Source organism: Bos grunniens, chromosome X (genome assembly GCF_055505025.1).
Source record: "Bos grunniens cultivar Pamir isolate PY7600 chromosome X, Bosgru_T2T1.0, whole genome shotgun sequence".
NCBI classification, from domain to species: Eukaryota; Metazoa; Chordata; class Mammalia; order Artiodactyla; family Bovidae; genus Bos; species Bos grunniens.
In genome coordinates, this window is record NC_141194.1 from 132706700 (window position 1) to 132776560 (window position 69861).

The window sequence follows — 69861 nt, forward strand, 5'->3', positions numbered from 1 at the left end:
CCACTGCTGCTGCTAAGTCGCTTCAGTCATGTCTGAATCTGTGCGACCCCAGAGACGGCAGCCCACCAGGCTCCCCTGTCCCTGGGATTCTCCAGGCAAGAACACTGGAGTGGGTTGCCATTTCCTTCTCCAATGCATGAAAGTGAAGTTGCTCAGTCGTGTCCGACTCTTAGTGACCCCATGGACTGCAGCCCACCAGGCTCCTCTGTCCATGGGATTTTCCAGGCAAGAGTACTGGAGTGGGTTGCCATTGCCTTCTCCGGAAAACTGACCACATTCTAGGGCTAACTTTAGGCGAAATTGCATTGTTGACCCTGTTCTCTTGAGAGTTGAGAAGCAGCGATCATTTTAGGATTTTATTTTATTTTATTTTATTTTGCCATTTTGGATGAATTTTACCAATGATGTCTCCATTTTAGGCAGGCAGAGGGCTGACTATATATAGTCGAGCTGGTCTGGGGGTAGTTGTTGGGTTTTTGTTTTAAACTTAAATCTCTTAAATCTCTCTTCAGACACCTGCGCTTAGGTTGAACTGATGGTGGGGTTTCTTTAGCACAGAAAGTCAGGAAGTTGCCTAGCCGGGTTCCCACAGTCAAATTGTCTGTCCCTTTGTGAGGGCCATTGCCCTGGGCCCTTTCTGACGCTATCCCTGGCAGCTCCCGGAGGCAGTCGTATACAAATGCTATATTGGTAACTGTGAAGTTATAGGAAAAGGTGAAGTCTACATATCAAGTGCTATAGAATTGCGTTTATTTAGGGCTTTCCTGGAGGAGGAGTGTAGGCTGGGTCTACAGGGGAGGCAGTTCCTTCCCACTTGATTGTGTTGTTTGTTGGCCAAGCAACATAGAATGTGGCTGACGTTGTGTGAGAAGTGAAGGTAGCCTTTATTGTGAAGGAGGGGTGGGAGAGCCACTTCTTTTCCCCAGCTGGGAAACCTCATACCTCATCCTGAATTTCCTGCCTTGGAGGCTGTGGGGGAAGGCGGTGAACCTCACGGAGACTACCGTGATCAGGGCCCATTTTTCCCTTTACAGACCTCTGTTAGCTTGGTTTTAATGCCCGTTGTCTCCCATGGCTCCACCGAGGCCTCCACTTCTGTGAAAAAACCCTTCTGGGCAGGGTTTCTATGAGTCAGAAACAGCAGCTGGGGCCAGTGTCAGACCGCCTTGCTCTAGGGTCTGGGCAGGGACAAAAGAGGGAATTTGTGGAGGCAAGAGCTGTTGTGGGGGTGGGGGGTAGCTGATCAGGACCTACCTTGGGAAAGAGAGGTGGCGAATGACAGGGGAGATGGTTTAGGAGGAAGGTGCTGATACCACCGACTGCTTGCCCTAACTGCTTCAGCCTCTAATCCTGACTTGATGCTCTTTCTTTTTGAATCTGGCTTTTATCCACTTCTTTCTGGCAGCACATGGACGTCCAAGGGAGTTGCCTAAAATAATGCTGGTACCCAGGGCCGATCATCTTCCTATGGGCTGGGCACAGCAAGGGCTGTCCTGGGCTTCCCAGGTGGACTTTCTCCCATCACCAGCCTCTCCACACACCAGAGCTGGAACCCCCTACCCTGAATGCTAGCACCCTCTGGAAGCTTCGAGATAGCTTGTCTCTGAGCTACAGCAGTTAGCCTGCAGACAAGCACATGTTAGCATGGCCTTTGTGCCCATTCTTGAGCTCAGTACCTTTAAGGTTACAAAAAATGTAAAACTCCACGATTTATTGTCACTATGTGCCAGGAACTTTATACACTATCTCATTTCTTTCTCTGCCAACCCCAAGAGGTAGGTATTATTAGCTGATTATCCTTTTTTGTTAAATTTAATTTTTATTTATTTTAAATTATTTTAAAATTGAGATTTAATTAACATAGCGTTGTGTGAGTTTAAGGTGTATAAAGTGTTCACTGGATATATTTATCACAATATAGATCATTATTTTATAGACAAGAAATGTATGTGTATGTAATTACCTCAAATTGTATAACTAGCTAGTAAGTGGTGGAGCCAGGATTTGAAGACACTTTAGTAACTCCAAAGCCTTTGCTCTGGGTCACTGCACTAACTAGGGGGTCCAAGGAGAGATGGGCCTTAAAGGGAGTGAAATGGAGGTCACAGGATGGTGACATGATATCATTCATTGTGCATGAATTTTGTGCTCAACGCTATGCCAAGTATTTTGCATACACTACTTCAGTCAATCTACCTAACAGCCCCATCATGGGGGCTAGTACTATTATCCCCACTGTACTGATGTGGAAAGTAAGGTTCAAGGGGGTTTAACGATTTGTCCGGGATGATCCAGCTAATGAGTAAGAGACCCAATACTTGAAGTCAGGTTGGCCAGAGCTGCTAACTGCTAGTACTCTCCTTTCTGCCCTAGAGGAGCTTCCACTGGCTGGAAGAACCCCATTGCCCTCTTGGCCTAGGCCTCCCCCACCTTCCAAGGGGAGCTAGAGGCTTGGCCTTTGACATCCTGGGCTGGGGGTATCTGCTCTCCAGCTGTGAAGATTCTGCCTCCTAGACACCAGCCCTTGGTTTGCTGGGCCCGGGGCTCCACTTGACATCTTCTAGATGTCCCTGGGGCTGGACAGGAGCTTCCAGCAGCCCTTCCTGGACAAGGGGCTGCAGGCTGTGGGCTGCAGACCTACAGAAGCGCACTGCCTTTCTCCCCCTGGCCTGTAGTCTACATTTCCTCATTGCCCTTCTTCACGGCCCACTCCCTAAATCTGATGATCATTGGAGCCCTTGCACAACTACTTACTTTCAGCCTATATTCGGCTTACAGACCAAACTGAAGCCCAGTAGCTGTGAGACACGTTCCCATCCCCCGCTCCAGGGCGGGGCAAGATTTCAAAACATCGTGTTCTGAGTCATTCCTCTTTTTCTGAAGTTTTCCTTTCCCCAGCTGGGAGTTAATAGGGGGTTTGAAAATTGTAGGACTCTCCTCTGATAGGCTCCCCTTGGTGTATGTGGATTTTAAGTACTTTGGGTCTTATTCACCCCCACTCCCCATCTTTCCAAAAGCCTGCATAGAAAAGCAGCAGGAGAACGACTTTGCTGCCACCCTAAACTGGAGGCTTAGGCCTGTTAGTTCCATTGTTTTCAAACATTAAAACTTTGGTCCTTTTTTATAGATACAAAAATCATTGTTTTGAAATTCAAATAAGACAAGAATGTATTAGGTGAATACTCCTCTTGCTCACTCCCCTAATCCCACCCACCCTCCTCACAAGATCACCACTGGTTAACCATTTGGTGCAGATTTGTCTGGTCTTTATTCTTGTGTATATTTCCTTTTCATAAATAAAAATGGAATCACTCTATAAATAAGGTTTATTACTCACTTTCCCCCCATGATACTGCTCAGACTTCTTTTACAAGAACGTTTGTACGTTATTTGTATAATTTTAACATTTCAAGTGAAACAATAAAAAATCACAAAGATTTTTCCTGTGTCATTAAATATTTTTCTACAACACTGTGTTTAATGACATTGTATGAATGAACCATAATGTATCTAACTAATTCCCCATTTGCATTGTTTCCCATTTTTTACACACAGCTGGCCTGAATATCTTTGTCCATATATCTGTGCGCACTCATGTGGCTCTTTGTACAGATGGAATCCTAGGAAGGGAATGGCTGGGTCAAAGGACGTCAGAGGCACATCACAGAGGGATAGACTGCCCTCTGGAGGGCTGGCCAGGCTTTGAAAGCTTATTGGGTTTCCCACTCAACCTGTTTCCTCTGTAAATTGGGAAGATGACGGAAGATATCCCCTCAGAGGGAGGGGATAGCATGAGGATGCATGCAAAGCCCGTGTTGGTGCTTTTGAAATGACAGCAACCATTCAGCACCCCTCGGGTGGTGAGGCCATTTGGGCTGCCCAGCCACTCACGGTAGTTGGATGATTGTGGCTGGGAACAAAGCATGGAAGCGGAGTGGCCTCATCCTCACGCTGGTGGGAGCTCACATTCCAGTTTGCTGTCCCTAAAGCAGTTCATGTTGGAGAAACAAAGCCAAGGGTCCTAGTCTCCAGTCCACCTCCCAGGAGACAGTGGAGCTTCACTGGGTACATGGTGGGACCCGAGAAGAGGTGACCTTGGAGAAAAGGCCATGATGACTGCAAGTCTCCCCCTCTTGGACCTGGACAGCCCCCAGGACAGGCTCCTCAGTCACTGGGGGTGGGGAATGAGTACTTCTAAGGAGAGAGCTATTGCCCCCACCCTCAGACCTGAGCACGGCTGGTGGCCACAGGAGCCTGGGCTCTGAGAAGGGTTGGTTAGCCATCAGCAGGATCAAGGGCACAAGCATCTTTTGGGTAAGGGACAGATGGCCCTGACAGTGAAGGAAATTCTGCTGAGTCTAGTTTTGAAGGAGACTGATCTGTTCCATCCCCCCACACCCTACCCCTTACCTCCCTGCCTCCTCCATAGCAAAGACAGGAGACAGTAATTTAGTTCTACCAGTTTATTGCTACCAACCCATGACCCTCCACCCTCATGCACACATGCTCAGTCATGTAACCCCATGGACTGCAGCCTGCCAGGCTCCTCTGTCCATGGACTTTTCCAGGCAAGAATACTGGAGTGGGTTGCCATTTCCTTCTCCAGGGGATCTTCCCAACCCAGGGACCAAACCCGTGTCTCCTGCATTGGTAGGCAGATTCTTTACCACTGAGCCACCTTGGAAGCACCCCCCCTCATATTTACACTGAAACCGTCCCCCCAAGATGGCTTCTACCAGAGTTTCTGGTTCTGGGTCCAAGTGTGTCTGCGAAGCAGGCAGTCCAAGACATGGTGGGCAGTGTTTGCCCTCAGGCCAGTTGGGCCCTGGGAAAGAGTTACTCTGGGAATTCTGGGCACAAACTTGGTACTGGGGTCAAGGGAGGCCCCCTACCAACACTCTGTCCCTTCTGGAGCTCAAGGTCTATCAAAACCTTTAGCAGAGTAAAGGTGGAGTAGCAGACTCCACAATGTTAAGCTTTGCGCTTTCTTTGCTTTTAAGGACCCACGTGAGAGGCCAGGTCTGGGCCTGGACCTCTGAGGGGCCAGTCTGTCCTTGGAAGCCAGGTCTGGCTCAGCCTTGGGAAAGTGTCATTTGAGGGGCTCGGAGGGTGCTTATTGAGGTGTGGGCATTGACTTAAGCTGGGGCGGTTACAGCTTGGCTTGAGTTATATGGGAAGGTTGGAACGGATGAGCAGGAGCCATTTCATTTGGGAGCCCAAAGCCCCTCCAGCCCCCTCAGTAAACCCCACTGGTGTCCTGGGCCATAGTAACAGGACAGCAGATATTTAACCATCACAGAATGTCAGAGTTAGCAAGGCCCTCAGAAACTATACATTCTTATCCTGACCCATCCTAGACCGAGACTGAAGAAAGCACTCGGTTGAAGTGGCACAATGATTTAGTGGCTAAACCTGTAAGAAAATTAAGGTGAAGGAAAGTAGGAAAGACACACGTGGCTTTCTTCAAACCTTTGAGAATCTGGATTCATCTGTGATCAGTTAGAGTCCTTTGCAATGGTCACCTTTCCCAGGGTGTTGAGAGATTGGATCTGAACCACTGACTTGGCCCCCTTTTCAGGATCATCACAACAAAGGAAGATGGTGTGGAGGCAAGGAGGGTTTGGAGGCCTTGGTGGCCTCTTGGTACCCCCCTTGCCTTGGCCGCAGCTGGAATAGCTGTGCTGTCAGTAGCTGGTGGAGGGAGGCGGCCAGGCTTGTGTGGCCTGTCATGCACTCCAGTTGCATCTGTAAGGCCTGGCCGGCCTCTGCTGCCCTAGGGGCCCCTGGGGGAGCAGGGCCGGGATCAGTGCCAGTCCTCCGGCCTAGGGCCACCACGGGAGGCCAGGTCCATCCCTGCTCTGGCCTCAAGGGGCCCCAGACAGGGAGAGGCCATGCAGTTGCTCCTCAGTGCCCGCGAGCTCTGCCTCATCACGCCCGCTCTCAGAGCCCTCGAAGCAGCCAGAGTCACGTGGGATGTCCACCTTGGGGTCTGCCACTGTGCTCACCGCTGGCTCCTGGCCACTCTCCGTGCCCTCTTCCGCCTCCTCGCTGCCAGCTGCCAGAGGCCAGGGAGGAAGAGGAATTTGGGGGGGCCCAGGCTTTAGCGGTGAGGGGGCTTCAGAAATCCCAGGGGCTCCTTGTGGGTGGAGGGACCCTGGGAAGCCCACTGGAGGCTGTCTCTCCCTCTGGGGGCCCACCACTACCCTCCCCCTGCCCCGAGTACTGTCCAGGCCAGCTCTCCTGTCCAGGAGTGCAAACATCTTCAGCACTGAGCTAGTAGCCAGGAAGCCTGCTCTTGCATCCTGGCCCCATCATTACCCAACACTGAGGCCTAAAGTCTGTGCCTCACCTCCTCTGGCCCCAAGTCTCTCCCTTTGATCTCACAGGATTTGTAGAGGTTGAGAAAACTCTCCTAAAACCCCTTCTCCTCACAAGCTCTGCCCAGAGATGGGAATTCAAGTGTAGAAAGCGCCTGCCCACTGCAGAGGGGCGCCAGGGCAGGACTGGGGCAGGCCTCCCTGCCCCACCCCCCCACCCCCCACTCCTAAGCCCACTCACTGTCGTAGTCCAGCAGCAGCTCGGCGGCCGTGAGCAGCTTGGCCCGATGCTGCGGGTCCATGATGTTCAGCTCATTGAGGTGTGTTTCCCGTAGCTCTTTGAAGTCCTCCAGTGTCTGGTAGCCGTTGAGCAGCAGAGTGGACGTGTGCTCCTGTGGGCAGAAGCAGGCTACTTGCCAGCCACCCCCACCGAAGACCCAGCTCTCCACCCAGAACTGACTTGCCCTGGCCCCCATCCCTTGCTCCTAGACATGCGCGCAGGCCCCCAACTCAAACCTCAAGGCCGATGCGCTCCAGCAGCTCATGCAGAGTCTTGGGCTTGGGCCTCTTGCCCTTGCTCTGTCGGCGGCTGGGGCGAGCAGGCCCCACAGCCTCCTCGGGCAGCACATCCACGTAGATGAACTTGAAAGAGCCCATCCTGCCATTGAGCAGGCCCAGCCATGTGCCCACGGGCGGCTTTTCAACGATCTGGATCACGTCTCCTTTCTGTGGGAGGAGAGTAGAACGGATGGAGGATGAGGGGGCCCCTTGGCCTCTTGCGGACACCACCTTACCCTGGCTCAGTGCAGCCTCCTGTACGGGTACAGCCTGCCAGGCTCAGCAGACCTTACCTGCAGTTTCAGTGAGTCACGGTCATAGGGGCTGGGAGTGAAGTCAGTGTGCACTCGTGCCCGGCCACAGAAGGGGCCCGTGTATTGCGGTGCAGTCGATTCCTCCCCAAAGTTTCCAGAACCTGGGCTGGGGCTGCAGAGTTCACTGCCTGCAGGAAATGGGCGGGGAAGAAGGTCATCTTTGTCCCCAGGACAGCTGGGGCAGTGCCCAGCTGGTACCTTTCAGGGGGTCTGGCTAGAAATCCCAAGGGAAGAAAACTGAGCTCCTAGAAGTCTCACACTGCAGAAGTGATTCTGAACCAACCTCTCCGCCACCCTGACGAGCATAGCTTCAGGGGCCCCAGGCATGAAAATAGTTGATCATAAGAGGATCAAAGACTGGGCAAATTTGGAGGGTCTCTAGAAGCCAACTGGGCCAACACCCAATGAGCAGATGAGGAAAACTGAGACCAGACAGGCTAAGTGAACTGCCCAAGGCATCTCACCTTATAATTGGCAGCCCTGGGTCTGTTAGACTCCAGGATTCCTGACTCCCACTCCAGGGCTCCTGGAAGTCACCTTCCAACAAGAAGCCACACCGTGCATCAATATTTTCTTTGTCTACTTAATAAGACTCAGTGTCTAGCTACATCACATGGAAACTCAGATTCTGAGAAGGGCAGGATGAAGGGCAGAAGTGACTTTTAGTTGGGGTAAGGAGGTGTCTTTGGAGCAAGAGAAACATCAGAGAATTTGGAACTAATCATAAGGGTGAGAAAGGCAGTGCCTCTGTAGGTCTGCAGCCCACAGCTTGCAGAACCTCATTCAGGCAGGGCTGCTGAAAGCTCCTGTCCAGCCCCAGGGACATCTAGACAATGCCAAGTGGAGCCCCGGGCCCAGCAAACCAAGGGCTCGTGTCCAGGAGGTGGAGTCTTCACAGCAGGAGAGCCAATACCCTGACCCCCAGCCTGGGATGTCAGAGGCCCAGGGAGCCCATAGCCTCTAGCTTCCCTTGGAAGGTGGAGGAGGCCTAGACTAAGAGGGCAATGAGGTTCTTCCAGTCAGTGGAGGCTCCTGGAGGGCAGAACTAAATTCAAGACTGGGTCACTTTGCGCAAGTCACTCAATTTGCCTGAGCCTCAGTTTTCACATCAACGAAGTGGGGATAATAATATTAACGCCCCATGAGATTGTTAGGAAGATTTCATTTCAAGAGACTGGGAAAGGTCCCAGCAGATTAACAGGAAAGATTCATTTCTTTTACCACCCCCTCCCAGACAGTCACCCTGTATGGTGTTCACCCTGTCCTTTCCTCCAGGGTCAGCACGTGTGCCCCCACCTCCCACACTCACCTGTGGAGGCCTGGCGGCTGAGAGCTGGGAGCTCCCGCTCCTCCTGCTCAGAAAAAGCCAGCGCCATCTTCTCAGGGCCGGGGCTGTCCAGGCTGCAGTCTGGAGACGTCGGGGATGCTGAGCCCTCCTCCAGAGTATCTCCCTGGAGGGGAGGAGAGGCAGGAAGCCCTGAGTAGCATCAGTTGAGGTGCCCATGGGGCCGGCCCGGGTGCAGAGGAAGTGAGCCGGGCCTCCCGGGAGAGCTGGGGCCTGGCTGCCACCCCAGCCATGCCTCTTGCAAGGCTGCAGGGCACCCTCTGGGCCCTAGTTTCCTCTTCTGTGAAGTGGGACTGAGAGTGCTTGCCCTGCCCGTGGAATGAGGCTCCCTTGGTACCATGTGAATGTGCTGTGTCAGCCTGAAGTGCCCATGTACACACGCAAAGTCTCGGTGCTGGAGTCTGAACTCAGACGTGTTAGTAGCGCATAGCCAGGCAGGTCACAGTGCTGAAGAGACTCACTACTTTTAACTATGTTCCTATGTGCCACACAGAGGATTTCCGTTCATCCTCACTTGAGGACAGGTGCTTGATCCTCCCAAGCTCACAGGTGAGAAGTCATGGAGGAACGTTCTCAAGGCCACGCAGGAACTCACAGCCCTGTCAGCCTGACTCCACAGCTGCCGGGCCTCCCCAGTTGTAGTCCCCACTCCCACTGGGCCTCCTCCTCAGTGCAGTTGTAACTCTTTCACTAGTTGACTGCTGCTACTGCCAAGTCACTCAGTCGTGTCCGACTCTGTGCGAGCCCATAGACCGCAGCCCACCAGGCTCCCCCGTCCCTGGGATTCTCCAGGCAAGAACACTGGAGTGGGTTGCCATTTCCTTCTCCAGTGCACAAAAGTGAAAAGTGAAAGTGAAGTCACTCAGTCATGTCCGACCCTCAGAGATTCCATGGACTGCAGCCTACCAGGCTCCTCCGTCCATGGGATTTTCCAGGCAAGAGTATTGGAGTGGGGTGCCATTGCCTTCTCCGCTAGTTGACTGAGTGGGGATAAAAACCCTGAGTTGTAGGGGTTGCCAGCTTCTGTGTTGTAGATACTTCCCACAATGGCCAACCGATCTACCGCCTAAATGAGCAGCGTGCATGCATTCACAGTTGTGTTAAACTCTTTGTGACCCCATGGACTAGCCCACCAGGCTCCTCTGTCCATGGGATAGCCCAGGCAGGAATACTGGAGTGGGTTGCCATGCCCTTCTCCAGGGGTTCTTCCTGACCCAGGGATCAAACCCGCATCTCCTATGGCTCCTGCATCGGCAGGCACCACCACGGAAGCCAGCATGAGCGGCAGCATTGGCTATTTGCACCCCCCAGCCACTGAGACAAGGGCACAGAGCACAGTGAAAGGCAGGACAAGAGTTAGGAAATGAATTTTGAAGACTGACTTTACTCTTTTTCTTCTTAAAATAATTGATTTAATTCTAAGTTGATATAAATTAATTTTCAATAATGCTTGTATCTCACACCTGGTTCATGAAATTACTGAAGATTTGAGCAACTGCTGTCTTGAGCTGGCGGAGTCTGCTAGCGGGAGCTAACTCCAGCACACTGCTGCCAGGGCACCTCCTCCGAGAGCCAGGAGCAAACCAGACGCCTGGTGTGACTTTAGCTACTTGGATGTGCCTGCCCCACAGCTGTCTGTCTTGCCCTCCCTCCCTGGGCCAAGGCCAGCCTTTTTTTTTTTTAACTTTTTATTTTTTATTGGAATATAGCCAATGAACAATGTTGTGATCATTTCAGGTGGACAGCGAAGGGACTCAGCCATACGTGTACGTACTCTTCCCCAAACCCCGTCCCCACGGCCAGCCTTCTCGATTTTCTTTCTTCAGGCTTCTTTGAATCAAGCCTTCCCAATCCCAGTGGCTCTTTTCAAGTAAAACTTCGTGATGGATGAATATGCCCCAGGCTATCTCATCTCCTCAGGCCTGTGTCCCGAGGAAGCTTGTTTCCCAGACCTTCATCCCTCCTCAGACCCCACTCCTGCTCCCTTCCTGCCACATGCTTGACTGGGGGAGCTCCCTTCCCACGGTGACCTTCCTGCTTGTATGGGGCCAGGCAGTGTGCCCGGGCAGTGGCTCTCCTGAAGGCCATGCTCACCCACTACTAGACCGCTGCTTTTCCTTGTGGCACCCTCCCCAACCCGCGGTGAACCTGAGTCCCAGGCCTCACCATCTCCTCCGACAGGGCCTTCACCATCTTCTTGCCCGTCTTCCTGTTCATGGTTCGGGAAATCACTGCCCTCCACTTCTTCCCCAGCTTCTTGCCGCTCTTCTCGGCATCCTCTGGGGTCGGCACACTTGACTCATCTTCTGGAATCTGTGACAAGAAATGTGGAGATTCGGGAACCCAGGTCTGGGTTCAGGACTTGGGAGCAGAAGGAGGCCTTGGGGTCCAGGTAGACCCTGGAGGGGTGGGAAGGAGAGGTCCCCATCCTCATTTTAGCCTCAGACCTATTCTTGGCCCTATTCATTCATACTTAAATTAGCAATTTGCAAATGAAAAGAATGCAGGTGAAGCTTTAGGGCCCAGAATTTTGGTAGGTGCAGAGGTAGGCCCATCGTGTTTAAAAAGGCTTTGCTTCCACAATCCTAAAATCCTCTTTCCCCTACTTCCCTCCCTCCCCTCCACTTCCCAAGCCAGGGCCCGCAGCCAGATCCCCCAAGGAGGCTCTGGAACTCACATTATCATCCAGATTAAATTCCTTCTCGCTCACCACAGGGGAGCTGGGTTTGGATTTGGCAAAATCTTTGAAGCTGCTGGAGCGCTGAAGGGAGAGCTGGGAGAAGCAGAGGTGTTACCAGGAGTTAAATTGTGTTGCATTACAATTGTGGTCAGTAAGGAGCACAGAGCTGTTCTTGCTCCCTGCACAGCGCGTTTAACCCAGGGCTGGGCCCAGAGCTGAGAGGTGACGCTGCAAGTCCTCATCCTGTCTTCAGCAGCGAGCGGTCCCCTGAAGCAGGCTCCTCACCTCAGGAGCCTCAACCCAGTCAGGCCACAGGCTGAGCCCACTGTTCCACCAGAACCTTGGTTCTGGTCCCCAGAACCCTGTAGTAAAAGACTAAATGTGTCTGAGGAAACGCGTGTCTACTACTGGAGACCTACCTCATGTACAACAGCATCAGCTCTTCATATAGTAGAGCAAACCCTCCAAAACCCTGCAGCCCGGCCTCCAGGCTCTCTCTTCCCCAGGCGTGGTTTCCTGTGACTGATCGTGGGAAACACACTGGGGCTTTCAGCCTGACACATCGATATCCCAAGAAGAGAGAGGGCCGTGACACATAGGTGTCCCATCCAAGGGCCAGTAAGACTGGCATTATGCGTTCAGGAAAGCCATGGTACAGACTGAATGAGTAAAGGTTTAGGACACCAATGATTGGTTCTAACATAATAAAAGAACACTGCCATTTTCTGTCTTCATCTCTGCTTTTAATCTCAGCTGCTAATGAGCTGGCTACTCTACACACTTGCCAGTGTTCAGATTTGTTGTTGTTTAGTCACTAAGTCCTGTCCAATTCATTGTGACCCCCATGGGACCCCTATGGACTGTAGCCCACCAGGCTCCTCTGTCCGTGGCTCAACCTATTGTTTGTGCTGTGAATGAAAACTGTTGCCCATCTCCGCTGTATCAGCAAGCAAAGCGTGCCATGGCCATCCAACCATCAGTCACCCCATGGTGAGCCTGAAGGCACCAGGATGGAGACTGGCGGCCGGCTGCCAGGCCCTTAGCCACTTCAGCCACCCCTGATGATGCTCCCTGAAGGGACGCAGGATGGGAAAGAACACAATACTGGCCCTTATCTTTGCATAGCAAAGGAATGACTTCGATAAGCGCAGACTCTTGCCATCTTCCCATAACACAGAGAAGTGCTACATTTATTTACTTGGGTTGTCTAGTTTCCTTTAACTAACGGTAACCTTTTGATATTCTGACTACCTGGTCTTTGTTACAAAACTCCTTTGTATTCTGGCTCCTCCCTTACCTCTTGGGAGCTGTCCCTCGGAGCTATCTGAGAGGCTTCCCCCATCCCCCACCCCCCAAGTCCTCAGCAAGTCCACTCAATAAACCATAATTCTCAACTTTTAGGTTATGCATTTATTTTCAGTCGACAGCACTGATAAGCCTGTTTTCAGGAAATGAGCTTTCTTAACTGCACACGCATGCACATGGCAAGATAGCAGGAGAAAGTGGGGCCAGGTAAGGAGAGCTGACTTGAGACACAAGAAGGGGAGGCTGAACCCGAATCAAGTCAAGACCAGAGGTGCACACAGGAACCAGGGTTCACAGATGGCCAGACAGATAGAGTGGGGTCGGCTGCAGACACAAGAGATAAGGGCTTGAGGAACCGAAGCCCCAAACCTGCACAAAGTTGAAAGTTTCACATCCTCTTTCCTACAAAAGGGGGGTCCAGTGACAATCCCCCAGGGCAGGGGCAGCATCACACTCCCCCCCATACACACAATCGGTCCCCCGCTCCCAGGGACTACAGTGGAGCACTTCAGTTCCCTTGGTCTTGACCAAGAGCAAGTCAGTGATCAGGGGCAGTGGCCACACCTTCTGAGAGGTCACAGCAAGCTAGCGGACCAGAAACCAGGTCAGCGGCCAGGTCAAGCAGATACCACCACCATTAAGGCCTCCTGGGTGAGGTGCCTGCATCCTTAGGGAGAAAGCCCCTTGCATGTGATGCTGGGGAGCTGGGAAAGGGACCTGAGTGGTAGAGGGCGGTGGTGGGGTGACTGCTCCTATTCCCATGCATCTCCTCCATCCTCCTTCCCTGGTTTTCCCTACCCACTGTTTTTTCCTCTTTTTCTCCTTCGTTCTCCCCTTCTCTTCTCCACCTTCCATTCATTTCCCCCCTCTTGTATAGCTAGTATGCAGCTGCCTGGATAACTTCTTCCTCTTATTGCCTGGAAAAGAGGGAACAGAGAGAGGGTGGGCACCAGGCTGGTCCGGGCCCAAGGAGGGTAGGCTGGGCGCCTATATTTAGGCTGATCAGGCCTATTGTGGCTTTCCCTTCACCAAGCCCGAGTCTGGTCTGCAGACCAGGAGGCTGAGCGTCGCCCCTGAAGCCCCAGGGACCAGTGAGCCTGGAAAGCCTGAAGCAGGGAAGGCGTGGGGCCGGAAGTGGGCTTTGTTGAGGAAGAGTAAACTGACCACTAGGCTGCCCTCTAATTGCAGTTCTTTCCTTTTCCTGTCATTAATCTGCCGTTGTCGGGGTTTGGGGGTGGCTGGGAGGGCGGCTTTTTGGCTCCTGGGACCTCTGTCCCAGCTTTAGCTCGAAATGGGAGAAAACAATCTAAAAGGCCCATGAGGACTGTGCTGGAACGTGGGCCTGGCCGGGTGCTCCTCAACCCTGGCCTGCGTACACAGAAAGGACTAGAAAATTTCTTTGGGGGACTAAGGATAAGGGTCTTTTGCCCCACCCACCTCTAAACTCAGGAGCACCCCAAATATCCTCAATGCCTTTCAGTAAGTCTGAAGTGATCCCCTACCCAGGTATGAGTGGAAATCCTTGAGTCCTTTTGGATTTTCTGCCTGGCCTCCCTTTAGGGTGAGGCCCTCCTGGGGGCCCTGGGAGGGAGGTGGTACCATACACTGTAAGCCCCATTTTCACGTCTAAGGGGAGTATGCGGGCCTCTCGGAAAGAACTACTGTTTGGGCGTCACACATTGCTGAGTGTGACCTTCGGTAAGTTTCTTTATCTTCCCCAAACCTCAGTCTCTTTATTTGGCGTCAGCTGGCAAGAGTTCACATCTTGCTTCTGCCATGGAGCAGCTGTGTAAAGCTGGGTGAATTTCTCAACTTCTCTGGGCTCCTGTTTCCTCATGGGTGAAATGAAGAGCACAGCACCCATCTCACTGGGTTGCTGTGAGGCGGAGAGGGGTGAGCACGGGACACGGCAGCCCCTCGCAGCTCCTACCCCTCGCCTTCCCTACAATCAACCGTAGCTTTTCCCATCATTCAGAACCCAGTTTAACTGGAAACAACTCAAACACTCATCAGCTGTAGAGAGGACCTGTGAACTGTGGCAGAGTCACATGAGGGGATAGCACACGGCAGTGAACTTTGTGCAACTCTCCCCAGCAATATGGTGATGCTCACAGCTACACTGTTGGGCAGAAGGGATCTGCCACCAGGGTATACTGTATGGTTCCCTGTACAGAAAGTTCAAAACTAATCCATGCAGTTGGAAGTCAGGAGAATGGCTGGTTACCTTTGGGGGAGAAGGGGCATGCAGTGACTGGCAGGGGCATGAGGGAAACTTCTGGAGTGTTGGAAGTGTTCTGTGTGATTCAGGGGCTGCCTACATGGGGATGCTCACTTTACAGAAATCCACTGAGTGTTACATTTGTAATGTACACGCTTCTTTGTATGGATATTATACTTCAATAAAAAGGATTTTCAAATCTAGTTTTAAAGGCGCCACCCCCCTGCAGGAAGCTTCCCCCATCGCCCCCTCAGAGGCTCACCCTGCTGGGCCTGGCATCTTCTTCCCTGCTTTCTAAGTAAGCACGGCTTTCCAGCGTCCCCCCCAACCCCATCCCAGGTGTCTCTGCTGCTATGCTGTCTGCTCCTTCAGCATACCGGTTGCATACTGAGCACCCTCTGGGCTCTGGACGCTGGCCTGTGCATGTGTGGGAATCCAGTAACGAGAGGTCGAGTACCTTCCCTGTGCCCTGTGCCTTGCCAAGCACTGTGTATGTGTTCACTCACTTCAGCCTCCCTGCAGCCCCGTCTTACACCCACTCTTTCCAGCTGGGGACACTGAAACTGGGAGAAATGAAGCATCCTAGATGGAGTGACGCAGTAGGTGGAGGCCAGCATCAAGCCCATGTCCGCGATTCTGGAAGCTTCTGCTTGTTACTGTGCTCAGAGCTCACGAAGTTGCCCCTTCTTCAGAAGTAGATGAAGGGTAATGGCGACTGCAGGTGGGATTTGGAAGAAGCTACCAGGAGAGCAGGTGGGAATATGGAGGGAGAAGGGCTCTGGAGGGCTTCGTGGAGGAAGAGGCACGTTTGAGCTGGGCTGTCCTGGGGATCCAGGATTGCTCCAGGTGAAGCTGGGAAGGGTTTGATCAAAAGTGATGATGGAATGGTGGGTATACCAGTGTTTGGGGTGAATGGTGGAGCAGAAAAGGCCATGGAAGGCCCTTGCCAGCCACGGTGTTCACCTGTGGGCAATGAAGAGCCATGGAAAATATGAAGTGCATGCTAGTGGTGGGGGTGGGGGGTGGCACACCAAGGTGTGCTGTAGGAAGGGAGCCAGCAAAAGTAATGTGCCAAGATTGGAGAAGAGAGGGGCAGGGAGAGACTGGAAGGAGTGGACAAGTGACCCCTCAGATGGGAGCCTTGAGTTCTCTCCATTTTTCCTGGTGGCAGGTCTGGGATGTAGTGAAGAGTAGGTGTGTGATGGGGTAGGACTATCCTTAGGGGAGGCAGGTCCGAGGACAAACTCCTGCCCACTGCCTATACTCCAACAGATCAGAGAGAGTGCAAAGAGATGCTTTGATGGAGGCAAGAGCCTCCAAAAGGCAGCCAAGGGGTATTGCCTCTTCCAACCTCCCTCCCCCCTCAACCTGGGCATCTCCTCAGTCCTTCATGACACACACATCCTGACCCCACCACCCTGGAAGGCTTGTTCCTGACTCTGCTTGGGGCTCCTTGGAAGGTCACTCAGTCCATAGCCATCTGGGCCTGCCCTGCAGAGCCCTTCTGCTGATAGGTTGAGTCTTTTATGTGCATCAGACTTCTCCAGTGGTTTTGAGGTCAGTAGGGAGATGAGAGTAGAGGGGGAAAGGGTTAAGACTCTGGACACTGACAGATCTTGGCTTCACTCCCTGCTTGGCAGCTTCCTAGCTGTGTGTCCTTGAGTAAATCACTTCACCTCTCTGCGCCTTGGCCATAAAGTAAAAACAACACTGGCCCCCACCTCACAAGGCTGTTGTGAAGCACCAACGAGCTAAGAGATGAGTGCACAGCATAGCACCCAGCATCTGGTGAGCTACGAGGTCTTGTTTTCTCCACTTTAAGGCTTGTTTTTGGCAGTGGGCTCTCTGCCCCCACCCACGGCTTCAGCGTGCACCCCTTCATGTGCACAGGCACACATGTGATAGCACACTCGCATGTACTGTTGCAGGTGATCCATACAACCTGCTGAGGTGGGGAGGTCAGGACCTATCCCTCTTTGTCAAGGTTCCCAGCACATCCTCCACTTACTTCACACTAGCCTTTGTACTATTCCCTCCACCACGTTGCCTTGGCCTCTGAGGGGTAGGGACGTGCCCAAGTCACAGAGCTGGAGCTGTGCTGCTGCCTCCTAGCCTGGGGAAGCTGCTGTGTCTGCCTTCTGGAAAGCTGGCTTGTCTAAGAGTGTTTCCAGGGGATGCGGCTGGGAGGGTGGCTCTGGGGGCTGGCCCAGGCTCTGATGGGCTGAGGCAGGGTTTGCCAGGCCGATGTTGCCCTAGAGGACATGGCCCTCAGAGGGCTGCAACAGCCTGGACTCTCATGGGAGAGGCCTGTGGGGAATCCCAGAAATCCACCAAACCCAGAATCTGGATGATGGAAGTGGGGAGAGAAAACGGGATTTCTGGCTCCTGTGAGCCTCCAGGCCCCTCCACCTGAGACGGCACAGGCTGCTGGTGTGGAAGTGTCAGCTCTTTTTCAGACTCTTTTCTCCGCTCAGCTCCCCTGTAGTTTGAGGCCCAGCAGTGTCTTGGGCGGTCTCTGTTTCCCACCCCCGTCAGCCGAAGAGCAAGGGGAAGTGGACCCACTCGCTGAGGAGGGCCAGCCAATGGCAAGTCTGCCAGGTTAGTCTGCCGGGGCTGGCGCTGTGTGGGGCTTGGACAGGGGTGACAGAGCCTGTGTGAAGAGTGGTGAATCTCTTTCCCACCCGCCCACCTCCACTGCAACCTCAGCGAAGCGGCTGGGGTGGGGGAGAATACAGCCGGAAGTGGCAGCCACCCCAGGACTTGAGGGGGAGCAGGATATACACCCCAGTGCCCTGAGGCTCGGCTTCTCAGCTGGTTCGGTCTGTGCCTGGGAGCCGCTCCTCTGACAAAGGGGCTCCCCCACGGAGCACCTGGGCTAGGCTCCAGGGGAAAGCAGCAGGGCACCATGGGGGCCTGGAGGCCCCTGACCTTGGCCTGTGGCTATGCCTGGCCTCTCCGACCTGCTCAGGCCTAGTTGGGATGGTCCTAGGATCCTGCTGGGTGTGTGGGATGTACCTGCTGATGGATGGGGAGAATCTGACAATTGAGTCCAAGATTGAAGTCTAGAAATCCTCAAATTCAACTAGAGAAACCTAAATGTGGCAGAGCCTTCAAGGAATCTTCTAGGCTGGCCTCAAAACTCCAGGAAGATGAGCAGCTGCTTTTCTTCCTGGCCTTTAAAATATGCCTGCTCCCCACCCACGGAATTTTTCCCCCTCAGCCCTCACTCCCACGCCTCATCTCAGCAGCTTCATTTCTTATTCTTCACAAATAATTTCTCCCCAGCTGGGAAGAACCTGCACGCCCCCTTTGGAGGCCCTTTCCCTGAATCTGGAAATCTGGGCTGCGTCTTCAGGTGGCCCCCTCTTCTGTGGGCCCCCGGGAGCTACAACAAAGCTGAATGAAGATGGCCAAGCTCAGGCTAGGGCCAAAGGGCGGGGGCTCTGGGAGCATCATGGCTCCTGGCTGGGCAGCCCAGTGGAGCCCTGGGAGTGAGATGGCTCCTGAGAGGCAGGCTCGCGAGGGACCGCTGTAGGGGAGAGACTAAATAGTCTTAGGTTCAACTTGAGAATTGTATTCTATAATTCTTAAATTCTAGTCTAGGATTCTAGTCCCAATTTTAAGTCTCTTACCCTGGTAGTGTTGAATCCTGCAACTCAAGGCTTCCGAGAGTGTATTCTATAACTCTGTTTCTCTACAATTTGGGAAGTCTCTCCTGGACTTCTGTTACTAGTCCCATGCCCTTGGGAGAATGGCCCTCACCTACAGACCCAACAGAAGGTCTTTGGCTCTTCCCACTTCTGTGAGTTCTGGAGAGGATGGGCTGAGAGAGCAGAGGGAAGGAAGCAACAAGTTCCCAAAGATGCTCCTCACCTTTTTCTTCTGAGTAGGCTCCTTCTCGCTGGCGTTGGAGGGCTTACGGCGCAACATGGTCCTCTATCCTGATGATACTCTGTGCTTGCTCTCCTAGGTGTCGAGATGTGGAGGCCTCTTGCTCAGCCTCGCCAGTACCGCCCAGGGGGCACGGCATGGACTGAGCCTGTGGCTGCCACTCTGACTGCTGCACTGGCAGCTTGGGGGTGCGGGCCATGGACACCCGGCGGCAGCGGCATACAGGAAGCCCCGTCACGTGACCTACTCTTACAGCAATCGCAGCCCCTGCCGGCCCCTGGGGAGGAAGGAAGTCCCAGCTTCAGTCTCCAGAGATTCTGATGCAGACAGCTTTTGGGTTGAACAAGCAGAGAAAAGTCCCTACCCTGCCATCTCATGGCAATCCTTGCCAATCCTTCAGCCAATCGACCTAATGTTATATAGCCTACTCAAGCCTTTAATCTCACTGACCAGAATCCAGATACTGGAAGTGGGACCATCTCTCTGCTGGTGTTGGGCCAATGCTCCCAGTCACCTTGTATCACCAAGATCATCACTGCTATCACTACCTCTACCATCACCCTAGAGTCATCATTCCTATCTACAGCCATCACCTTACAGATCAACCCTGAAGTCATCCCCACTGCCGTCAGCACATCTACAGCCATTATTGCTAGAACAACCACAGCCATCACCCCTACAGTCGTCATCACTGCCTCTGTGACTGTCACAACTGTTATCCTTTCAGCTGTTACCCTTACATTACAACCAGTCATCCCCATGACACTCTTCCCCATACGACCATCAGCTCTACCACCATGAGCACTTGCCTGCAGCCAACACCTTCGGGTTCTCATCCCTGCCGTCAACACACCTGGGTCATCTGTCTGTATCTGCCTCCCAACTGCCACTGTCATCCATGCTACCACCCTTCCAGACACCATCACTAGAGCCAGTCATGCCCAGTGATGCCCTCACCCCTACAACCATAACTCCTAGAGCCATATACCCTCCGTCATCATTACCTTGCAGCTGTCATCCCCACCACCACCGGCATACCTCCAGCCATCCTCACAGAGCAGTCACACCCAGAGTCAACATCCCTTGGCCATCACACTTATATTTATCACCACCACAGTCATCATCACACACAAAAAAATGCAATTGCAAGTCAGTCCACACCACCAGCAAACATCCCTTTCGGCAGGCATTTCTCGAACATCTGTATGCTAAGTTTAGAATGTTCACTTTCTGGGTCTTTGGTGGCAGACATTTCAATAACATTAAAAACAATCTTATCACAAAAGTGATTCATTTGTATCATATACAATTTAGAAAAGAAGGATAAACAAAGAGAAGAAAGTTCAAATATCCCTTTCTTTCTCTCTCTCTCTCTCTCTCTGCAGTACAATTTGCACAGAAAGCAGATTAGTGGTTTGGGGCGTTGGGGAAGGAAGGGAGCGATCAGGAGGGACCCAAGGATGCTTTGGGGGGTGATGGATAGTTTACACTCTCGGTCGTGGAGATGGTTCATCATTATATACAAATGTAAAAACTCAACAAACCGTATACTTTTCAAAAGTGCAAATTATTGTACTTCAATTGTATCTAAATAAAGTTGTTTTTAAATTTTCAAAAGTTCAAGTCCCACTTCACACAGTGCATTGGTATCTGCTTGTCAAGCTGACCACAGTATCAAGATTTTCTGGCGCTATGCACGCTCTGCTAGAGGTGATTTGTAATGGCCGCCGAGAAGCCCAGGCATAATGCACCACGATTATTTCACCAGGCCTCTACAGATGCATTTACGTTGGCTTGATATTTTGACTCTTCATCGTACATCCTTAAAGGAAATATTCATAGCTACATTTTATTTATTTATTTATTTTTTTCCCCTTAGGATACATTTCCAGAAGGGGAATCCTTGGGGGAAAAGATGTGCACCTTTCAAGGCTTTCCATTACGCGGCACTTGTGAAATTCGAGGTTGTGCCCAAGATGTTCTGTTGACTTCCTCCCCCTACTCTCCAGCCTGCCCTATGCCCTCCCACCATCCATCGGTGGGGGTGAGCTCAGGAAAGCCTAGGTCCTTTCCCCTCAAGCTGAAAGCATACTTTTTTGGCTCCGTCCTACTCAGCCTGCCCGGTAGACTCGCAAAAAGACCAGCGCTGCCAGCTCGCACTCCTTCGTCTATCCTCCACGGGGCCTGCGCTTTCCAGCCCCAAAGTCCTTTCCAGACCGACCCCGGGCCGCGGGAACTGCCGAGCCACGGTGCGCGGTGTGGGGGACCTGGCGGGCCTTGGGGGACAGGGTACGGCGATCAGGGGCGCCAGGCGCGGGACACGCGGCTGCGGGGCTTGGGGCACATGGGTCTCGGGCGGCCGGAGCGGAGCAGCCGGGGAGGAGCCGCTGGCCCAACCTTCCCGGCCCTCGCCGCGAGCGCGCGTCCCGGGCCCGCGCAGGATGTGCCGGCTTCCTGTTTGCTCAGCCCCGGCCGCGAGCCGAGCTCACACACTAACCGCAGTCTTCAAAGGCAGCCACCTCAGCCCGGCGCTAGGCGCCGCGACCGCCTCGTCGAGGCCGGGAGAAGGCAGAGGAGTGGGGGAGGGGGTGAAGGGACCTCGAGAGAAGTACAGCGGGGCGACTCGCCCGCGGGACAGAAGGGAGCGGGGGTTTTCGGCCCTTCCCCTCTGGCTTCTTTTCAGATCTCTCTCTCCTGGTCCGCTGTGTCCACTCAGGGGGTCCTGGGCTCCCTTCTCCGCACTTGCCTTCTTGGAACGTTAGTCCCAGCAGACTGCCCTGGCCCCGGTCCCATTAGGTCAGGCCCCAGCTGGCTAATGGGCCCTAAACACGTTTTTAATAGGTGTTGCCTTCTGGGCAACACATTTGTATTTTATAGTTTCTGTTCCAGGTACACAAAGCCCTCAGTTGAAAAAGCGATCCAGGTCAGTAGTTCAGGGAACAAGGCCACCTCCAACTTGATAATGGGCTGGCAAACAGGACCCAGGATAGAGCTCTCTGCCCAGAGCCTTGTGCCAGGTATTCTGAGGAGATGTGAGATAATAGCTGTCAGGGTCCCTTGCACCTGGGAGCTTCCATCTTAGGTAGGAGTGGCAAGCTTACATCTGCCCAGCACTGTTCTTTGCCAAGCACGACAGGAGGCACTTCAGAAACGTTTAATGCCACCACAGGCCCTGCCATCCCCAACCAGGGGAAGCAGTTTAAATTGGGGTCATTATGGCAAAGATATGTAGAGTATAATAGGTGGGGCAGGAGTATTGTGGTGTGTGTGTATGTGGTGTGTGTGTATGTGTTGTGGGGTAGGGGGAGTATTCCACAAGTAGTGAGATCTTCAGAGAACCTTCAGAGGGCAGATCCTGGGCTTCCATAGACACAAAGGTCACTGTAGACTGCATTCACATAGAGCAGCCCCTGACTTGCACCTCATCCCCAGAGATTCTAATTAGCTAGATGATCACGGGTGGAATATCTGTGGCTGATGCGACCCAGACTTGTATGAACGCATCCGTCACTCTGCAAATGGGTACAAGCCTGCTGTGAGAGAGTAAGAGTTTAGATAAGTGCTATCTAAATTTGGAAAACTTCCCAAATGATTCTGATTCTCACCTCTCCCTGACACCCACACACATCCAGTTGAAAATAAGAACACTATGTGGCAGGCAGTGGGCTCTACAACAACCCTATAAAGCAGGCACTGCTGTTATCCTCATTTCCAGGGAGGAAGCCAAGACTCAGAGGGGTTCAGCAGACTGTGTAGGCCAACACAGCTAAGAAGTAACAGAGCTAACTCAAACACAGGCTTGGTCTGGGTTCAAGGCCCGTGCTATTAGCCCCTAGGTTCAAGTGCCTCTGATATAGAGTTTCTGAACAAGAAGGTGAGAGAACTGCCACCCTATCCTGGTTGGGGTACCACAGGGCTACCTTGAAACAAAGCAGGGGTGAAGAGGATGCGGAGGGCATCTGGGAGGGGCATCACATACACAATAGCTGGAGAGTTAGGGTTGATTAAATGCAGGCGATCTACAGGGGCATCCTTGTCAACCTAAGGAGTATTCACATCTGTAATACCTGGCTTAGAGGGTTGGGATGGGGAAGCAAACCAACTTCAAACAGTTGTTGTATAGACGAAAGGGCAGTATTCTAGGTGGCCAGGAATGATGGGGAAGAGATAAATGGAAGATTTGGGTTCATTTCATGGAAGACATTTTTTGATATTCAGTTGGTACTAGCTCAGCCCTGGTAAATAGTGATCTTCCTGTCTCTAGAAACATTCAAGTGGAGACCACACAGTCCCTTGGAAATACCTGGGCATTTCCAAGGTAAAGTCCATCTTGGTAGCCAGAGCCGTTGTCACACTTCATGATGGTCATTTTAGGCGGGGTCAAGGGCAAGGACAGCAGAAGTGCAAGTGAGAGGAGGGCAGAAGAGAGCCAAGAGCCTGGGCAGGAAGCCACCATCCCCGCACATATAGACAGCACATGGGGAGCTCGCAGCTCTGGGAAGGCCGGGGAGCCCCTGGCAGCAGGGGCTGATGGGAGGGAAAGACAGTCATCTCTGAATCTCTGAACTCATGATAAGGTCTGGGTTTAAAAACAAAAAACACCTGCAGGCAGCTGTGGCAATTACCATCAGAGGAAGAGGCTGGGCTCTATGACCTTGGGCAAGTGACTCTGGGCCATGAGCTCTAATGAAGAGAATGACAATGATAATGTGGGCCTTGCGCAGGGGTTGGAGGGGAGGAGTGTGGGTGTGTGGGGGTGGGTGTGTGGGTGTGTGTGTGTGTGTGTATGCCTCTGTGTGTGTGTGTGTGTGTAAGTATAACCAGCGTTACTCAGATGACACGTATAGAGAAAGCGCTCTTGGCTCAGTGTCCAGTGCTTGGAAAGCTTGGTCCCTGCTGGGTGACTCCATCTCAGTTCCCTCCAGGCTCCACCCAGAGTTTCTCTTCCAGCCTTGGCACTTGCTCCTACATCTTATCTGGACCCCAGCTAAAATCTCCACTTCGTGACCTAGTGGCCCATATCCTGTGTGTCTCCACCTTGTCAAGGGCAGGGTCTTTCAGCCCAAGCAATTCTAAAACACAGGAGGTATGACAAGCAAGAAGTCCTAGGACTACTCAGGACCAATGGGAGGGAAATCAGCTTTTCAGCTTCAGGGTCTTGCCATGGACCACTGGGACTTTCTCAACCACCAGCCTACCTCACTTGAACTGCTTGCTCAGTTCCTGTTTCACAAAGAAACTAGGAAGTGAAGAGATGGGCCGGCGACGGGGCAAGGGTTGGCTGGGCGGAGCAGGGCTGGGGAGTGCCTCCCACTAACTGCTGAGAGAACCTTGAGGGACAAGATGGACTGAGAGGAAACGGTTGTTATTGAATCTTTCATATTTCTATTTTTTGGCACCAAGAGGGTCCAATCACTGATTGAGGAAGTACCCAGTGAGTTGGTAACGTTCACTGCTGACGTGGTTTAGCTGGGTGAAGGGTGGCTAGCCCCGCCCCTTCTGTGGTTCTAGCCCATGAACAGCTGGAGCAGCTGGTAGGCAAGTGAGAGAGGACTAAGTCATAATTTTGAAAATGAACCGTTTAGTCTCTGTTTACATATAGAGGTATGTCATCTTATCCACGTTCTTTTGTATTCCAGAAAGGATATAAAGGGTCAAAAATGGAGGTCAATCCCATCATCACTACAGCCGTCACAGCTCTGTGACCTCAAAGAGGTCTCTGTGCGCCTCAGTTTGCTCATTAGCACCAGAAGGGGAGTAACTGAGGCCCACCCTGGGAGTCAGAGGGGAGCTAGCTCAGAGCTGAGTCAGGAGTACTGGGGGCTTCATCTGAGCTCCTACCCCAAAGAACAGTGTCACCTTGGGTAAGTCCCTTCTTTTTTTCTGGACTGCTGTTGCAGTTTCCCCATCTGGATACTGAAAAGGTCAAACCTGCTTTTTATTTGGTCCTGGAGCTATTAGTCAGGACTGGCTATGGCATTTGTGGGGCCTTGTGCAAAGTGAAAGGCTGGGTTGTTCAGTTGCTAAGTTGAGTCTGACTCTCTGCGACCTCATGGACTGCAGCATGCCAGGCTTCCCTGTCCTTCATTCTCTTCCCAGAGTTTGCTCGAAGTCATGTCCACTGAGTCGGTGATGCCATCCAACCATCCCCTTGTTAAAAAAAAAAAATCTTAAAGATTTCAAGATGATGACATCAGAATATCACATCAAGTTTGGGGCCTTTCTAAGCACAAGGCCTCAGGCAACTGCACAGGTCAATCAGTCAGAATGTGGCCCTGCAATTGCTTCCAATACAACTGTATGGGAAACCCCTTCGGCTGCTTTTCTCTTAAATGAAGTATAGTTGATTGACAACATAGCATCAGTTTCTGGTGAATTGGCACTCTGCTTTGCCCTGTGGCATTTCTGAGGAGCCCTGGGCTCCAGGGAGCATAGCTGGGAAAACACAGAGACTTGTTCAAAAGCCTGTCTGGTTTTGACAATTTATATGTAAAAGTTGAGCCCAAACCTTTTCCTTACCTCCCTCCAAAGGTGGGCAGATGATGGCGTTTTCATCTGTGAGGCTTCCTGGCTTACAGGGCGCTGTCACATCCGGATCTCATGGGCCTCTCATCATAACCTCATGAGTAAGGTGGGCCAGGGAGTTAACAGCAGGGATAACTGAAGACCAGAGAGGTGTGGTGACTTGAGCAAGGCCACACAGCTGGTACAAGAACTCTAGAATCCTAACTCCTAGGAAAAGGGAGTTTTTCACATGGCCTGCTCCACAGTGGCGATTGGCAGGTGAGGAGGGGTTTGGCAAGCTCTATTCTCCAAGGACCAGAGCCCAAGGGGACATTTATTTATCTTTGGTTCCTAATGATATCTCAAGCGCACTGGGTTAGCCCTGCTGTGTGCCCTGAACGTCTCCCTGCCTGATCCAGAGGGAAGCCCTTGAAGCAAGATGCTCTGCAGGCCGGGCATCTGAGGCCCAGGAAGGGAGGTGGTGAGGGGCTGTGGCCCCCTCTGCAGCTAGGATTCTGGGGCCAGGGTTCTGAACCCCAAAATGGTGGGCTGGAATAGGCAGTTAAGTTGTGGGGAGATGAGGCAAAACCCTGGGTCTTGCGTGAAAGGGAGGAAAGGGGTGTGAGCTGCCCTAGGTAGGGTGAAAGCCTTGTGAGGGGGTCTTGGCCAGGCACTAGGGCCCCCCTGCTGCCCAGGAGCCCCAGGAGCAAGTGTCAGGGGTCAAAGGTAAAGGCCAGGGCGGGCAGGCCCTGGGGAAGCAGGATGGTGTGAAGAACGTGAGCTAAGTCCCAACTCACCAGCCGTGTGATCCTGGTTGAACCTGTTTTCTCATCTGTCAAACAGTGAGAACCAGAACTTTTTTCCCTTTTTAAGGGAATGGGTTCTGGAGTCCTTTGCTTGGTTTAAATCCTGCTTTTTTCATTTCCTTGACAAGTGACCTTGACAACTTGGTTAATCTCTATGAACCTAGCTTCCGTTCTCTCATTTTAAAATGGAAACAATATAAGTACCTTCTCAGAGACTGTGGGGATGAAATGGGAAAATGTGATAATGTATGGTACACTTAAAAATTTAAGAGAGTAGAACGGAAACGTGGACCCGGAGCCAGCCTAGCGGCGCAGCTTTGGGTGCTCCAAGTGGAAAGATCAACGGGCCGCGAACGGAGCTGAAGAAGAAGCTGTTCAAGCGACGACAAGTGTTGAACCGGGAGTGGCGACTGAAGCATCGGGTGGTCGGAGCTGTGATAGACGAAGGACTGATTACGCGGCACCACCTCAAGAAGCGGGCGTCCAGTGCACGTGCCAACATTACTCTGTCTGGGAAGATGTGCAGGAAACTCCTCCAGCAGATCCGACTTGCCCAGAAAGAGAAAGCAGCCATGGAAGTGGAAGCCCCTCCCAAGCCAACCAGGACTAGTGACCCACAGCCCAGATCAAAAAAGAAGACAAAAGCCCCCCAGGATGTAGATATGGAGGACCTTGAAGATAAGAGCTAAATTTGAATCTCACACCCTTTCCACCAGAAGATTCTCAAGCTGGAGCCAAGAGGACTCGATGGTTATTTCAGATGATTTTGGAGAAAGCATTGCTCCTTTTAATTTTCCCCGTATACCTCTTCCCTAATGGCCTACTGACCTGCCCTGGAGGGATGTATTGAGAAAAAGAGAGTAGAAAAGAAAAATTGGAGAGGGAGTCCTAAGCAGTCAACTGCATTTGTAATAAAGCCCCCTCGTTCTCAAAAAAAAAAAAAAAAAAATTTAAGAGAGTAGATCTCACGTTTAACGTTCTTAGCACAATAAAATTTAAAAAATGTAAAACACAGTGCCTGGTACATGGTTAACACTCAGTGGATGATAGGTTTGATGACCATGATGGTGGTGGCGGCGACTCATTATGACTACCTGTCTTTGTGGGGTGAGCTTGTGAGGGATCAAATGACTCAGCAAACAGGGGCCCACCATGGGGTGCTACAGGCTCTCAGTGAGGATGGCTCAGAGCTGGGGACTTTGGGTGCAAGCATTGGTGGTGATAACTGTCACAGGTCACTCTCACACTTGGTGGTGCCGCCCGGGGGACTCCTCAGCCGGGTGCCCTTGCTCAGCACTCTGCCCCAGAGTTCTCCTTTTCTCCTCCCCTGACTGTGCTCCCTTGGTGCTGGCCCCAACTTTCCGGGACCACCTTTGACAAGTCCCCCAGCATGGGCTCCCCTGGTCCTGTCCACAAAGCTACAACCTTTACCACAGGAGGTGGTTGGCTGGGCGTGGCATGCATGAGAATCCACGTACGCGCACGCATGCTCACTTGCACCTTCTCAAGCACATGTGCTCCCCAACTGAGCTTCTGGGAGCCTCACATCCCCGCCCCCACCTCACCTCCTCCCCTTCCTCCCCCACCACAAAAGCCACAGGTAACAGCAGTCCCCGGCTGCACAGCAGACAATGCAAAACCCAGAGGCAGGCTTCATTGCCAGGCTGTTTCAAGCTTTTAGCAGGATGTGAGCCCAGGTGGCTAACGGTTCGGCTGGCCAGGGACAGCCCTTCCCTATCCTCCCCACTGCCCCAGCCGCTGGTTCGGCAAACCTGGAAAGGGCTGGCAGGTAGGCTATGGCATTCTGCACGATACCAAGGGGCAAAAGATCTGGACTGCTGATCCATTTTGGCCCCACCATGTTCCCACCAAGCACAGTGTGTCCTTGGGCAGGTCTTACCCCATCGGGAACTCAGTTCTCCTATCTGTAAAATGGGGAGACCAGATTTCACCCACACAGGTTAATGATCACCCAAGGATGCTGGAGGATTTTTCAGCATGGTTCCAGTGGCTGTGCTTTGGAAAGCTCACTGGGTGACCCACGTGCTGGGAAGTCTGGGGTAGTGATTGGGTAGAGTTGCTCAGGTTGTTCCCAACTTCGAGTAGGGCCATATTCCAGAGTCCCCTCCTACCCCTGGCCAGATTCCTATGGCTTAACTCCCTATGCTGTCAGTAGTAGGCATGGAGCCCATCCAGGGTTTAGGAGTGATGGGCTTACACATGGGTGGGTAGGGGGGCTGCTCTGTCTGACCCTGGAGTGGCAGTAACACAGCCAAAGGCCTCATCTGCCATCCCTTCCTCTCCCTCCAGGGGTGCAGCAGCCTGGAGGCAGCAACTGTTCCTTCAGCCTGTGGACTGCACCCAGGAGGCCACTGTAGGGTCAGGGCCAGGGCAGGAGGCCAGTGGCAGCCTCAAGGGTGTGGGAATACCCACAAGTCAGGAACCAGTGTAGGTCAGGCTGTATCCAGCAGGTGTGACAGAGTGGGGCTCTCACAGGGCCTTGGAGCTCCTGGGAGGTAGGGTGCTGTCTTGTATTGATCTTTTGAAGCAGGGGAGGAGGTGGGTCTGCCAAGTCAGTGGCTGGTCTGCCGGACTCATAGGAGGAAAGGGGACCACCTGGCTCTTGTATCCAGGGGCTAGGGGTTGGGAGCTGAGGGTGACATGCCCCAGCCTGAAGGTGGGAGTGTAGGGTGGAGAGGGGGTCGGGGGAGGTGCTGACAGTGAACAAGAAGCCGCATACCCCTAGGGCTTGGTTCCGGAGGAGGAGGGTGAGGGTGGTGGTTTCCAGGCAATGGGTGGGCGGGGGCTCTTGGGCATGGGTGTTGTGGGGTGAGGGGAGTTGAGTGAGAGGGTCAGAAGGGGAGTCTCAGACACTAGACACTCCAGCCTAGGATAGCGAGAGCAGAGACTGTCACCAGAGGGGCCAAGGAGGCAGTGGGCGCTGCCCTGGCGGTCAGGGGCTCTGTGTGCCACTGTAGCCAGGAGAACTCCTCCTGAAGCTGGCGTCGCTGCAGCTCCGGGCCCACCTTCTCACGGATGATTTGGTAGTAGCGGTTCAGGTACTGGAGCTGCAAGACATAGGAGGAGTGAGGGCCTCGCAGGCCAAGGTGTGGGAGCTTGGTGCCAGCTCGGCCCAGGTCCCCAGCCATCCTCAGGTGAGCAGGGGAGGGATGCCCCAGTGTGAGCCTATAGGTGCCACTCGTGTGGACCCTCCCAAAGTGAGGGAAGAGGCAGAGGGTCTTAGGGTAGGGGGAGCAGAGGCGAGAGAGGGCCAGGGCCAGGGAGAAGGCAGTCAGTGGCTCGAGGGCTGGAGCTAGACAGCGCCAAGGGGTGCCCGCTCACCTGCTCAGGGGACAGCAGGCTGACATCAATGAGGTTGCGATCGTAGGGCACCAAGGACACCACTTCAAAGGTCAGGTAGGTCCCTGGGTACTGGGGGACCCACAGGTAAAGGAGGAAAGCAGGAAGTGAGCGAGGCTAGATGGAGAGAGAGAACACTCCGCCCAGGGCACAGGGAACTGACCTTGTCAAGCCTGAGCCCCCACAGTGCCCTTGGCCACCCCTGTGTCCACCACTTAGCCACCTGCCTTTGGTGCTTCCCTCATGATTCCTGAAGTTTACTTAGGCCTATGTTTCTCAGATGTAGAGATCTAATTTCCATCTCTACATCTCTCTATCTGTCTATCCATATCTCTGTTTCTATCAATTGATGTATCTATGGAGACAAGCATAAAGAAGAAATAGCCCATAATTCCCATCTCCCAGAGAGCTCTTGCATGTATGTACTTAGAAAATTCAAACTACAAAAAGAGACTCAATAAAAATGGAAAGATTCCTCCTTGCCTGGTTTCTTTCCTGAAAACATTTTTGGCATATATAATATATATACACATATATTCTAAAAAAAATTCAAGCATAATGGATCCTACTATACACTTTCCTGCACCTTCCCCCACTCTGTCCCCCCATAGTAAACTTAGGAGAGTGCTCCATATTAGCACAGGAACGTCTACCTCCTTTTTTTTTTTTTTCTTGTGGAGTTTTAAGTTAAATGTCTTCATTTATTTATTTATTTATTTATTTTCTGGTTCTGTTGATGTTGTTGTTTCTTTTAAATTTTATTTTATTTTTAAACTTTACATAATTGTATTAGTTTACCTCCTTCTTTTTAAGGGCCCATAGTATGTGGATGATAATTTATTTAACCAATGATGGATATTTCGGCTGTTTCCATTTTTTAAACTATTACTGTGAATGCAACAATCAACATCATCATATAAACATCTTTATACAGAAGTGACATTTTGGGACTATAGCCAGAAGGTACACATCTGGCAGTGGGATGGCTGAGCCAAAAAGTACAGGTATTTTTAGTATAAATTTTGATATATATTATCAAGCTGCCTTCCTGAAAGGTTGTAGGTATTTGTACCCACCCAAGCAACGCATGAGAGTGTCTTTTTCCCCACAAACTCACAAGCACTGGGTACCATCAAAGTCTTTTGCTTTTGTCAATCAGGTGGTACTCCATTGTTACTTTGATTTGTATCTTTTTAACAATAAAGTTGAGCATCTTTTCGAATTTATGGAACATCTGTGTGGATTTTAGTTAATTGCCTCTTTATGTCTTTTAACCATTTTCTTCTGTCTTCCCTATTTTGGTCTTACTAATTTTTTTTTTAAGTCGCAGTTGTGTCCGACTCTTAGTCCATGGAATTCTCCAGGACAGAATACTGGAGTGGGTAGCCTTTCCCTTTTCCAGGGGATTTTCCCAACCCAGGGATCTAACCCAGGTCTCCAGCATTGCAGGTGGATTTTTTACCAGCTGAGCCACAAGGGAAGCCTGGTCTTACTGATTTTTAAAAGCTTGTGGTAAATGAAGGGCATACCCCCTTTTTCAGATACATGGGCTATACCTGTCATACATCTTTTGACTTCATTTTGGCATTGTTCCCATATAGATGTTCTTTGTTGAACTGAGTCAGAGTTATAAAGGCCCCTTTCTGCCCTGGGATTATAAATGAATTCATATAGATTTTCTTCTAGATCTTTTATGGTTTCACCTTTAAACCTTGATCCATTTGCAATTTTTTTTAGAGTAACAAGGAGGTTCTTCAGTTTAATTCCCCCAACCAAATGATTAGCCATTTGTCTCCCCTGCCCAGTGATCAAACAATCTCTCTTCCTGACTGTTTTGAGGCAACAGCTTTATAGTAAACTAAATTCCCATCTTGTTTATGGAAATTAGAGGGTCAGTTTCTGGACTAACTATTCTGTCCCACTGTTCCATCTGTCCTTCCCATCTCTACTGTCTTACTGTTTTAGTGATGGCAGCTTTGTAGTGTGGGCTAGGATCTGCAAGAGCTAGTTTCCCTTATTGTTCTTTTCCAGAATTATCCTAGCTACTGAGCTATCTTTGTATGTTTATCTTTACAAATAAACTTTACCATCATTTTGTGAAGTTACAAAAGCATCCAGTTAACGTTGAAATTGCAGTTGTCTTGAATTTGTAGATTAATTTAGGGAGAAATGACATCTTCATAATATTGAGGCTTATTTCCAGAGAGCACTGTTTACTTAAATCTTTTTTTATGTCCCTCAGTAGAGATTTTCTGCACGTAAGTCTTTTAAAGTTTATATCTAGGCATTTTATCTTCTTGGTTGTTGTTATACAGAATCTTTATACCTAACAAGCTCCCCTGGTGCTTATTATGGGCATGGAGAACCAATGATTTAGGGCAGGGCTAGTGATTCATTTGGCTCAGAGTGAGACCTGGGCATTGGCTTGAAAAAAAACTCCAGATGATTCAAATATTCTAATGTGCAAACAGGTTTGAGAAACTGATTTATGGAATTATTCTGGTGCTAAGGAAGACTCTAAAGAAATTCATGCCCATACATTGAGTTCTCCTTTGACCTTCCTCACCCCCAATGCAGCCTAAAGTCCCTGCCACACTGTCTATCCCTCCAGCCTGTCTTTACCTTGGTCTTTGCTTCTACCACAAGGGCCACATCTTCCAGACGGATCCCAAATTCTCCATCCAGATAGTAGCCAGGTTCTGGGAGACAGAAGAGCCATTAAGTAGGGGGAAGACCCAAGCCCAGGTTTACTGTACTGAATGAGGAGTGGCAGTCCTACTCTTGTTAGATGTTAGAAGGGGCTTGGTGTTATGGTGGGACAGACTATTTGGGACTGGGGAGGTGGGTGAGGGAGTACAGCAGTGGGGTCTGGGCAGGCCTGTGTGGGGTTGTGCTCCCTGAAGTCGTGGAGGAGCCTGAGAACCGTACCAATGGAAGTGAACATGCCCTTGGCCATGGCAATATTGCTGGACTGGAATCCCACTGGCCCTGGAAAGGGAGAGAGGGAGAGGCAAGGCCAGTGTCAGCTCTCCTGCACTCACCAGCATGGCATCCAGCAGGTTCCATGGCATCTAGCAGGTTCTGGGGAAGAGCAGGTAACTGGGTACCCCCAGCAGCGTGCATCCACCACATCCTCATCTACCAGTGACTGGTATGGACCGGGTTGGCTCTGGCTTTTATTTCTCTGGGGTCTAGGCCAGTCAGCCACTGTGTCTTGACCTGCCTCTCTTCTTTCTGGAGCTGTCCTGGATGCCAGTTGGAGTGGCCGACTGCCAGCATTTCTCACTTACCCTGTGGAGTCCCAACTTCCCACCAGCTGGGTCCCCTGGCCTGGGTCACTGCCCCTCCATGGGTCCCAGTCCTTTTCATACGGGTGAAATACTCCACCTCTCTCATAAGAGGGGGGACTGCAGGGGAGTGCCAAAGAGATACCTACACTCGTGCACACATAGGAAGTTGCCAATGCCATGGCCTGTCCCGTGACCATAATTGAGCCCAACATCCCACAAGGCTTTGCGGGCAAAGGCCTCCACCATTCGCCCTGGAAGAGAGACGACCTCCAGTCAATTGGCTGGATGCCATAGTATTGGCTTTGCCCCTTCTGTCTAACTTTTCCCAGACTAACCACCAGGATGGTGCATGAGGAGAGGGGCCCGAGAGGCAGGTAGGCATCCCCTGTCTCCAGTCTATTCTATGTTGTACCCATTACCCAGACCTCCCCATGTCTCAAGACAACTGCTTCCTCCCAGAATCCTCCCATGACTGCTGCAGCACACTGGCCGCCCCCGCCTCTGAGCTCAAGGCCTGGCTCTCCACTAACCCTCTGTGTGATCTTGCGCAAGTGGCTTTCTCTCTCTGGGCTGGACTGGATCTATACAGTGGAGGGGATGATGATGTAAACCCTGCCCAACTGGCCTCCCATGGTCTGGCTGCAGTGGAATCAGGGCCTGAGGCTCTGGGTCCAGCCTGGTTTCCAAAACCCACCTGAGGTAGCAGCTGGGAAGACGAGTCTGGACAGGTCGATATTTCCTATCAACACGCGGGTGTACGCCTCCTGATGGAGAGAAGGTGACAAAATATGCACAAAGCCCAAGTAGCTAGAAACTCATATGTGGGCCCAGGCCAGGGTAGGGGGATACGGGGGGACCCATGCATGCTTGTGTGTGGGCACACGGGTTCCGGAAGACGGCCAGAGGAAGCTGAGGGGCACCTGCCCAAAGCTGGGGCTTGGTCCACGTGGTTCCCTTTGGCTGGTCTAGGTCGGGGGAGAGCTGAGGCTGCGACAGTAAGGGTTTAGAAGGCAAACTCCCTGGGCTAGAATCCTAACATGGCCACTCACAAACTTGACCTTGCTCAAGTGTTTTGAGCTTCTTCGTGCCTCAGTTTCGTGGTCTGTAATGGGATGATCATAGCACCAGCTCAGAAGGTCGTTGGGAGGAGCGGGTAGACTTGTGCATGTAGGGTGCTCTCGACAAAGTAAATGGGTCAAATAGAGGCCAGTGCCCCTCATTGCCCTTATTATGATCACCCTTGAGTCTTCTTAGAGCCTTATGATTAAATTGAGGCCTGACAATGGGCAGGTCAGTCTTGCTCTGTTTGGGCTGTTACCTTGTGGAAAGAGGGAGGGAGGCATCTTCTCCCAGTCACTCCCTGTGGTGATGTGGTGAGGCCCCTTCACCACACACATACACACACATACCCCCCACACACAGGGCTTGTCATCTTGAGCATGACAGCCTGGGGCACTGGATCTACCCGCTAAACTGAGCTCCTGGAGGTCTGACCAGTGTTTGTTTTCTCTGTCTCTATTTCAGGTGCAATGTCTGAGCCACAGTCCACATGCTGAATGCACAAATGTGGTCCCAGAGGTGCACAGACCGTGTCCCCACACCTACCCCCAGCGGACCAGCCCTCATCGTTTCCTGAACAGTGAAGTCCCTTTCACCAGTCCCTTTCCACCTCTGAGACTGTGCTGGTGCCGGTTTTTACCCCTGGAATGGAATGCCGGTCTTCTTCCTTTCTGCTCAGCACAGGGCTAGGCTCACAGACTGCACTAAATAAATATTTGTTCATTGAGTTTCTGAAATGGGATGATGACAAGCTTGGGCTGAGGCCCTGCCGGGGGCCTGAAGTATCTCTGGGGAAGTAGTCTGGGGCACTGGATTTCCTGGTACTAATCCGCTGTGTGACGTACGGTGAACTACTTAACCTCCCTGGGCTTCAGTTTCAGACTCTATATAATCAAACGGCTCTTGCAGGAGTGGTTGCTTGGGTGTCCCTTGGGTGAGCGTGGGCAGGGAAATATGGTCTGATGCCTACCTTTTGGAAAGCTGAGGGGGTGCCCCAGTGGACTGTCCTGGTGACGTCTGTTGTCCCATCCCTGTGGAGAAGGACAATCATCAGGTCCAGCTCAGGTGAACACTTTGGGGTAAGGATCGTGGCCATGTTCTTCTGGAGTGTTCACCACTGGGGTTTGAGTGGCAGGACTGGGATGGGGGTGGGGAAGGAGGCCAAGGGAAGAAGATGGCAGCCATGATGCAGTTCCCATCCTCAGCATGTGCATCTGAAGGAGCTCTGCAAAGTTCTCAGGAATCCTGAGTCCCCACATACATCCTCCACCCCAATCCCACCCATTTTGACCAAAAGTTTCCTTGGGCCAGTCTGGCTCTAAAAGAAAGGCTCCCTCCAGGCTTCCTGTGAGGCAGGAAGGGATTGTCGCACTCTTACAGATGGGGAAACTGAGAGATCATAACACTCTCACACATTCATACACTTATTTACTATTAACAGAATAAGGGATGCAGAACAAACCTCATTATCCCCGTTTCATAGGCGAGGCAACTAAGGCCACGAGGCCCTCTCCCTCACTGGCCTCACGGAGGCCGGGCCTGGCTCAAGCAGTGGCTTTGTACAGTTCTCTCCATTGTAAACATGAATCTGCCCCAGGGATTTGCTCAGTGAACTGAAGCTGCCAGAAGGCAAACAATCTGACTGCCAACCACCACCTGCAGTCGTTACCCCAGAATGGCCCCTGTGGCTACCCCCTGCCCCCAGGGAAGTGGGGAATGGTCCCAGGGCCTTTGGGACTCCAGCTTGGGAGCAGGTCACAGGATGTGGCTGACTTCTTCAGAAGGAGAGAAGAGGAAGTGAGGTGACTGTTTCCCTGGCCTCACCCTGCTTGAGCACGCCCCGATCCAGCAACACACCGAAAATTCACTTCCCCTTTGCACATCAGCCATCTCAAGTCTGCACTGTACCATACTGGTGACTGCAAAGGCTGCTAGGCTGAACACCTACCAGGCTGGCTCCCAGTGAAGGGCCTTTGTCATTAGCACATTCACCACAGGATAGATGATGGGAAACGATTCCTGGCTCCTGCATCAGTTCAGCACATCCCTTCCTTTCCCCCAAGTTTCCCAGAGTCCGACTGCTTCCTAGATGAGAAGGGAAAATCTTCCAGCCCATTTCAACTCAGTTCCTGTGTGAATGACTGGTCATACATTTGGAAGGAATGGGCTTAGCTTATTCTTATAGTTATCATGGGCTTCCCTGGTAGCTCAGCTGAAAAAGAATCTGCCTGCCATGCAGGAGACCTGGGTTCGATTCCTGAGTTGGGAAGATCCCCTGGAGAAGGGCATGGCAGCCCACTCCAGTAGTCCATAATGGGGCTTCCCAGGTGGTGCTAGTGTTAAAGAACCCATCTGTCAATGCAGGAGACATAAGAGATGTGAGTTCGATCCCTGGGTCAGGAAGATCCTCTGGAGGAGGATAGGCAGCCCACACCAGTATTCTTGCCTGCAGAATCCCACGGACAGGGGAGACTGGTGGGTTACAGTCCATGTGGTCGCAAAGAGTCAGACATGACTGAATCGACTTAGCACGCATGGCTATCATGTCTAGGTGTTCAGCTTGTGCACTGTACAAAAGTAACACATCTTAAAAAATGCCATTCACCGAATGGGTATATACTAATTTCAGTGAGAGCACACAAGTAGACATGCAGATTGTGGAGTCGTGGAGCAGGGGACAGTGCCCTCCCACATAACCCTATCTGTGGTCATGCACATACTCAGAACACACACACGTCTACTCACAAACATCCCATGCTGATGGGAGTGCCTTGTCCCCGCTGTGCTGCTGGTTGTCCTCTGATGCTGCATCACTCACCTGCCTACTTCTCCTGAAGGTCTGATCCTGCCCCCACTCCACATGATGCGGTCACCTCACCAAGCACGCAGTGAGGGGCGGGGTGGGGGTATGCACTGTGCTGTCACGGCATGCAGGTTGTGTCCAGGGTATTTGGGTGAGAATACGGGCATACTGTTTGCACAGTCAAGCAGGGCAGTTCGGACTGTGTAATAATGTTCGGGCTTAAAAAAACCTTTTACTTTCACAAGGGGAGTCTTTTCCTGATTCTTACAGGGTGGCATCTGTGGGCAGCCCCATTTTTGGCCTCTGTCGGTTGCCCACCGGGCAGGGATTCCCACGTGTGAAAATGGACAGGCTACTTAAGCAATTCAATCCAGGCCTCTCCTTTCTCAGATGCAGGATCCACGCCCAGGAAGGGAAACCTTTGGCCAGCTCTTGTCTGAGCTGACACAGCCGGGCCAGGGTGGGGGCGGGGTGGAGTACATACCAGTATTGTCCTCCAGAATCCACCAGGTATATCTCGTCTGAGGACAGCTTGCGGTGCAGCTCTTTGGTGGGGCTGGGAAGGGCAGAGATGCTGAGAAAGGAGCAGCCTAACACTGAGCCAGGTAGGGAGGGGTCCTGAGTGAAAGCAGAGGAACCCCTTCCTCCCTGTGGGTTGGCTTTTCAGCTAACTCCTTTGGGGACGTCATCATCTCTCAAAGGGCCCTGGAAGACTAATGAGCTTCTGCTGCTAATGTCCTCAGCGCACATCTGTGTATCCTACATCTCCCCAGGCCAGGCCCTGGTCCCCAAGGAGGGACAAAGGAAAGAACCCTGAATGTGGGAGATGAGAAGGCCTTAGCGAGCACCCGGTCCAGCCATCTTTTAGATCAGGAGGCCCCTCGGGAGAGCCATGAGGGAACTGGGCCTGGACCCAGATGCTCAGTCTAGGGCTTTCTCTAACTTCCTGCTGCCTCTGGGAGCAGAGGGCCCCAAGAAGCCAGGGCACAGGAAGGGAGGGAACTCAAGGGTGCGGCTGGAGAGCAGCAGTTGGTAGAGCTGAGGAGTTCCTACCCTGCTCCTCTCTAGTAGGGAGAGGGGGCTGGGCCAAGGCAGCCAAAGGCTTGGGGCCACCAGGAGAAGGAAGTCTGGGATAGGCTAGGCCAACCACTGGAGGGTCTCTGCCCTCTTCCAGTTTTGCCCTTGCCAGCCGGAGGCATCTGGTGAGCATGACCACTCCCCTTCCCCAATTTCACCAGGCTGGCTGCAGGTGTTTGTTTTCTATGGAGCCAAACATCTGCCCAGCCTATATACGGGGCCCACCTTAGTTGGTTCAGGGAGAGTGAATGGGCCCTTCTTCTTCACATGCTTGTGAGCTTTAAGAATTAAGTAACTCACAGGAAGCAAAGGAAAAACATCCAGCAGCAGTCCCACCATCTGCCTTCCAGATCCTTCTGCCCTAAGTGCTCATAAAGTGCCAGCCTCCTGGGCAGTGAAATTACTCAAGTCTTTTAATTCAAAGGAGACTCCCAACACCTGACTGGGCTCTATTCCCCACCCCCAGCTCCCACAGTGCTAAACACCTTAAAGCTTAAATGTGGACTCAAGTCCTCCAGAGGGCCCCAGAAAATTCTTCCTCCTGACGTACCTGTAGTGGGCCAGGGCGGCATTCAGGCCACTTGCAGAGATGGTTTCAAAACTGGATCCAGAGAAGAACTCTTCCTCTCTGGAAAGGACAAGGCAGGAATGGTCAATGAATGGGCTCAGGGACTAGGCTGGGCCCAGGAGAGCCAGCAAAGGCAAGTGAAAAGTCGTGTTCTCCTCTACCTCGGCCAGGCTCCATTTGGCTTTCCCAGTCCCACCTCCTGTCCTTTCCCGAGCCCTGACCTGTCACTTATAGACCACTCAATGTCAGAGAAGGAGAGACTGCAGACACCAATTATTCCTCCTCCACCTCCATTTTACAGATGGGGAAACCAAGGCTTTGTGTCCCAAACTGAGTTCCTAGTAAAGCAAGTGTGAAGAAATCTAGCTCCCTGTATCTGAAAACTCCGCCAGCTCCGGAGCAGCATTTTGGGCTAAGTATGCCCTCAGGGAATCTCCCTCCTCAGCCTGACATTCTCAAGTGGTCCAAGGTCCTACCGGCCTGAGCTGGCCTCCCCTCAGAGGCCTGTGCCTGAAGCAGACACTAGGGGGTGCTGTTGGGTTGTGGCCCTTCTAGGTGTCCAGCTCTCAGCAGAGTTGGGGAATGTCATCCAATACCCCTGCCCAGCTTCCTGACCACTCAAGAACCTGTCACTCCTTATTCCAGAGAGCCCTCAAATACAAGGAGGGTCTTCCTGCCCCAGTAAGTAAGGAGACCAGACTCCCCTCCCTGCCCCCACTCCCACACTTAGTCAGCCGAAAAGGATGGCTGTGGTCATTCACCCTCGGAACTTCTCCAGTTGTTCTGCCCCCGAGAACTCATCCACGGTGCCTTGGGGCACATTCTTCTCCAGCCAGACCAAGTAGCGGATCACAGCCACAGCATCCCGCACCTGGAGCAGGGCAAGCAGAAAGGCAGACGGAGGAACGGTCTCAGCTGGGGCTCCAGAATGCAGGAGATGGGGTGACTGCTCTGGGAGCTGAGCTTTAAAAACGTGAGGGTTTAACTGCTTTGTGATACTATTAAGGGGTTCTTATTCACGTCTATATACATGATCAGAGTATGGTCATGTTTTGAAAAGAGTTCTTGTCAGAAATACTGAAATGTTGCTAGAAGAAACAATGTGATAGATGGCATTTGCTTTAAAATCATCCAGCAGCAGAGGATGGGGAGTGGAGGTAATGACTGTGGGGTTGTAGAGGAAATGACAGTGGCCTTGAGTTGATGATTATCAAAGCTGGATGATAGTGACGGGGATCACTAAGCTATTTCCTCTACTTTTGTACATGCTTAACATTTTCCACAAGAAAAGTTTTAAAAAATGAAGCAGCATATCCCAGTTTTAACAGGAATATCCAAAAGGGCAAGCCATCCTCTCCCCAGGGTGAAGAAATTATAATAGCTGACACATTTAAGACTTGGAATGTGCCAGGTGGCGGTATTAAAAGCTATACATATATTTAATATATATAAGTACATAACTGTATTTATCGGAGAAGGCAATGGCACCCCACTCCAGTAATCTTGCCTGGAAAATCCCATGGACGGAGGAGCCTGGTGGGCTGCAATCCATGGGGTCGCTAAGAGTCAGACACAGCTTCACTTTCACTTTTCACTTTCATGCATTGGAGAAGGAAACGGCAACCCACTCCAGTGTTCTTGCCTGGAGAATCCCAGGGACGGGGGAGCCTGGCGGGTTGCCGTCTATGGGGTCGCACAGAGTCGGACACGACTGAAGAGACTTAGCAGCAGCAGCAGCAACTGTATTTAGACAAATGCTATGCTAAGTCTCTTCAGTCGTGTCCGACTCTGTGCGACCCCGTAGACGGCAACCCGCCAGGCTCCCCCGTCCCTGGGATTCTCCAGGCAAGAATACTGGAGTGGGTTGCCGTTTCCTTCTCCAATGCATGAAAGTGAAAAGAGAAAGTGAAGTCGCTCAGTCGTGTCCGACTCTTAGCGACCCCATGGACTGCAGCCCACCAGGCTCCTCCATCCATGGGATTTTCCAGGCAAGAGTACTGGAGTGGGGTGCCATTGCCTTCTCCAACTTATACACATAGAACTCTATAATTATTATATAAGTATCATATATTTACATAATTATTATATATTTATAGGTATATTTTGCACATATACATAGATGTATATAAATGCATGTATGTATACTGTATATATTTAGGGCTTCTTAGGTGGTGCAGTGGTAAAGAACCTGCCTGCCAATGTAGGAGACGCAAGAGATGCAGGTTCAATCCTTGGGTTGGGAAGATACCCTGGAGGAGGAAATGATAACCTACTCCAGTGTTCTTGCCTGGTGGGCTACAGTTTAAGGGGTCACAAAGAGTCAGACACAACTGAGTGATTAAGCACGCACATGTTGTATATAGTTATATTATGTATTACAATTAATATATTTAAACATATTATTATTTATACTATATAATGTAGATATATATGTCTTTAATTATCATAACAATCCTCTGCTGCTATGATAGTTACATAGTTACAGCTATGATCCTCATTTCATAGAGGAGGTAACTAGGCCCAGAGAGGTGAAGTGACTTACCTAAGGTCACACAGCTAGGAGGTGGCTAGAGGAACTAGGATTTGAACTCAGACACTATAGCTCTGGGGCTCAGGTTCTAAACCACCGAACCAAGCTGTGAGTGAGGGGGTGGAGCATAAGTGGGTGTCCAGGAGTTTGGTGTCCACTTCTGTGTTTCACTAAGGACCTTCTTGAGGCTCCTTGCACATGGTCTCCTTTCTAACCCATCAGACTGGGAGCTCCCCAGAGGCCTGTGTGTCTGCCTGCCCATGGACTTACGTGACTGGCCCTGAGGAGGGTTTGCTCCTTGCTGTTTTTCACCGCCTTGGTTACCATCACTGGGGAGTAGGTGTCTTCTAGGAGCTTCTCCTGTGAGGAGCAGAGAGGAGATGGTCTGGGAGGCCTGTCTAGGGCATGGTGGGGTTTGAAAACGATTGGCAGGAAATCCTGGCTTAGATGAGAGTTGCCATTTCCTGGAGTGGCAGTGCCCTTCCTGTGTGTGCTTTCTGACTATGCAGGGCTTTCCTAGTCTTCTCTGTCCAGCCTAACCTTCCCTCTCTCCCTCCCTCCCTTGCTTCCTCCTCCCTCCCTGGTCCTGGATCCCCACAGTGCTCTGGGATGGATGCGAGCCTGGCCCTTGCCAGTTGTGGGCTGTTCGGACAGTCTACTTCCTGCACATCTCGTATCATAACAGCTGCCACTTACTGAGAGCCTGCCCTGCTGCAGGCACTGGGCTTTATATGCACTGTCTCCTTTTAAGCTCCTCAGAGCAATTCTTTTGAGGTTGTGACTCTTAGTGCCACTTTACAGGTGAGGAAGCAGAGGCCTGGACTGACAAAGTCACTCATCCAAGGTCCTGGCACAGTCAGTTCTCCGTTTCTCATTTGGTGACCTCAGAGCCTCTGCTTCCCCAGCCTTTGTGACAATGTCTAGGCTCTCTGTGGACAATGTCCTGCTGCTGTTTCTCCTGTCTCTTTCCAGGGAGGCCTAGAAGGGGACTCACTGCACCACTGCTGACTGACCAACTGCCAGAATGGCCAAGGGGCTGTCCCCCCTTCCCTGTTAGATTGAGACTTATCAGGGCTCTTGGTGGGGGTAAGGGGGATGGTGCCTGGCATGAGCCGGGGCCTGGCAAACCCACCTTGGGTATCACTTCATAGAGCCCATATGAGGTATAGCTGGTCCCGATCCAGACCTTCACGTCTCCTGAGGTGTAAGCCTGGACACTGTCACGGACTTGGCCATAGTCTTCGACTTGTACACACAGGGGACCCGTGCAGCTAGAGTTCAGGTACTGCAAGGTCTCAGAGCTGAAGCGACTCTTGTTTGCAAATAACCTGGGTGGATAGGGAAGACTAGGAGGGTCCAGAAGTCTCTAAGGGCAATGCAAAAGACCAGAGGCCCTGTATTCCTGGAGGTCAGAGGTGGCCCGTACCAGGCAACTGTGCAGACCAGATTTGGAGTATGTGGGAACAGAGGTCAAGGGGGTCAGGAAAAGGTGATCAGAGGCTTCATAGAGGGTCCTGCAGGGGCAGGCACCCCACTTCTGGGAAGGCTGCAGGTCGGGGCTGTGAGGGGTTGGAGGAAGTCACTAACCGCAAGCGAAGGACAAGTCCTACCTGATGGAGGAGTCAGTGAGCAGCGTGTAGGAATAGAAGAAGGGATTATAAGGGATGTCACTGCCACGCAGGTTGAAGAGCCCTGGGGAAGAGAATGGATGGGGCCTACCTGAAGCTGACCCGCCTGAGGCAATTGCAAATGGCGCCTTTTGCCCTCTAGCTTGCTTTGGCGCCCAAAGATCCCCAGCAGCATGCCTACTCGCATCTTCTACCCCTGAATGTTTCTAAGTCTTTCTGGAGAGGGGCAGGTCTTTGAAGCACTAATGAGCTCTAGGGACTCTTTCTCCCAGGAAAAGCAGATACCCAGCCAGTAGTCTGCGCAGGGTGTCAGTGGGCTTCCAGCCCAGAGCTGGGGTCGAGTGAGAAGCGCTGAGCCATGCTGGGACAGTTGGGCTGCATGGGGTGCTAAAGCTGGGTGTGTGAGCACCCTGGACTCATGGCCAGGCGGTAAGAGATGTTTGCTGGGCCTCCTCCCCTTCATGAGACAGAAATCTCTACTGCTTTGGTCACCTGGTCCTCCAGTGGCCGGCGGGCTGGCCCCAGATCACATGGGGCTTCCTGGTTTCCTTACTGGGTAGGCATAAGCTACTGCCCTCACCTCAGTTCCTACAGGTCAAGGCCAAGGAGCTCTCAGAACCCACAGGTACATGGTCATTGCTGCAGGGCCCAGGAAGCTTCGGGGTTCCAGGGCAAGCCAGGCCCTCCCTGTACCCACAGATCTATACTCACAGGCTGTCTCATCCAGTGCGGACAGAAGGACAGCAGTTGGGGCCTTATGATGCTTCTGCATCTGGCTGCGGATGCCAGCTACTTTCTCCTGCCAGGTGCTCCCTGGAAATGAAAGAGCCCAAAGAAAGCATGAGTGACCTACCTTCTCTTTGCCACTCTTCCTGAGAGGGCTCCCTTAGGGCAATCGTTTCCCATTCCTTTAAAAAGCAATAGAACCCTTTCTTTAACCAGACTCTTACTTGTGTAGTCAGTAAGGATATGGGGCTCTTGATCCAGACTGTTTGGGTTCAAATTCCAGCTCTGTGATTACTTGCTGGGTGACCTTGGGAAAACTACTGAACTGCTCTGTGCCCTATTTTGCAGATCTGTAAAATGGAGATGGATTATAATAATAGTGTCTACCTCAATAGAGTTGTTGTGAGGGTCAAATTAACTAAGATTTGTAATATATGTAGAATGGTGTCTTGCTGTGTAGAAAGCCTAGTATAACTTTCTGAATAATAAATAGGCATGCAGAAGAGAGATCAGCAGAGCAGCCTGAGGTGAAGGGCAAACGGATAAGGCTTGGCCATGTTTAATCCTCTTCTCTGTGGTAACCCCAGCACTTACTAAAGCCACTTGGGTCTGAGCTAAACACTCTGTGTACATTGTTTTAATCCTTACTTGGCCCATTTTACAGATAAGGAAGTTGAGGCTTTAGAGAGGTAAAGTGATTTATCTATGGTTTTTCAAAACTGGCAAGGGGTGGAACTTAGACTTGACCCCAGATCTGTTTGACTCATGGCTTGCACTCTTACTGATACAGACATTGGATGACCTTGCTAACTGCATTAGTCTCCACCTTGTCCTTAAACTCTATGTCACAGAGCTGTCCTTTTGGAGACGCTTGTATACTGGTTCTAAGACTTTGATTTTCATCTTTTTTTCTTGCTCCCTGCAATCCCTCTAAAGAGTCTGCCCCTCTGCAGGGCCAGGAATTTGCTGGCGGAAGATCATAAGCATGAAGGGTTCTAGCTGGGCTTGGAGATTAGCATAAATAACACAATTCAATTTAAAAAATCTTTATGCAAACAGGTAAAACTATTCAACAAGAACCAAAGCTTTGGGTGTAATACTGTTTTTTTAAGGTTGATTCTATTTTACTGTGGTAAAATACACATACCATGAAATGTATCATTTTAACCATTTTAAAGTGCACAACTCAGTGCCTTTAAGAACATTCACGAGATTGTGCAACCACCAGCACTAATTCCAGAACATTCTCATCATCCCAAAAGGAAACTCTGCCCTCCAGCTGTCCCTCTCATTCGTTTCTCCCCCCAGCTCCAGCAACCACTGATCTGCTTTCTGTCTCCACGGACTTGCCTATGCTGGATATTCTACACAGATGGAATCATACAACATGGGGCTTTCGCTGGCTTCTTTCACTTAGAATGATGTTTTCAAGGTTCATGGATGTGATACATTTTTGAGACGACAAATGAAAGCCAACTTCAATGGCTCGATACACAGAGGTATCTTTGAGTAACTACTTTTCGTGTTCTTTACTTCATCCCCTTTAAAACCTGAGAGTGACTGGAGAGAAAGTCTCTCTTATAAGCTTAGAAAGACTCTGTTCTTGGGCTTCCAGGCCCAATTCTGGCTCCGCGTGGCCTTTCCTTAAAGGCTAGCAGCCTGCAATGGCTCAGTTTCCTTTCACTTGTGGGAAGTGATAAAACACCTGTGAATTCTTTCCCAGCCCCTGGAAGGTTTTCCCTCTTTATCCCCTCCTCGTCCTGATGGAACTGCAGCCTTCCTTATCTGAATGGGATGAGTTTTATTTATGATAGAACTGCCTTGGATAGCAAGTTTCTTTAAAAACTGTGTCAAGCAGCAGAAATATTCTGCAAGTTACATCAGAATGGATAAAGAAAATTGGACCCAACTGTGACTTGTTTCATCAGACCCAATATTTTGAAATTTCTCTCCTGTTTTCCAGATTCCTTTCCAAACAAGAAGTATGCATAGACCTGTGTATGGAAATGGGCCTCTCAGATTGCCCAATGTTCCCAGGAATCCAAGTCAAGGGCTTGTATCAGTATTCCTAGGAAGGTAGGGAGTGGTGGTGGTCAAGACACTGATTCATAATCAGCAGCCTGGGTCCGGTCAGGAGCTTAGTTACTACTTACAAGAATCATAGAGCATACTGTTTTCTTATGACATATTTAGATGGTGTCAAGATTTTTGATGTTAAAACTTTAGGGGGTCAGTTAACTTTCTTTTGTGGTTTGGCCAAAACTTGAATCTTAATCTGTGCCACAGATTGATCTTGAGTTTAGTTTATGCTTCCTTTGTCCACACCAGCCCATCTGACTCCAGCCATCTTACATCTGAATTCCTCATCACAGGAGGGCCAGAAGTCAACGTCGAATGATTCAATACAAAGCAGTCTTCAGCACCAGAGAAGAAACTCATGTTTTTTCTCTCTACAAAGGGGTAGGGATTTTTTCATCATTCTCTGACTCCCTTGTTTCCTCCCTTCCTGTTCCCTCCTGCTTTAAATTGTAACACTCTTTATTCCAGCATTTTCTAAGTATGGTCTGAGGACCCTCTGATTCAGATTCTCTGAGGAGAGGGGGCCTAGAAACCTGCATTAAACGTGCACATGATACCATTGCTTTGGAACCTTTTAGGATGAATTTTCCAGCCAAAGGAGCAGCACTGCGGGTTGGTGCTGCTTCAAGCTGGGAAAGAGGACCAGCGTAGGAAATTACCTGTGAATGCCTCCTGCAGGGCATAAATGGGCTCGCTTGGCACTGGAGGCCTCTCTGACCCCCACACCAGGTCCACAAGGTTGACGGTGATGGACACCAGCTCTCTGTCAGAGTCTTGTAGGGCCTTGTCATAACTCTCCCAGGAGTCTACAGAGACAGGAAGGAGTTTAGACTTCAGGAAAAATTGTGACTAGGGCAAAGTTAGCTCTTGTCCCCTCTGTCTCTCATTCCACTCCTGCAGCCTGGCTGCCAGAGCCTGTCCAAGCAGTCTGAACCTTCTGAGCTCTGCCCTTTCACCTTCTTCCTTCACTTTTCAAAGCTCAGTTGCCCTGAGCCCACCCCAATGCTGTCCACAGTCAGCTGGCTAAGCTTATCTTTTTAAGTGTCAATGGCTGTGGGGCCCTCTTTTCAGTCCTGTCTGCATGCCACAGCCCAAAGGAATGGCAAGGGTAAGGCCACTGGAAAGGCTGGCAGAGAAACCAGGTCTCAAGTGGGAGCCTTCCAGTACATATTCATGAGGATGCCACCTTTGGGGGCAGGCTGGCCAGTGGTGGGGGCACCAGGGCTCAAGGAGCCATGTTCCTAGAGGGGAGAAGACGGGACTGTGCTGCTGCTTCTTTTTATTTATTTTTTGGCCATGCCACACAGCACACAGGATCTTAGTTCCCAGACCAGGGATTGAACCCATGCCCCTTGCAGTGGAAGTGCAGAGTCTTAACCACTGAATTACCAGAGAAGTCCCAGGGACTGTGCTTCTTTACTCAGAAACCCTTCCAACTCCTCCAACCCTTCCAAGCTGCCTTCCAGAAGAGGGCTCTCAAGTGATTCTAGTGCCCCAATCAGTAGAGTTCCAGGGTACAGAGGATGGTTCTAGGTTGAAGACCATCTTAGCCTACTCATTGATTAGGTCTTAACAACTCCCTGAATCTTCTAGTTTGGGTCTCTGCACTCCTGACTTTTAAAAAACTCTATTTATTCTTTTAAATGTATTTTCATTACACAATCCCGGAATACAGCCTTGTTGCAAAATGCTCTGCAACCACAAATTCAAACACTCTATTTTTAGAGTCCCCCTGCACCTCCTTCTGCCAGGATGGGTTTCTTTACATCCCGAGGGCCTGAGTCTCCCTCGATGGTGTGGACACACACGGGAACTGAGGGAAGAACGTACTGATGGAGAAGAGGAAGGGGTCGACGCCCACATGTGCTCCAACAGGAATCTCGGTGAGGAGCCAGGTGACGATGGGAGTGGTGCCAACTGAGAGAAAGACAAGGAGGGACACTGAGGTTACCACAGCCCTCCAGCCAGGTCTGTCCTCCATGATATCCGTCTCAAAGGTCAGGGATGGCTCCAAATTTCCCGAGCTCTTCACAGCAGCCCAGAATGGCCTTGCAGGCACGCCCTCACCTGTAGCTTCCCCAGCGGAGTCTCTCACCTTCCTTATGAAGCTCCCAGTTGCAGTCCATCTGCCGCTCAGCCTGGGTCCAGTAGCGGCTGTCGGTCCAGAGAGAGGCTTTCTCCATGGTCACCACCGCGACTCCTGGGGCAGAACAGAGACTCTTGGATGGGAGGCGGACAGTGCAGAGCATGGCTTTAGTTAGCACATGCGCGATGCGGTGCAGTCTCTGACAGTGTCACAAGGGGCCTCTGGAAAGAGTTCTCTCTTCCCTTGGAAGGAAGTGAGCTAGGAGATGTTAGAGAGAGTGTTGGGGGGAAGACTGATGTGGACACTAACCCAGGGGCTTTGCTGAGGACAGGCAGAGAAGCCAAACCTGCTGACTTTAGCAAAGAGAAGAAGGGCCAGTGATAGGCAAGCCAGGCAGCTAGAAGCCCAGGGGAGGGATGTTTAAGCATCAGCAAGGGAAGCTTAGGTTTCACTCAGAGAGCCAGGATCAGGGTGAGAGGCCCATTCCGAAACCGGTACCCCAGAAAGGGTCTCTATGTTTGTGTCTCATTGGACCACGTGAGGCGATGCGTCCATAAAGGGACCAGCAAATAAAACTTTGCCCCCCAAATGAGCCATTGGGTGAAAGAAGTCAGTGGCTAGATATAGAGGTAGCATCTGACCCAGAAATGGAGCCCAGGGAGTGTGTGAGGCTGGGCCTGGCTATGGCCGAGGCTGTGAGCACAGGAAAGAAGTCAGGAGGGCCATTTGCCTCATGCAGAAGTGTGGCTGGTGGGCTTTAAGATGTGCCCTGGTGACCCCTTTAGGAGTGATGGAGGGGAGACAGAGAGTAGCAGGGGCCTCTGGACACTAAGTCCTGGGGTCCTGGCTGCTAAGAATTAGTCACACTAGGGCCTCTCTGGCCACTCTTGGTCTCCCAACAGAAGCAATGAGGGGCAGGTAATAGCTGTTACCTGCAGACCCTGTAAAGCCTGTAATCCATGCACGCCTCTGGTCATATTCACCAATGTACTCGCTCTAGGAAATCAACAACACTGTCATTAGTCTCCTTCATGGAGTCACACCCGACCTGGAAGGCCCCCAACCACATCAGTTGTTTCTGTCTGCTGCTGCTGCTAAGTCGCTTCAGTTGTGTCCGACTCTGTGCCACCCCATAGACGGCAGCCCACCAGGCTCCCCCGTCCTTGGGATTCTCCAGACAAGAACACTGGAGTGGGTTGCCATTTCCTTCTCCAATGCATGAAAGTGAAAAGTGAAAATGAAGTTGCTCAGTCGTGTCCGACTCTTCGTGATCCCATGGACTGCAGCCTACCAGGCTTCTCTGTCCATGGGATTTTCCAGGTAAGAGTACTGGAGTGGGGTGCCATTGCCTTCTCTGTGTTTCTGTCTAGTCAGAATCAGTCCTACAAGCCTGAGCACAATGGATACCTCTTTCAGGAAGCCCTCTGGAACTCCCCCAGCTCTCAGGATCTTCCCTTCCTTTGAACAACTGTATTTCTTGGCATCGAAACCCCACAATCCTGCACTGGATTGTTTCGCCAATAAGTTTTGTCTCCCCAGCCAGGATGCAAATTCTCTACAGTTGGGATCATGCCTTTTTGTTCTACTGGGTTCTCCCCTGCAGTTGTCCCCCCTCCCCAGTCTAGCACAGTATAATGGGTATATCATAAATAACTTCTGCAGAGAGCTTTATACATTATTGTATTTTGGTCCCCATAATTCTTGAAGACAGATCTCATTATTCCCATTTTGCAGTAGAGAAAACTGAGGCTCTGAGAAGTTCAGATCCTTACCCAAGCTTCTTAGCCCTTTTTAGCAGGTGGGGAAACTAATTCAAGGAGTGGTATTGACACTAAAAATGCCTTCTCTTCCAACTGGGTTGGTGCTGGCAGGGTGAATGGGGTGGAGGCTGAGCCAGGGTGGGCAAGAGTGGGATGGGTGGGCAGCTCTGGTTCAGACCAGCATCTTCCCTGACTACTCCCCCTCTTTCAGCCTGTACCTCATACTCTTAGACTTGTGATCATTTCAGCACTCCATCCATCAGCTCATGGGAACGGCTGAGCCAGAAGGCAGCTCAGGGTTCCTCTAATTCAATTTCCAGCCTATATGCTAACCTCCTAGGGCAGGGGTATCCTAAACATTCATTCTGGATCCACCATCTAGGAACTGATCAAAATTGTTCTGAAGTTGTTTATAGTTTCTTGGCCTGAGGTCAAGGAAATTGGGCAATGTCTTCTGTCCTATGTAAAGGAATACATTCTTTCAGTTGCCCTAAAACACCCGTGTCCAGCTTCCCCACTTCCTTTCCTTTGCCTGTCAAACCCTTTCTCTGTCTTCCATCTTCTGAGTCTCAACAGTCCTGTTTGTGGCCTGGGTAGCAGAGAGGGTGGGGGTGGGGGGAGGAGTCATCCCTCACCATGTGGGCATCCGTGTCGGGGACGATGTAGGCAGACAGATTCTGGGTGTACATCTGCTGGCGGAGGGCTGTGAGCCGCGCTGTGGTATTGACCGCAGTAACTGGAAGGTACTGACAGGTGACAGGAAGACACCAAGACATACACACACACACACACACACACACACACACACACACATTGCTTTGAGAAAATGATGGATGCAGGGGCCTCCAGCCTCCCTTTAGGTAGGGGTTGGGGGTGCATAGGCTGGGGCAGCCTGGACAGAGATGGGGCAGCAGCGGATGTTATGGATTATTCTAGATTAAGGTGCCTGGATGGAGATGTTTATGAGTTTGGAGAGGGACTTTCTGTGACAGTGATGAGACCTGAGGTGGGGAGGGGCGGGTAAGAACTGTAGGGGTCTGAGCCCTGGCACTGGGCCAGGCCAGGGGATGGTCCCTCTTTGGATACCAGTTGAGCAAATAAACATACAGGATGTTCACCCAGTCACATCTGAATTTCAGGTCAACAGTGAATCATGTTTTAGTATAAGGAAGTCCCATGTACTATTTGGGCATATTTACATTAAAAACACGATTCACTATCTGCAAATCAGATGTAATTGGGCTGTCCTGTATTTCACCTGGCAGCCCTACCTTGTTAAAGGTTATATTATTTTAAAAATAAAAAGTGTGGGTTTTTGTTTGGCTTTGCCTTCCACTCAAGGACACACCCGTGTTGGCTGTAATGTAAAAGCGCCCACCGACCTGCCCGTCCCAGGGGTCACATACGGTGGGCACAGCACGCACACGTGTCCCATGTGTCTTGAGACTGTAGTGACCTGCTGGCAGGCCCGAGAGCCCTCACGTCTGGGCTGCTCCTGCCCGGGCAGCTCTTTCTCACTCATCTAGCTGTGGAAGAATTGCTCTGGTCTCCAAGTAGGAGCTGACGACCGTTCAGCTCCAATGTGCTGGGCCTTCTCACCAGTCTTCACACCCGAGGCCTCCCTTTCTTGACCTTCCGGGGGCTCTTCTAGCCCTCGGTCTTCCACCCTCCTCCCAGTTCCTCCAGAACTGTTGTTTTCTTTCCTCCCCTCCTCCTCCTGGCCTCTGCCTAGCCTTTAGGCTAGCTAGGGGCCTCCCGCCTCCTTACCGCCCCTCCTCCCACCCCCTCCCTCTCCCAGGGGCTGCCCAGGCCCAAGCCAGGAGGGAAGGCGATAACCTGCCCTGGGAATGGCTGAGAGGGCGGGATGGAGGCGGATGTCAGACACCTGAGAATGTGCCGCCCGCCCCGGGGGAGGTTAATCAGAAACTGTGGCCCCGGAGTCCGGAAATCGGGAGGAAGGCTGGCAGAGGGCGAGGCTAGCAGCTGGGCCCGTGGGGGATGGGCAGGAAGGTGGGAGCGGTGGGGCGGGGCGAAGGGAGGGCCTCACCGGAGGGCTGCTGGAACAGTTTCTCACATCTTCTCTCTGGTCCAGTGACTTTGGGTGGCCCCAGGCATAAGCTAGAAGCCGGAGAAAAATCCAGGGTCACTCAGAGACCAGATAGGTCCTAGACAGCACGGGGACATCTTCCCCCAGCCCCCCTCTGAACCCCGGCAGAGCCGCCATCCTTTGTAGCACTGAGATGCTGTCCAACTCTACTTGAGGATAAAAATAATCACATTTCATAGGAAATCAGGCTGAATTGCATGGCACCCTGGGTCACAATCAAAGAAACCTGTTTCATCGACAAATGATTACTTTTGGATGGGTTTTAGTGCTCATTAAATCAATTTTTCCCTTCTAATCTAATTGGGTCTTTTCAGGGTCTACCGAACTGGAAAAGTTGTGTGTAAATTAAATTTTTGTAATCAGATTTTCCCTTAAATGCTCTAGAGGATCTCGCTAAATAATCACCCCACCTTCGTTTTACCCTTCTATAAATCTAATTATATATATATTGGGTTTACTTAAATTCAAGGCCCACTTATACCATTTCTTACACTCCAAATCACTGCGGCTCATTCCAGGCCACAGAAGACAAGCAATCCCAGGCTGACATCGTCCCCTGGTGGGGTAAGGTGGGTTAGCATTTAAAGAGCTCCTACTATGTGCTAGACACTGAACTCTGCTACCTATCTATATAGTATTAGATTACAGCCCCATCTGCCGTAACAGAGAAACCCAAACGAACTTTTTGGCCAACTCTATATATCATCTGATACTTGCAACAACCCTGTGAGTTGGGTATTATTGTCTGCTTTCTACAGAGGAGAAAGTCGAAGCCCAGATATGTTTAGTTACTCACCCAAGTTTTGCCACAGTGAGTCTGTGGCAGAGCAGGAATTTGAACCTGGGCCATCTGAGTACAAAAGAGCCAACCATGGAACCATGGAAGGCTGGTGTCCCAGAAGGGACAGAATGTATGGAGGCCTAGTTTCCATTTGAGGCTCTGCCACGGGCTTCCCTTGTAGCTTAGTTGGTAAAGAATCTGCCTGCAGTTCAGGAAACCCAGGTTCAATCCCTGGGTTGGGAAGATCCCCTGGAGAAGGAAATAGCAACCCACTCCAGTATCCTTGCCTGGAAAATTTCATGGACAGAGGAGCCTGGTGGGCTGTAGTCTGCGGGGTTGCAAAGAATCGGGCACAACTGAGTGACTAACACTTCCTTATTTACTTACTTGAGGCTCTGCCACAAATTTGATGTGTCCCAAGAAGAGTCGCCCAGTATTCATGGAGCAAACATTTCCTAAGTGCCTGCTGTGTGCCAGGTCCTGGGCTAGCTCCTGCAGGCTCTGGGCCTTCACGCTCTGAAAGTCCAGTAGTCTCTGATAGGCCTTCCTTCCAGCCCCCCATGTTTTGGGGGAATCCTTTCTGAGTACAGAAGTACAGCTGGGTTCTAACACTGTGAATGCCACACCTGGCTGTCTCTCTCAGTCACATAAACTCAAGGAGGAGATGAGACCCACCCTGTTGATTTCAGAAAGTGAATACTTGTTTCCATAGGAACTGCTGCTGCTGCTGCTAAGTCACGTCAGTCGTGTCCAACTCTGTGCGACCCCATAGAAGGCAGCCCAACAGGCTCCTCTGTCCCTGGGATTCTCCAGGCAAGAACACTGGAGTGGGTTGCCATTTCCTTCTCCAATGCAGGAAAGTGAAAAGTGAAAGTGAAGTCGCTCAGATGTGCCCAACTCTTAGCGACACCATGGACTGTGGCCTACCAGGCTCCTCCGTCCATGGGATTCTCCAGGCAAGAGTACTGGAGTGGGGAACAGATCCATAGGAACAGATCTGGCAAAATGGTGGGGCTAAAACACCTACATAAGAAAGACACAGCCAACCTGTGTCCCTCCAGACACCCCAATTACTGTTCTCTGAGGCCTGGGCTGTGGCTCACAAGGGCCAGCTCTGCAGCCTATGGTCCCTGGCACAGGGCCTGGCACTGGGGAGGTGTCAGGAGCTGGGTACTGAATGAATGAACAGGGACCTGCTGCCACAGAGCAAAGGGAAGGAGGCCTCCCTAAGGTCAGCATGGAGTGGGTGTGGAGGATGTTGAGCTGGGCACTTGACTGCGAACAAAGAGAACAAACAGGACACCATAATGGTGACAAAGACCAAACTGTAGTTAAGCTCCTCCAAGCCCTCTTCTCCATTAGGCCTGGAGTTCCACCTCTGTCCTGTCCTTACTGAGCCTGCATGCCCAGCCTTAGCAAGAATCCTGGTAAGTCACTTTAGAGAGAATCACTCACCTTTTGTATCTTATCAGCCTTGAAATCTGATCAAATTCCTCATCTCCCACCCTTGATATCTCATCACCCCGCCTTCAGCAAGAATCCTATGAAGTCAATTTAGTAAAAATCGCTTCACCCTTGGTAGTTTTACATCCACTGACCCTCTCACTCTGCTCAAGAAGTTCTCATCCATCTTTACTGTTTTCAGAGTTGAGCCCTTTGTCCCCTATTGCAGTAGAGGGTTTCTTTGCTAGCTCAGTGGGTAAAGAATCTGCCTGCAATTCAGGAGACCTGGGTTTGATCCCTGGGTCAGGGAGATCCCCTGGAGAAGAAAATGACAACCCACTGCAGTATTCCTGCTGGGAGAATTCCACGGACAGAGGAGCCTGGCGGGCTACAATCCATGGGGTCGTAGAGAGTCAGACAGGACTAAGCGATTAACAATTTAGGGCATCCCTGGTGGCTCAGACAGTAAAGAATCCACCTGCAATCCACCTGGGTTGGGAAGACCCCTGGAGAAAGAAACGGCTACCCACTCCAGTATTCTTGCTAGGGTCGCAAAGAGCTGGACACGACTGAGTGACTAACTTAGCTTACTGCGATAAAATAAAAGTGAAGTTGCTCAGTCGTGTCCTACTCTTTGCGACCCCATGGACTGTGGCCTACCAGGCTCCTCTGTCCATGGGATTTTCTAGGCAAGAATACTAGAGTGGGTTGCCATTTCTTTCTCCAGGAGATCTTCCCGACCCAGGGATTGAACCCAGGTCTCCCACATTGTAGGCAGACGCTTTACTGTCTGAGCCACCAGGAAAGTCCGGTAGTTGGACTATAAGTCCAATAGTCTTATTGCAATAGTTTTGAATAAAATCTTCCTTACTCTTTTAACAAGTGCCAGAATCATTTTTTCTTTAACAGGTGGGAATGGAAAGGGGCCAAACCAGACTTGAGATGGGTCTTGAGGGTCCCCAGGACTGTCCTGGGGTTCCTCTTGCTCAAGACAGAGAGAGGAATCAAGAAAAGAGAGACAACCTGGGCCCAGCCTTCATGCCAACCCTTTCTGAGCCCAGTGTGGGGAGGCCAGGGTGCACATACCACAGAGGAGGACAAGCCAGGGGTGGCCACCCCAGTGAGCCCAGGCCATGGGGTCTTCAGATGCCGGTGCTGGGTGGATGTAGGGTTAAGGGAGAGTGGACAAGGCTGTTTCCTTGGCCTCTTCCTCCAGGTCTTTCCGGGGCAGCAGCAGCCAGAGGGTGGGGGCTGGCAATGGGGAGGAGGCGTCCAGCTGGTGGATGGAGAGTCTTCTTCTGGTCTTTCGTTTATGAGGATTCCAGGAGTTGGGCTGGGTGGAGAAGACTCAACTGCCCCAGGCAGCCTCTGCTGGCTCCCAGTCATCCAGAATAGGGTATGAGCCCGCCCCGGGCAGAGTCCAAAGATCTGAGACAGAGGAGCGGCAGCTGGTCTCAATCAGCTTGTTTCTCCCAGCCCCCTCTTCAGCAGCCAGCCTCGGCCATTCCCGAATTCTGTCCCCCTCCCTCCTGCAAGCTGTTTCCCATTAGCTCCCCCACCCAGGCTCTGGCTACGGCCCCACTTTTGCTTCGAGATGGAGATGGATGTTTATCCTTCCGCCTCTTCTGAGTTGGCCTGACTTAGAAAAAGCCAGTGTCCTCTCTCGCCAGTGCTTGTGAAGCACCACAGCACCCTCAGGGAAGTTAGTTACGGCCAGAGACTGACTTTCCTGAACTGAGGGCTGAATCACCTCAGGAAAGCCCCTTCTGCAAAAGTGGCAGTAGCCGCTGGCTGAGGGGAAGATTCCCTTCTCTTGTGATGACCGGGATGGTGGAGTCCATTCAGCTGCAGTAGCCGCTGGCTGAGGGGAAGGTTCCCTTCTCTTGGGATGACCGGGATGGTGGAGTCCATTCAGCTGCTAGTCCCATTTGCACCCGAGGGAACGGAGTCCTGTTTGGGGGGATCAGGGGATGACATTGAAGAGGGAACACCCAGAAAGAAGAGTTTGGGACCTATCGAAGGAAGGGAGTCTAAATGAGTGAGGGGGTTCAGGAAACTCCACCTCCAGGAATAAAAGTAGAGGCAGAGCCCAGGGCCTCAGAGGACAGACCAGGACTGGAGCTGAGGTTATGCCCAAGACCAGAGGACTGGGGAAATGCCCCCTCAAAGGCCTTTCCCTCTCCTGTGCACTGTATTTGCCATCCTCAACTGCAAGCAGGTAGACTTCATGGGTCACCCAGGGGAGGGGCCCTGAAGACAGTCTTCTAGGACAAGCAGCCCTGCCTGGACCAATGGCCTAGGAGCCAGACTGCCAGGGCTACCATCCCAACTCTGTCACCCACTAGCCTCGTAGTGCTTTAGTCACTAAGTCATGTCTGACTCTTGTGACCCCGAGGACTATAGCCCACCAGGCTCCTCTGTCCTTGGGATTTCCCAGGCAAGAATACTGGAGTGGGTTGCCATTTCCTTCTCTAGGTGATCTTCTCAACCCAGGGATCAAACCCCTGTCTCTTGCATCGCAAGTGGATTCTTTACCGCTGAGCCACCAGGGAAGGCTTTACCACTAGCCTCATGGTCTTGGGCAAATGATGCCACTTCTCTGAGCCCACAGTTTCATCACCTGTGAAATGGGTAATAGTTGTAGTATCTTCCTAGGGATATGATGAGGACAAAATGCATTCATGATTGTGAAGCTCTCAGAATGTGCATTGCCACAAGGAGTAAATGCTGTCTAAGTGTTTGTTAAATCAAACGTATAACTAGAACTCAAACCATTCTCATCTGTACCTGGTGCTTTCTGCCCTTGGCATCTAGTACTGCTGAAATGGCAGTTAATGTTTTAGCCAAGATCAGCTGGAAAAAATAACCTGAGCAGACATCCCTCCCCCATCTTCTGGACTCTGCCCTGGGATGGTCCCAAGGCTGCACACAGGACTCAGCCCTCTGATTTTGTCCCCACTGTCCCTGTCTTGGCCCTGGTGGTAAAGATGACCTCATCTCCCTTCACCCTCAGCTCCTCCCTTATCTCAAAAGCAATGGGGATGTGAACCCACATTGGCAATAGGCCTGATGTGGAAAAGAGTAACTCAGGGTGGAGAGGGTGAATGGCCAAGAGTCTTTGTATCAGTGTTGTTCGGATGATCCATTGCTCACTGGAGTCTGGCCGTGACAGTGCAGGCAGCCAAGTCCTCAGAGTCCAGCTGAAAGGCCAAATTCTGAAATGGGAGAAGGTGTTCTTCAGGGTCCTTCCTGTCCGTATCTCTTTTTTGGCACCCTGATCCCAAAAAAGGGTTGGGATAGCCACTCTGCCTTTTGACCTGGATCTGCCTGATCTGGGCACCCAGGATGGCCTGACTTCATCAGAACGTACCTTCATAAATTGCATCTTCTCCCACTGGGTGAAAATAGATGTCCTGAGTCACTGTCTCGATCACTACCACAGCCCATCTCATGTGTGTGACTGAGAAAAATGCACGTAAAGTGACTAGCATGCCAGGAGGTCTAGCACCAGGGTGACAAGCAGTCCTGCTGTGGGACTGTCTGGAAGAGTGGAATCCAAGGATGGCCCAAGAGCAAAGGGAGAGCCAGCAGGACAGAGCTGCAGAGAGCATCCTGGCCGCCTCGCGCAGTACCAGTGAGGTGAGCATTGGCAGGAGAGGCGTGGAAACAGCACCGCAGGCAGTGGTCATGGGGGTCAGGGCCAGATTGGTGGTGCTGACATAAACAACAGCCTGAGAGAGCACAGGCAGGTGGCACCATGGCCTGGAGCAGCCTGTGGCAGCTGGAAAGTCAGAGACCCAAAGGGTGCGCACTTGGAGCATTGTGAAACAGCATGCTGGGGATGTCCCAAGATACTGAGGATGAAGCCTGAAAGGGGACCTGTGGTCCTGCGGTTCTGCAGGTGGGAGGGGACTTTGGATCTAACTTCTGATGTGACCTCTGAGGCGAGAGACCAGCCCCCCTTGCCATGTGGGTGGAGCCCATGTCTGCTGCTTCCCAAGCCCCTTTCCACTCTTCCATCATGGTAGTCCACCATCTTGCGAAACAGGGTGGTCCTCACCTGCAGAAAAGGAGGCAGGCTGGAGAAAAGTAGTGGTGTGGCCCAGGTCCAAGCTGATCAGTGGCAGAACTGGGACTCAAATCTGGATTTGGGGGCTTCAAAGCCCCTGCTCCCTCCATTAGACCTTACTGTCACCCCCATCTGAAATTCCTCTATGGCTCCCACTGTCCTCAGGATAGAAGTCAATCTCTCCAGCTGAGCAGTCAAGGCCTTCCTCCCTGATATGTCCCATCATCCATCTCTTTTTTCCCACATTCTCTCCAACCATCAGAGTCTAGTTCAAAGGTCACCTTGTCCAGCAGTCCTGACCCCTATCTCAAATTCATCCCTCCACTGTGGAGGCTCCCAAAGCATTTCATTTGAGCTTCTATATTAAAAGCTTTCATTGACCCTTTGCTTTCTTGACTCTCTCTTCCTAGGTCACCATCCCTGAGGGCAAGAACCTGCTTTTATAAACCACTGTATGCACCAAGGCATCCAAGACAGAGCCCAGCAAAGAGTGGGCTCAAAACGAGCCTGGTGAATTGAACTCACCCCGGCTCACCAAGGTTCTTGTCAATTCCACTTTAGGATCCTTTTCGTGGTCCTTGGGCACTCTCCCAACCAGCCCGAGCCCTTTACTTGTCTGTCCTCTGCCTCTGTCCTCTCCAGTCACACTGCCCTTCCAGTAGTGCCTCTTACTCACAGTGCTCTCTCTGCCACAGGACCTTTGCTCTGCCTTCAATGCTCTTCCTGCCTCTCTTGCCCTGTGAATTGCTTCTCCTTCAGGTCTCGTCTCATGTCCCTTCATCTGGGAAGCTTTCCTTAACCCCCTGGCTAGGTCGAATCTCCCACTGGTCTTCTTGCTGCCATTGTCATGGTTCCTGCCGCCTGCTTCCTAGCACCTCCCCAGCCGTGGAGATGACCATGGCAACCAGCTCCTGGCTGCCTTTCCCCCACATGTCTGCCTTTACTATGGGTAACATCAAGGTTCCGGTCCATGATCCACTTCATGTCCTAGTTTTTCAAGTTCAGAGCCCTTTCTCCTCCACTCCTCTTCAACACCCCGCCCCGCCCCCCCAAGGCAGCATTCTCTGGCCTCATCATTTCTTGGGATCACCATCCTCTGATATGAACTCTGGCCTCCCATTTTCTGACCACATCCTCTTACCCTTCTGGCAAGAGTCCTCCTTCCCTCACTTCTATTACACCTGCTTTTCAATGTCACCAAAACTTCCTGTCACCAAACTTCCTTATGCTCTTCCTCTCCATTTATCAGCATCCCCTGGTCTCTCTTCCCTCCTTAGGTTCAAATGATGGAACCCATCACTGCAGCCTTTTTCCCGGCACATTTAACTCTCCTGTCCCTTCCTCCTTCCACCACATCCATCCTGCCAGTCTCCACGCTCAAGCAAAGTGTGCTTCTATTGCAGGGCCTTTGCATACACTGTTCCACTAATAGGCATGCTCTTTTTTCAAATATCAACATGGCTCACTCTACTTCATTCAGACTTCCATTCACATGTCACCTCTGCAAAGAGGCTTTCCTTAATCTCATTATCTAAACAGTACCTCTGTCATTCTGTATCCCCTTATTCTGCTTTATCTTCAGAGGGTTTCCCTGACATTATATTTTGTATCTGTTTATTGTTGTCCATCTCTCTTACTAGTATGCAAGCTCCACGAGAGCAGGGACCCTGCTTATTTTGTTCACTGCTGTATCCCAGAGCCCAGAACACTGCCTAGCACTTAGTAAGCACTCAGATATTTGTTTAATGACTGAGTGAACCCCAGGGCTTTTGAACCATGTGTCTTCTCCACAGGAGAAAATATCACAACTCTATTGGTTGGAGCCACTCCAAATGCATGGTGTCCAACCTCAGCAGGTCTCAATGCTTCCTGGCAATCCTTTTACTTGTCCTGCCTTAGCTCCCTTTCTTGTTCCCATATCTAGAAGTAGAAAAGTGTACATTTTTCACTTTAATAGATTCTGCCAAATTGCCTTCCAAGAACAGCTGTACCAGTTCACACTCCTACCAACAGGGTATGAAAATAACTGTTTCTACAATCTCATCAACACTGGATCTCACCAATGTTTTATTTTTTATTTTGATGTGAGCCATTTTTAAAGACTTTTTTGAATTTGTTACAATATTGCTTCTGTTTTATATTTTGTTTATATTTTTGTTTATATTTTATATTTTGTTTTATATTTTGGCACCAAGTAATGCAGGATCTTAGCTTCCCAACCAGGGATCAAACCCACACCCCCTGCATTGGAAAGTGAAGTCTTAACCACTGGGCTGCTGTTACCAGAGTCCAAGCTCTCTGCTCACTGCAGGATAAGCCAATAAATCTGAGAGACCAGGGGTTGAGGCAAGGAATACAACTTTATTTGGAAAGCCAGCGTCTCAAAAGAACCATCTTGTTGGGGCCTGGATGCCAAGTTCTTTTATGAATCAGAGATGGAGGGAGGTGAGGAAACAAAGTAAAAAGACCATTCAATCCTCTAGGAGATATCCTTCAAATAAAATCTCCTAGAATGGCAAGCCTCAGGCAGGAGGATGTGTTACTTTCACTTCCTTACAGCCACTTCATGGGTAGTGTGAAACGGAGTATCTCCTATCATATCAACAAAGATGCCACATCTATCTGTGATTCAGGCCTCCCCAAATGTGAATTTCTGAGCCATGCCAGTAAACAGCAGATGAGGGGCACAGTGCCATTTGCCACACAAAGAATGAAAGAATGTCACAGCCCTTCACAGGTGGGTGGGTTTAGGTTATCTCCCTGAGGCAGGTCATTATGTATGCCTATAATAACAAAAGCGGCAAAATAAGGGTTACTTACAGTCACAGAAGCAGATCCAGTGTGAATTCAAAATTAACCTTTGCAGTTACACTGCCAGGGAAGTCCCTCATCAATGTTTTAGAATTTTGTCAGTTTGATGGGTGAAAATTAGCCTCACATTCTTTTATTTACGCTTACCTGATTGCTAGTAAAGGTTAATTATATTTTTATATGTTTTATATGCTTTTATTTGCCCTTTACTTTTTTCATTCTGAGTACCAAGGAAAGCCTTGGCTCATTTTCCTATTGGGTGGTTTGTCTTTTTCTTATTGATTAGAAACATAAATCTTTGGGACTTACCTGGTGGTTCAGTGGTTAAGACTCCAAGCTTCCACTGCAGGGGGCATGGATTCAGTGTCTGGTGAGGGAACTAAGATCTCACATGCTGCATGGCATGGCTAAAAAAGAGATCTTTATATACTTTGAATATTTTTCCATTATCTGTTTGACATATGACAAATATTTATAAACCACAAATATTTTCTTCCTTTTAGCTTTGTCTGTTTTTGATTTAAAAGACTTAAATTTTTTATGTAGTCAGATAATCTATCAAGAGATTATTTTATAATTTCTAGAATTTGTGACTTACTTGAAAATGAAATGTTATCTCATATTTTCTTCAGAGTTTTAGATTATTTTTTATGAGTGCATGTGTGCTTATAGCTCATTATTTCATCTGGAATTTATGTTTGGTGGAGGGATTGGGGGCAGGAGGAAAAGGGGACGACAGAGAATGAGATGGCTGGATGGCATCACCGATTTGATGGACGTGAGTTTGAGTGAACTCCGGGAGTTGGTGATGGACAGGGAGGCCTGGCGTGCTGCGATTCATGGGATCGCAAAGAGTCGGACACGACTGAGCGACTGAACTGAACTGACCTGATGGTAAGAGGTACAAATCCAATAGTACTGTGGCTTTCCCCTCCCCCCAGTTTGAGAACCAGTTGTCGCAACACCATTTATTGACTATACGTGTGTGCGTGCTCAGTCACTTCAGTCATGTCTGACTCTTTGTGACCCCACGGACTGTAGCCTGACATGTTCCTCTGTCCATGGGATTCTCCAGGCAAGAATACTGGAGTGGGTTGCCATGCCTTCCTCCAGGGGATCTTCCTGACCCAGGGATCGAACCTGGGTCTCCTGAATGGCAGGCAGATTCTTTGTCATCTGAGCCACCAGGGAAGCCCATTGACTAGTTTACCTTTCCTCACTGATGTGCAATGCCTTTTTAGTGTGTATTGTATTCTCATACATACCTGAGACTGAACTAGACTGTTTTCTTCCATTGATCTGTTTGTTACTGTGCCATTACACTCTTTAAAAAAATTTTTTTAATTTATTTTTGGCTGCCTTGGGTCTTTGTTGCTGCATGTGAGATTTCCCTAGTTGAGCCTAGCAGGGGCTACTCATCACTGTGGTGCATGAGCTTCCCATTGGGGTGACTTCTCTTGTGGCGGAGCACAGGCTCGAGTTCAAGGACTCAGTAGTTGTGGCACATGGGCTTAGTTGCCCGTTGACACGTGGCATTTTCCCAGACCAGAGATGGAACCCATGTCTCCTGCCTTGCCAGGCGGATTCTTAACCACTGGACCACCAGGGAAGTCGCACACTCTTTTAATTAGTAGAATCTGTGTTGCGTTTTGAGAGCCGGTATTGCAAGCCTTCCCCCTCCCAGCCCTTTTCAAATACTTTTGTCATAATGACATATTTTCTGCTCTACATGATCTCAAGATCAGCTCCTCAAGTCCCTTAAAAATCTATGTCATGATTCAAGTTGAGATTGCCTTAAATGTATGGGTTAATCTGGGGGAAGTATCTGTCTTTCTAAGATGACTTCTTTTTATTCTGGAACATTTCATGTCTTTTTATTGATTCAGGTATTTTATGCCCTTTGGTTATGTTTTCAATCCTGATCCTCCTCCACTGTGGCCCGATTTTAGCCCCTACCACTCCACTCCAGCTGCTCTTGTTAGAGTCAGCCCTGAGCTTTGGAGATTTGGGTGTTCCCCCACGGAGACTGGGGGACTGTGTCTACTCCCTTTGAAGCTGAACAGGTTTTTGTGACAATTTTGGCCAATAGCATGTGATGAAAGTGACACCATGTGGCTTCTGAGGAGAGGTCAGAAAAGGCTATATGGCTCATGCCCTGTTTGCTAGAACATTTTTTTAATGGAGGTGAAATTCACATAATATATAATTAATCATTTTAAAGTGAGCAATTCAGTGACATTTAGTACATTTACAGGGTTGTGCAACCACCACCTTTATCTAGTTCAAAACATTTCCACCACTCCAAGATGAAACCCCACACCCTTTAAACAGTTACACCCATTCTTCCCTCTCATCTTCCCATGCTTGACAACCACTAATCTACTTTCTCTCTCTGTAGATTTACCTATTCTGGAAATTTCAAATAAATGGAATCATACATTATGTGATCTTTTGTGTCTGGCTTCGTTCACTTAGCATAATGTCTTCCAGGTTCATGCAAGTTGGATCAATAGCTTGTATCAGTACTTCATTCTTTTTGTGGTTGAGTAATATTTCATTGTATAGATATATCACACTTTGCTCATCCATTCATCCATAGATCCAATCCAAATTTGGGTTATTTCCACCTTTTGGCCATTGTGAAGAGTTCTGCCAGGAAAACTCATGTACAAGTTTTTGTTTAACACCTGTTTTTAATTCTTCTGCGCCTATGCCTAGGAGTGATTTGAATTGCTGTGTCATATGGTAATTATGTTTAACTTTTCAAGGAATCACCAAAGTATTTTTCACACCTTTTTACCTTCCTACTAGCAATGCATGAGAGTTTCAGTTTCTCCACAGCCTTGTCAGCACTTGTTATTTTCCATTTTTAAAATTAGAGACATGCTGATGGGAGTGTGAAGTGGTAGCTCATGGTTCTGATTCACATTTTCCTAATGACTGATAATGCTGAGCATGTCTTCAAGTGTCTTTTGGCTATTTGTATATCTTCTTGTAGAAATGCCTATTCAAGTATCTTATTCATTTCAAAATTGGTTTGTTGACTTGTAAGAGTTTTTATATATTCTGGACACTAAACCCTTATCAGATTCGTGGTTTGCAAATATCTTCTCCCATTCTGTAGGTTACCTTTTCACTTTCTTGATATGCCCTTTGATAAACAAAAGTTTTACATTGTGATGAAATTCAGTTAATCTATTTTTTCTTCTGTTGCTTGTGCTTTTGGTGTCACAGCTAAAAATCCATTGTCAAATCTGGGAGGTCATGAAGATTTACCTCTATGTTTTGTTCTAAGGGTTTTATAATTATTTCTTTTATATTTATGTCATTGATTCATTTTGAGTTAATTTTTATGTAATAGCCTTGGTATCCTTATTGAAAATGTATTGGTCATAGATATGTGTTTATTTCTGGACTCTCAATTTATTTTATTGGCTTGTATGTGTGTATTTATGCCAGTATCACACTGCTTAGTTCCTCTAGCTTTCTAGTAAGTTTAGAAAATGGGAAATGTGAGTATTTCAACTTTATTCTTTCTCAAGTTTGTTTTAGCTCTCAAGGCCCCTTATGATTCTACAGGAATTCGAGGCTCAGCTTTCCCAGTTCTGCAAAATAGGCCATTAGAACTTTTTAAAATTCATTTTTATTAGAATATAGTTGCTTTACAACGTTGTGTTGGTTTCTTCTGTACAGCAAAGTGAATCAGCTATACATATACATATATCCCCTTTTTTTGTGATTTCCTTCCTGTTTCGGTCTCCACAGAGCTTTGAGTAGAGTTCCTGTGCTGTACAGTAGGTTTTATATGTAGTAGGTCACGAAGAGTCAGACACAACTGGGCGACTGAGCAACAAAAAGAAGTGTGTATATGTCAATCCCAACCTCCCAGTTCATCCCACCCCGTCTTTCCCTCTTGGTGTTCATATGTTTGTTCTCTATGTGTCTCTATTTATGAAAAGGCCACTGGAATTTTGACAGGAATCGTGTTGATCACTTTGGGCAGTATTGCCATTTAACAGTATTAAGTCTTCTAATCCGGGAACACAGAATACCATTCCATGTATTTAGGTGTTCTTTAATTCTGGTAAGCAATGTTTTGTACTTTTCAGTATACATGTCTTTCACTTCATTGGCTATATTTACTGATATATATTTTATCTTTTTGCATGCTATTATAATTGGAATTATTTTCTTAAGTTCTTCTTGGATTGTTTGTTTCTGGCATATACAAATGCAGAAGCCTCACTTTGGAAGCCTTCAGCTGCCAGGTCAGCAGCCCACCTATATATAGCCTGAGACCTCCACACTGTGAGAAAGCTCAAGGTAGCCCATGCAGACACGTGGTTTGGAGGGGCCTTGAGACCACATGGAGAAAGAGAGCTGCCCGGCTAGGCCTCAGCTGCTCCACCGCCTCTGTTACCCAGTGTTCTAGCTCCAGTCATTTTAACTGCGATTGTGTGAGAGACCCTGAGCCTGACTGCTCAGTGCCCCAAATTCCCAATGTGTGCAAACTACAAAAGCGAGTAGGATAGATAATACAGTGATTTTTGTTGTTTTAAGCCATTAAGTTTTAGAGTGACTTTCTTAAAAAAAAAAAAAAAACAGCAATAACCAGAATAGCCTTCTAATGACAAAATTTAAAAGACCATTTTAAGGGCGCTGACCTCTCTGTGGTAGTTGATCTAGTAGAAATGTCTCCTCCTTTAAACGTTCCCTTTCTTTGATGTCCTTGACCATTTTTCCTGGTTTTCCATGGTTAGTTCTTAGTCCTTAGTCCTATAAAGCAGTGCCTACACTGCTTTATATTCTCCACCTTAAATTTTGATGCCTTGCCCTCAGCCATCTTCTTTTCTCTTGTATCTCACTCTCCCTGGACAATCTCACTGATCTACCAAGGGGATGCCAGTCCACACCTCTTTTCTGAGCTCAAGACTCATAAAACCAATTGCCCCTGGACCATTTCCCCTTGGATCTCTCACGCTCACCATTTCCAAAATGGATCTCTTCATTTCTCCTGTACCCCAACAGGTTTTTCATCCAACATCTCCAAGTTCCCAACTCTGTGACTGGCATCCCTAGCCACCCAGTTGCCACAGCCAGAACATTGACAACCACTTCAGACCCTTCCCTCCCCTCTGCCCTCAGAGTCAGTCAGGAACCATATTTTGTCAATTCCACCTCTTAATACTTTTGAAGATCTTTGTGGTTGTCTTCTGAAGCATCTGCAGTCTCCGCTGATCAGCACAGACGCACATACAATCTTCCATAATCTGAACGGACATACCCAAGCCCCAGCTACTGTGGTCCATGAGCTTGGAGCTGTTTCCTTCAGCCAAGAAAGTGAGCTGCTAGAGCAGCTCCAAAGTCTTACCCACCGACCATGGGTATGGAGGCCAGTTTGAGGAGAAGACAGTAGAGGCAGGCAAACCAGTTAGGATTGGTGGCAATTGCTCCATCTCTGCCATTCCCTGGCTCTGTGACCTTAGGCAAGACATTCACTTCTCTGAGTCTCACTTTCTTCTGTAAAATGGAGATAACAATTATTTTTAAAAATTATTTATTTATTTGGTTGTGCCAGGTCTTAGTTGCGGCATGTAGGAGCTTTGATCTTGGTTGCAGCATGTGGGATCTTTAGTTACGGCATGTGAGGAGATCATAATTTTACCTGTTTACAAGGTTGTGGCCAGGATTCATTAAGATAATGCATATGCAACATTTAGTACAGTGCCCTGCACACAGCAAAGGCTCAGGATCAATAAATGGCTGTGGAACCTTCAAGAAGGAGGCGTAGATCAGCTCGCTTTCTTTGCTGATGACAGCAGCTCCAAACTCGTGGACCATGACAGCTGTGGCTTGGGAACGTTGTCGGGTCCGAATAGGAAAGACTAAATGCGTGTTTGTATTGATTAGGGTTGAGGGCAAATGTTGCAGAAGACATTAGCATTGTGCTCCTGAGCTCAGGGTGGCAGCTAGGGGCTGGAGAGACTGAACCTGCCCAAGTGGAGCCTGCATGCCTGGGGCTAGACAGCAGAGGGCAGCAGAGGTTGATTGTATCACAGTTCCCTGGGTTGGAGTTGGGGTGAGGAAGAGAAACCTGAAAGAGTACTCGGGATCCTGATTTCAAACTGGGCTGGGGAAGCTGTTCAGAGAAGAGACATGCTCTTGGGATCACTCTCCCTTAGGCTCTGGAATGAAGATGATTCATGAAGTAGAGCAGCTTTCAAGGGGCTGAAAAACTTGAATTTAGGGGTGGAACTTAAGTGAGTAAGTTGGGATGTTCTCAAAGTATATTAAAGAAATGCATCTATCCTAGTCTTGTGTCCATTTGGGCCTTCTCACTTTTCTTGGAGTCCCACTGGTCTTTCTAAGGGCAGAATTTTCAACTGGGGACCCTAGAGGGTGGAGACACCCTTATGTGTGTTCGGTGATGAATTTGTAGTAGGGATGTAGGTAGGGACCACATTCCTAAAGTAGGGATGAAAGAAACCTCAGGCTCATAAAAAGGGAGACCAAAACCCAGAGAGAGGAAATGACTTGCCCAACGTCACATAGCTAAGATTCAATGTCAAAGGCAATCCTCACCGAGACCCTACAGGTACTGCCACACACCTTATACACATGACCTCACTTAATCCTCACAGTAACCTTATGAGGCCGAATCAGATATTTTCTTATCACAGGAAACTGAAGCTCAGAAAGGCTAAGCCATTTGCCCGGGGTGCAGCCAGGACATAAACCCAGGCTGTTTCCTAGGGCTGTTTTATAAACTACCTTGTTCTGCTACTCGCCTAGACCAAGGGTTAGGTCTCCAGACTACCAAATCAGGGCTTTTCATCACTATTCTACATTGTCTTGGATGGAAATCCAATTTTAGTAAGTCAAATCCTGGTCTTAAGTATAATAACAAGGCAGTTTGCTTCTTTAAGTGGATTTTCAGTTAATTCTTTTGTAAGGTAAATGCCCCCATTGAAAAAATCTCCTCTCATCCATAATTTACCTTCTCTGTGATGTCCCTATATTACGTGAACTGTCTGGGGAATGTGTATTTGGTATGATTCCTACAGAACATTAATGTCAATACGTGTTCTGCTTTAAGTGGCGTCTTTCTCAGCCTGTCTGGCTTTCCTGGTTCACCTTCCTATATCAGACTGTCAGTGTAGGTCCAGGAACAGTGAAAGAAAGTTAGTGAAAGCAGTGAGATTTTGGGACAATGATCATCTATTTTGTTTTACTTGTACTATTGCTTGTTGTTGGCGGAGCAGCCATTCTTATGCTTATTCAGTATCTGTCTGCATGGAGGCATGCAGAAACACATTCATTCATTTATTCAATACTTGCTGATCCCCTACTCTGTGCCAAGCACTATGCTAGATCCTGGGGATACCATGCTGAGCAAAGTGAACACTGTCCCTGCCTTCATTGAATTTTGTCTAGATGCACAATACGGACCCCTCTCACTGGGACTGGGCATCGCCCGCCTTCTCCATCCCCACTGCCTCAGCTTGAGCTCTTGCCATCTGTCTCTTCCTTGGGTCCCTGCAGCTGGCCTGCCATCTCTGCCTCCTCCCAACCCCCACCCCAGCCTGCACAGAGCAGACAGCAGCAGACGGACTCCACCTTTGCAAACATCCCTTTCAACATGTCACATCCTTCCCTGCTCAACCTGCTCAAAATCTTTCAATGACTCCCTGTTTCCTGTCAAATGGGATCCAAATTCCTTCACCATCTGGCCAGAGTCCAGCAATTCCGCAAGCCCATCCTGCCCTATCCCCCCCCTCTCTTATTTCCTACCTGTCCCTCTGCTCTAGGGGGTCTTCTTACTGCCCCTATACACTGCTGCCTCATTCCGAGGCCCTACTGCACTTCCATTTCTGACAATCCCATCCATCCTTCAGAGGTACCACGGCCTGCAGGATGCTTGCCCTAAAACATCCCACCCTTTTCTGCTTCCCTTCTCTGTGATCCTGGGTCCAGGTCCTGGATGGTGTGAGAATCAGACAAGAGCCATCATGGGCAAATGCTTTGCATTGCTAATGTGAGGCTGTCTTCATGTGAGTTCTCACAGCTACCATTTATTTAACATGTATTCTCTGCCAGACAGTGGGGCTCAGTGGTTTGCAGGCATCATCTCACTGAATTCTCTATGAAACAGATAATATTTATTAAACCCATCATTCAGATAAAGAAACTGAGGCTCAGAGAGGTTAGCGATCTAGCCCAAGATTGCACTTAAAGATTGGTCCAGCTGGGGAGCCTGTGCTCTTTCAGGAGATGGTCCATTGGACTGAGCCAGATTGAATCTCAACTCTGTTCTTTTTAGCTCCTTGTGGTTCAACACGAGATGGCCTTGAGGGTATTTTACACTTGGCTTTTAAAAAGTTCTATTGATATTTCCACTGCTCCTGACTCTCTGTTTCTATTTTATTGTTATTTTATTGCTGTAAGCCACCTGAAATCTTTGGGAAACAAGGTGTAAGTAATTCAATTTGATGCAAATAGGATGCTTTTCTTCTGTTTCCACTCCCAGCATCCAGGGGAGAGGTGGGTACCAGTACTGTGGGTGAGCATCATCTCACTCTGGGCTCTCTGGGGCCTTGAGGAAAAGGCAATACAAGTCAAAAGCCAAAGGTCAGTTCCTTCTGTGAGATAAAGGGTGCAGAGTCGGTGCCAGGTCCTCTAGCAAAATGCTAAGCTGTGGCACGGACTCTACTTCCTTTCCTGGTTTTATTTTTAAGGAACCATCAGGTGGTGGTGGATGATTCATGCTTTACTTACTCTTCTTGTTTATTTCCCTTCCTCGACCTTCAGATTTTTTTCCTTTTAATGTTTGTTCCGGGTTTTGACAAAGCGCTGAGGTACTTGACTTGCGTTGGTAACTTTTTTCCTCCTTAATGTCTTCTCAGGAATAAAAATGAAAGGAAGTGACAGTATTCCAAAACTATCTTTTATTCCATCAGTGGATAGATTGCACCTGCTACTCCTAAGGTCACTCTATGATTGTTTCCTTTTACAGTAAAACCTCATTAGAAGACACTCCATAAGTACCAAGTGCGGGTGGCTTGGGCCTTACCTGGCCTTACTTTGCTCACTCTCAGCAGCAAGAGTTATCTGAATAAACGGGCTCCATGCACTGAGTTTCCATACTTCAAGGCCACAAACTTTGTTACTCCTTTGGCAGCATCATTTGTGTACAAATGATTGATGCTGGGGAATCTTTTCATTCAGGCAAGTCTCCTAAGAGCTCGATTAGGTTACAATTTGTTAGCCTACTTGGAGTGATCGTGAATTATTCAAAGCAATAAAGCTTTGTTTCTTTACGAGTAACCTACAATACAAATGATTCACTAATTTGAAGGGCTAACTCCAATTAGTTTGAGTAAGTGAAGTTGGACTGCATTCAATAGCAATTTATTGATTTCTTTAATCATAGAAATCGCTCTCACTAGGCAAGAACACTTTTTAACAGCCCCAGCACTGTGGGAAGGCAGGGTCCCCCTGAGACAAAGATGTGCTGGCCACTCACCTGTCCTTGAGTTGCAATGTTAGTAACAGGGATCCCTTTCAACTGATACATCCATATACTTGTTTTTTTTTTTTTTTAATGATTTTATTTATTTATGGTTGTGCAGGGTCTTCATGCTGCGTGGGCTTTTCTCTAGTTGCAGCAAGCAGGGGCTACTCTGTAGTGGTGGTGCATTGGCTTCTCACCACAGTGGCTCCTCTTGCTCCAGAGCACGGGCTCTGGT

General features: G+C 50.0%; 2 protein-coding genes across 3 annotated transcripts; both read right to left on the reverse strand.

The window, feature by feature from the left end:
* Positions 1–4448: 4448 nt before the first annotated feature.
* On the reverse strand, positions 4449–18804 carry SASH3 (SAM and SH3 domain containing 3). Its single transcript, XM_086387965.1, has 8 exons — positions 18611–18804; positions 11212–11307; positions 10701–10847; positions 8499–8640; positions 7169–7317; positions 6834–7043; positions 6559–6709; positions 4449–6055 (listed from the first exon to the last, which is right to left on the reverse strand). Exons 1-8 carry the CDS (start codon positions 18665–18667, stop codon positions 5865–5867), a joined length of 1143 nt encoding a protein of 380 aa, XP_086244091.1. The 5' UTR covers positions 18668–18804; the 3' UTR covers positions 4449–5864.
* An 8083-nt stretch (positions 18805–26887) lies between these two features.
* On the reverse strand, positions 26888–54628 carry XPNPEP2 (X-prolyl aminopeptidase 2). 2 transcript variants are annotated; one of them, XM_086387203.1, is made up of 21 exons: positions 54322–54628; positions 50952–51022; positions 49540–49650; positions 48077–48140; positions 47154–47258; positions 46889–46975; positions 45718–45864; positions 42965–43066; positions 42236–42317; positions 41758–41953; positions 40896–40985; positions 38857–38966; positions 38078–38155; positions 36935–37006; positions 34618–34678; positions 33283–33352; positions 32735–32839; positions 32227–32286; positions 31921–31997; positions 29281–29370; positions 26888–29006 (listed from the first exon to the last, which is right to left on the reverse strand). In XM_086387203.1, exons 1-21 carry the CDS (start codon positions 54368–54370, stop codon positions 28812–28814), a joined length of 2022 nt encoding a protein of 673 aa, XP_086243329.1. In that variant the 5' UTR covers positions 54371–54628; the 3' UTR covers positions 26888–28811. The 2 variants fall into 2 exon arrangements, with proteins under 2 accessions (XP_086243329.1, XP_086243330.1); XM_086387204.1 differs by lacking the exon at positions 32735–32839.
* Between the last annotated feature and the right edge of the window lie 15233 nt (positions 54629–69861).

Excerpts from the sequence above, each read along its gene's own strand:
- SASH3 (XM_086387965.1), bottom strand. The coding sequence starts at position 18,667 with ATGTTGCGCCGTAAGCCCTCCAACGCCAGCGAGAAGGAGCCTACTCAG. Across the intron at positions 11,308-18,610 it reads AGCCTACTCAGAAGAAAAAG|CTCTCCCTTCAGCGCTCCAG; the intron begins GTGAGGAGCATC and ends TGCTTCTCCCAG. Across the intron at positions 10,848-11,211 it reads AATTTAATCTGGATGATAAT|ATTCCAGAAGATGAGTCAAG; the intron begins GTGAGTTCCAGA and ends TTCTTGTCACAG.
- XPNPEP2 (XM_086387203.1), bottom strand. The coding sequence starts at position 54,370 with ATGGCCTGGGCTCACTGGGGTGGCCACCCCTGGCTTGTCCTCCTCTGT. Across the intron at positions 41,954-42,235 it reads CTCACTGACTCCTCCATCAG|GTTATTTGCAAACAAGAGTC; the intron begins GTAGGACTTGTC and ends CTATCCACCCAG. Across the intron at positions 40,986-41,757 it reads TCTATGAAGTGATACCCAAG|GAGAAGCTCCTAGAAGACAC; the intron begins GTGGGTTTGCCA and ends TGCTCCTCACAG.